Source organism: Arachis ipaensis, chromosome B6 (assembly GCF_059453495.1).
Source record: "Arachis ipaensis isolate K30076 ecotype BB chromosome B6, ASM5945349v1, whole genome shotgun sequence".
NCBI classification, from domain to species: domain Eukaryota; kingdom Viridiplantae; phylum Streptophyta; class Magnoliopsida; order Fabales; family Fabaceae; genus Arachis; species Arachis ipaensis.
The window spans coordinates 129,960,322-130,032,410 of NC_142441.1; the positions used below are offsets into that span (position 1 = coordinate 129,960,322).

Here is a 72,089-nt window from a genome sequence, read left to right on the forward strand (position 1 = left end):
ACTGCTAGGGCTGCTGGCACTCTTCCTCTTCCTCTTCCTCCTTCTCCTCCTCCTCCTCCTCTTCGCAACTTGGGGACATCCTTTTGTCCCATTATAGTATCCTCTTCTTCTGCTTCTTCTCTTCCTTCTCCTCCGCCCCGATCTTCCTCTAAACCAGAGAAGAAGAAGTGCAAGACTTCAGAGTCTGGCTCTTCTCTTGATGGGGAGGCTAAGTTTAATGGCCCCCAATATGTTCAGAATCACATTTATCCTCATACTCGAATAAATATGGATGATGTTTCCGTTCGAAACCATCTTAACATTCTGGTCCAGGGGAGTGTCCGTGCGGCTGGAGTATGTACCAAACTGCTTGATATTTTTGAGAAGACTCCCCTCAGATCTTTGGGTTCTACCCAAAAGGTTGAGGAGCTAGAGGAGAGGATCTTCCTTTATCAAGAGGAAGAGAAGAGGCTTAAGGAGGAGGTCGCCAAGCTGAAGGAGGCAAAGGATCGTCTCCAGGAGAGTGAGAAGAGGTTGATGGGCCAGTGTGCCATGGCGGAGGGCCTTAAAGAGAAGGCGGAGCAGAATTATGTCAGGCTTTTCAGGGAGAACCTTGACTTAAAGAAGGAGCTGGCAGGATGTTGGGAGGCTTTCCAAGAGCTGGAGGACTCGGTGGCTGATGGTTCAGAGGAGGCGTGGAGGATCTTCAAGGAACAGGTCGGGGTCATTGCCCCTGACCTGGATCTTTCTCCTCTTGACCCCGATAAAATTGTAGTTGATGGGGCCATTGTCTCTCCTCCCCGACCTGAGACTGACTCCGACTTGAAGATGAGGGGGCAGAGGATAGTGGAGTCCCCTCCTTGTCAAGGTGGAGACTTGCCGAGTTCGTCTAGTGTTCCTTCTCAAGGTCCTGGATAGTCTGCTCCGTTCTCCCTTGGTCCTGTTCTGACTTTTCTCCCTGCTGATCTTCCTTCTAGTGGTGGTGACCTTCCTTCTGGTGATACTAATCTTCCGGCTACTTGAGATTTGGCTACTGGGGCCTGGCCTGTGGGCCCCTTATTTTTTAAAATTTTTTATATTTATTGTTGTAGTGGTTTGCTCCTAACATTCCCTGGCTCTTTGTGGCCGTAAACAAAATATTTTGCTTAAAAATACCTTTTTTTGGATAAGGGTTTAGAATATCTTTGGTGTGTGCATGCTTTCTGTTTAGGTTTCAAAAAATCCTTTTTGATCTTTTTGCTTTGGAAAATCTTTTATCTTGGCTGGCTGTCTTTTGTCTAAGTTATTTTTTGAATTTTTTAAAGACTTAGGACAGCCTCGGCCTTTGATTTTTGATGGATTTCCTTATCACTTTTCGTATCCCTTGTACTCAATTTTTGTTTCATTGAGTTTCTGTAACTTAGGTTATTTTCGCGATGCATTTCCATTCTTCTCAGATTTGTCGACTTGTAAGTCGATAAGTTTCCGAGTTTAACATGATCTACTTTTATAATCTCTTTACGCCGACTTGTACCTCGTCATTTTACCCTGACGACCTTCTTGGTCGATTCATGAGATTTTCACGTTTTGTCGAGCTTAAGTCGACGCGTTTCATAGAAAGAATGATAATAACGTAAAAGGAATTTATGAAGAGATGTGGAGAAAAAAGATCTTTATTTATTCACAAAGGTACTTTTTGCTACTGAGGGGTTTGACAAATTGTTGCCCCTTAGCCCCCATTTTGATGCCTCGTTAAAAATCCCCTTCAGGAAAATCCTTTCTTTGGGAAAAAACCATGAAGTCGGGAAAAGAGTACATCAGGGAATGGAGTTTGCTTTTAACTATAGTACCTTTTCATATTACAAGCATGCCACGACCTGGGTAGCTCGGTTCCGTTTAAGTCGGTCACCTTATAGTAGCCTTTTTCTAAGACCTCACTAATTTTGTATGGTCCTTTCCAATTAGCAGCAAGTTTTCCATCCCCCGATTTGTTGATTCCAATGTCGTTTCTGATCAAGACCAAGTCGTCTGAGGTGAAACTTTTTCGAATGACCTTTTTGTTATATCTATTTATCATTCTTTGTTTCAATGCTGCTTCTCTTATCTGGGCTTGCTCTCGGACTTCTGGGAGCAACTCAAGTTCTTTGTGCCCCTGTACATTGCCGATCTCATCGTAGAAGCTGACCCTTGGACTTTGCTCATTGATTTCAACTGGTATCATGGCTTCTATGCCATAAGCAAGTCGGAAGGGTGTTTCTCCTGTGGCAGATTGGGGCATAGTCCGATAAGCCCATAGTACTTGAGGAAGCTCTTCAGCCCATGCTCCCTTTGCATCTTGCAGTCTTTTCTTTAACCCGGCCAGTATGACCTTGTTAGCTGCCTCAGCTTGTCCATTTGCTTGTGGGTGTTTTACCGAAGTGAATTGATGCTTGATCTTCATGCTGGCTACCAGATTTCTGAAGGTAGAGTTGGTGAACTGAGTGCCATTATCAGTGGTGATAGAGTGGGGTACTCCATACCTTGTGATAATGTTCTTGTAGAGAAATTTCCGACTTTTCTGTGCGGTGATGGTGGCCAATGATTCTGCTTCGATCCACTTCGTGAAGTAGCTAGTCTACTCCTACTATTAGGTATTTTACTTGTCCTGGCGCTTGGGGAAGGGTCCTAACAAGTCCAATTCCCATTTTGCAAAAGGCCATGGAGAAGTTATACTAATGAGCTCCTCGGGGGGAGCGACATGGAAGTTCGCATGCATTTGGCATGGCTGACACTTCTTCACGAATTCGGTGGCATCTTTCTGCAAGGTCGGCCAGTAGAACCCAACTCAGATGACTTTCCTAGCTAACGACCTTACTTCGAGATGATTTCCGCAGATACCATTATGGACCTCCTTCAAGACTTCTATTGTCCTTGAGGTTGGGACACACTTTAATAATGGTGTTGATATCCCTCTTTTATAGAGGATATTTTTTACCAAAGTATAATTTTGTGCTTTCCTCCGGATTTTCTTGGCTTCTTTTTCCTCTTTGGGTAGGATGTCGAATTTTAGGTATTCGATTAAAGGGTTCATCCATCCGAGGTCTAATCCGGAGACTTCAAGGACGTCTGGCTTGGCCTCTGTTTTTGCCACAGAGGGTTCCTGGAGAGTTTCTTGGATCAGACTTCTATTGTCCCCCCTGGTTTGGTACTCGCTAGCTTGGAGAGGGCGTCTGCTCTGCTATTGAGATTCCGAGTTATATGTTTGACCTCGGTTTCTGTAAAGCGCCTAAGATACTCCAAGATTTTGTCTAAGTACCTCTTCATATTGGGGTTTTTAGCTTGATACTCTCCATTTATTTGGGAGGTCACCACCTAAGAGTCGCTGAATATCACTATTTTCGTTGCACTGACTTCCTTTGTCAGCTTTAATCCTGCAATCAAGGCTTCATATTCTGCCTGATTGTTAGAAGCTGGGAATTCAAATTTGAGGGAGACTTCTATTTGGGTTCCCTCTTGGTTGACTAGTATTATGCCTACACCGCTTCTAATTTTATTGGAGGATCCATTTACATATAACTCCCATGTAGTGGATGCTTCTTCTTGATCTCCTGCATATTTGGCTATGAAGTCGGTAAGGCACCGAGCTTTGATCGCCATTCGAGTTTCATACTTTACGTCGAACTCGGACATCTCTATTGCCCATTGAACCATTCTACCCGCAATATCCGTTTTTTGAAGGATTTGCTTCATGGGCTGGTTCATTCGAACTCTTATAGTGTGAGCTTGAAAATAAGGCCGTAACCTTTGAGAGGCTACTATTAAGGCATACACAAACTTCTCAAGTTTTTATACCTTAATTCAGGACCTTGTAGGACTTTGCTGGTGAAGTATACAGGATGCTGCCCGACCTCATCTTTCCGTATTAGAGCTAATGCTATAGCTTTGTCTGCTACGGACAAATACAGGACGAGTTTCTCCCCAACTTTAGGTCGGGTCAGAATGGGAGGTTGGCTTAAAAAACTTTTGAATTCCTGGAATGCTTCTTCGCACTCAGGAGTCCATTCGAACTGGTATCCTTTTCTTAGTAGAGAGAAGAGTGGTAGGGATTTTAATGCTGATCCCGCCAAGAACCTGGAGAGGGCGGCAAGTCGGCTGTTCAGCTGCTGGACCTCCTCTAGGCACGTCGGACTTTTCATTTCTAGGACTGCCTTACACTTGTCGGGATTAGCTTCGATTCCCCCTTTGTGTAAGCATGAATCCTAGAAACTTTCCTACCTCCACCGCAAAGGTGCATTTTGCAGGATTTAGTCTCATCCCATGCATCCTTATGGTGCTGAAAACTTACGAAAGGTCAGCGAGGAGGTCGGCATCATCCTTGGTTTTTACTAGCATGTCGTCTACGTAGACTTTCATCAATCCCCCAAGGTGAGGCACGAACACCTTGTTCATCAGCCTTTGATATGTGGCCCCAGTATTTTTCAGTCCAAAGGGCATGACCACATAGCAATAGTTTGCCCTGGACGTGATGAATGATGTTTTTTCTTGATCCGGCTTGTACATCGGGATTTGATTGTACCCTCAGTATGCATCCATAAATGACAAGTACTGATTCCCTGAGCTGGAGTCTACTAGGGTATCAATGCTTGGAAGTGGATATGGGTCTTTGGGACACGCCTTGTTCAGGTCGGTGTAATTGACGCACATCCTCCACTTGCCATTTTGTTTTTTGACTAGCACCACATTTGCCAACTACGCCGGATATTTGACCTCTTTGATGAACCCGGCTTCTAGAAGGGATTGTACCTGTTCTTCCACTACTTGGGCTCGTTCAGATCCGAGCTTCCGTCTTCTTTGCTGAACAGGTCGCGAACTGGGGTAAACTGATAGTTTATGCGACATAAGTTCGGGATCTATCCCTGGCATGTCGGAGGCTTTCCAGGCGAAGAGGTCGGAATTTTTTTGTAGGAGCTTTATAAGCTTCTTCTTCAAATCTCCTTCCAGGCTGGCTCCTATATTGGTATTTTTTCTTCCTCTTCTCCGACCTGTACCTCTTCAGTTATTTCCCCGGGTTGTGGCCGCAACCCTTCCTTGGCTCTGACCCCTCCGAGCTCAATTGTACGCACCTCCTTGCCTTTTTCTCTCAAGTTCAGGCTTTCATTGTAGCATTTCCTTGCCAATTTCTGGTCTCCCCTAATGGTTGCTATTCCCTATGGTGTTGGAAATTTCATGCAAAGATGAGGGGTAGACACCACCGCTTCGAGCCGATTTAGGGTGGTTTTGCCGATTAAAGCATTGTAGGCTGAACCCCATATCAACGACTATGAAGTCGATGCTCAGGGTTTTGGATTTTGCCCCTTTTCCAAAAGTTGTGTGAAGGGGTATAAATTCTAGTGGTTTTATTGGTGTATCTCCTAGCCCATATAGGGTGTCAGGGTAAGCCCTTAATTCCTTTTCATCTAACCCCAGCTTATCGAATGCTGGTTTGAAAAGGATGTCGGCGGAGCTCCCCTGATCTACCAGGGTTCTGTGAAGATGGGCATTGGCAAGGATCATAGTTATCACAACTGGATCATCATGTCCAGGAACGATTCCTTGCCCATCTTCTTTGGTGAAAGAAATAGTTGGTAGGTCGGGAGCTTCGCCTCCGACTTGATAGACTTCCTTTAGGTGTCACTTGCGAGACGACTTTGTAAGGCCACCTCCACCAAATCCTCCCGAGATCATGTGTACATGTCTTTCTGGGGTTTGTGGTGGTGGGTCTCTTCGGCCCTCGTCATCTCGCTTCCTTTTTCCATGATGGTCCGACCTTTCCATGAGATATCTATCGAGCCGACCTTATCTGGCCAGCTTTTCTATCACATTTTTAAGGTTGTAACAATCATTTATTGAGTGACCATATATCTTATGGTACTCAAAGTAGTCGACACGACTTCCCCCCCCCCCCCCTTTTTATTTTTGATGGTCTAGGGGGTGGTAGCCTTTCAGTATGGCAAAATTCCCTATATACATCAACTAGGAAAACTCTTAGAAGAGTATAGGAGTGATATCTCCTAGGCCTTTCGGGGCCGACTTCCTCTTTTTTCTTGGGCTCTCTTTCTTTCTCATTTGATGAGTGAGAGTATCCAGGTCGCCAGCTTGGTTCTCGAAGTCTGGCGTTTTTTTCCATGTTGATGTACTTCTCGTCTCTCTCCTGTACATCACTTAGAGAGGTTGGGTGCCTTTTCGATATGGACTGGGAGAAGAGACCTTCTCGGAGTCCATTTACTAGGCCCATAATCACTGCCTCTGTGGGCAGGTCTTGAATCTCCAGGCACGCTTTATTGAACCTTTCCATGTAGTCCCTTAAAGGTTCTCCGACCTCTTATTTTACTCCCAGGAGGCTTGGTGCGTGCTTTACTACTTTGTCCTTCTGGATGGAGAATCGCATCAAGAACTTTCGCGAGCGCTCATCGAAGCTAGTGACCGACCTTGGGGGAAGACTGTCGAACCACTTCATCGCTGCTTTCGTCAAGGTGGTCAGAAAAGCCTTGCAGCGAATTGCATCAGAAGCGTCGGCTAGGTACATCTAACTTTTAAAGTTGCTTAAATGATGCTTTGGATTGGTGGTTCCATCATAGAGGTCCATATCAGGGCTTTTAAATTTCCTTAGAACTTTTGCCCTCATTATGTCCTCGCTGAATGGGTCTTCTCCTGCCAAGGGAGAGTCTTCTCGGTCACTGCGAGAACTTTGACTTTTAAGAGCAGGTTCCAGTCTTAAGAGCTTTTCCTCTAACTCTTTTTGTCACTCAATCTCGTTTCTCAAGTTTCTCTCCGTCTCTCGCTGCCGCTCCAGTTCTTGTTCCAACTGCTCCAGGCGCCCTTGGTGGCCGTGGAACAATCCCATGAAATCGGCTGCATGGGGTTGTCCCTCCTTTCCTGATTCGCGCCCTTCAAAAGAGTTTGCCTTTGGATCTTTCAACCTAGAGGTGTCTTCTCTATGCTGGTTGGTCACCCCTTGATGGGTGACTATATCCGCGTCGTTGTTTCCAAGGTCCTGATTCTCTTGCTCAGAGTCAGACTCTGTGTGGCCATCTTCGGGTGAATTATCCGCCATTACTGGTTGATCTCTCGGGTCCCCGGCAACGGCGCCAATGTTACGATGGGTAACCGGAGATTAGTGGACTGGACTTGCTGGGTTGGCCCAACCGTGTGATGGGGGAAGCCTCTGACCTGGTTGGCGTCTGGGAACCTTCGTCCGACTTGTGCGTGTATGAGAATGGGGGTGGCACCTGCAAAGACACTCCGATGCCTAAATCAGCAAGGGTCTAAGTGAGTTTTTAGAAAGTATTGGAACTTAGGGATACTTGAGGGGTGTCAGTGTATTTATAGTGGTGATCCAATAACCACCATTGGAGTAGTTCCACCTTTTAAGGTGGATAACCGTCCCTTTATCTTAGGAAAGTTGGGATATGCCTCCTAGAAGTGGGTTTGAGAGATTTTAGGGGCAGTTACTTATTTGAATAAGCGCTATCCGCCAGCTATCATCGATCCCCTCTTCTTTAAAGTAAGTCGTCGTTATATCCGACTTCTGACGAGAAGGTCAATGTTGAATGAGGGCCAATCTTTGGATTGGGTCTTTTATTTGACGTGGGTCTTAACGTTGGGTCAGGGTATGAACAAGTTTATTTTTCTTTCTTGAAAGATTATGTATTTCAAAAAATAGAGATAAGTGAGAGCTTTTAATTAACTGATAAATTAGATTATAATCAAATACGTTGCAAAATTACATTATAAAATTCTGAAGGTTGTGGTAGGCTTAGAGAAGGGGGGTTGAATCTATGTCTTCCTTTTAGTTGCTGTTATTACCCTTTTAAAACAAACTTTCAATTCAGGTTCTGTTTGAACTTAGCAGCGGAAATTTATGAGACAATTTATTTTTGTCTCATGAATATCAGAAAACAGAACTCAGCAGAGAAGAGAAAAGCTAACACCAGCATGTATCCTGGTTCGGTTGCCTTATGCTATGCAACCTACATCCAGTCTCCTCCACAACTATGGAAGAATTTCACTATAGTTAACAGTATTACATACACCAATTTCATAGGATTGACCCAATCCTTTCTCACTCAAGTTCTAACCTAACTTGACATTGGCTATGCTAATACCTAACTAATCACTCTTAGTGCTAACCTAACTAAGAAAGGGATACCTTATAGGTACAAGATACAAGACACTTAACTAACCTAAAGAAATCAGAAAATAACTCTAGGCTTTTCTCTCAAGTGTTTCTCTCAGTCTTTTTCCACTCATGGATTTTTCTTAAGCTTTCTCACAATGCCTTTTCTCACAAGAAATTATAGAAAGATAAACTTAGAAAAGTACATTACAATCAGTAAAACATGAAGGAGATTGACTTCATCAACAGCCTCTGTGCTATGCAAAAAACCAAATTAACAAGCCTCTGATTTAGTTCTTCATACTGGCGGAATGCACCTTTGATTAGGTTACACTGTCCAGTTGGTTGAACTTCTTCAAAGAGCTCTCTCAGAACAAAACCTCTATTCACTGGTTTTCTCTCCCTTCCTTCTGAATGAGCAGCAAGCTTCTTTTATCTCCTTGCATGTTGCTGGGTTCTTCTTCCAAGGTCAACACCTTGAGCCTTGAGCTTCACCAACCCACAGATTCACTTTTTCTCCTTAATCCCCAGAGTATAAACTTTGTTTTTGACTTCCTCATCTTGACCAAAAACCATAAAGCATCAACCATAGAAATCTTCCCATGGTCAACTTGATCTGAGCCCTTGAAAACTAACTTGGTCCCCAAGTCATGTTTAAGACCATGGATACACAGCAGAGAAGAACAGAAACCATCTTTCCTTTGTATCCCATTTCGGATAGAGCAGAGAGTTGGGAAGAAGAGAAGAAGATCTAATGCATGCAAGAGGAAATGGGTTACCTTTAACCTAAGCTTGATTTGGTCTGAACTTGTTGAAATGACATCTGCCTTTCAAGCTTAATCCTTCTCTCTCTTGCTTCTTTGGTGATTAGCTTAGGGAAGAAGCTCTCTCTTTCTCTTTCTTACTTTTCTGAAACTCTGATTTGACTATGACAAAAGAGAGGAGAACGTTGCTTTGGTTGGAGCAAGATGGAGGGAATTGAAATTAAGTTGGGTTTGATTTGGGTATTCATTTGAGCAACCCATCTGACTTCTTTCTTTTCTTTTCCTTGGGCTTCTATTTTGTTTTCAGCCCACCATTCTTTTCTGTTTGTTTTTCATTCCATTTGGGCTATGCAATTAGATTTGGCCTGCAACAATAAATAATTAGTAATATGCAAATATAAATTAATCAACACTAATTATTTATTTTGCCCAAAAATAATGTTTGTCATCACTAATTAATTTAGTTAATTTCTTAATTCAACAATCTCCCCCTTGATGACAAAAATGATTTAAGCAATAATCAAAAGGAAATGAGTTTGAGTAAGGTTTAGAAACTCCCTTTGATTTTTGTCATTTGTTTTTATGTTGCTCCCCCTTTCCTTTTCAAGATTAGCTCCCCCTGGATTTATGCTTTCCTCTTTGTTCCTGTTTTACATTGTACTTAAAGAGAACACAATAGAGAGCTGTACATAATTTTCTTGTCTAAAGGATATCAAGCAAACAACACTATATAATCAGCCCAACATTAAGCTAATGTCATCAGCAAGAGGATTCAGCATGTGAATTCAAGTAGCAATCAGACAAAAACATGACAATAAGCATGATCAAGTATTATCCTATTACTATTACTCCCCCTTTTGTCATCAAGGGCGGATAGACAAAATACAAATCCTGCAAGAAAATGTTAGATTACCGTCCAAAGTTCTAACCAAACTAACAAAAGTGCAGCAGTATTTAGAGTTATTACAGTCATCCAAGATAAAACAGTTCAATAGTAGCAAAATAAACAGAATTCATGAGACAAAAAAAGAGCAGCAGCAGCAGTTTTCATGAGACAAATCCTAGGCATCAGAACCATTCCCTTCCGAAGCAGCTTCCTCTTCAACATCAGTGGCAATGTCTTCATCATTTTGAAAGTTATCAATAAAGGTCATGAGCACAGCCACCCTATCCCTTGATTTCTTCAGGAAGTTCTCATGCTTGCTAGCCAGCTTCCTTTGCTCTTTGTTCATTTCAATCAAGTGATTTGATTGGAAAACAAACTCTTGAGCGACATCCTTGACCACATTCAGCAGAGCAGATTTCTTCCCAGTGGAGATGGAAGTACCCTCAGTGGAAGGAGCAGGAGAATCCTCAGGGACAAAATCATCATCTTCATCATCTAGGACAACTCTTTCAGATCTAGTGGGTCCTTTATTCTGTTTCACTGAACCACCCCCTTTTATGTATGAATGTCTATTTTCATAGTCCTCATTGGTCAAGTCAACACCAAAATACTCAAATATGAAAGTTAGAAACATGCCATAAGGAAGTGATTTGTCCTTTTCACTCCTAACAGAGTCAAACATATATCTAACCATCAAGTATGCAAATGAAGTTTCAGTTTTGGTGAGAAAGACATATAAAACAAGAGTATCACTGTAGGAAACCCTTTGATATGAGCCACTTTGAGGCAGAATAATGTGGTTGACCATTCGGTGCAATTGAGCACGCTCATATCCTAAGGTTTTATGAGTGGGTGTAATGCCATCAATTAAAGAAACTTGTTCACAGATGTATGCCAATGCATCATGATAAAAATTTCCAACACCTTCATCCCACTTAACCGAAGTGTAAGCACAAGGCCCAACATCAGTATACTTCAAAGCATCACTGATAGTTTCATTGTTTAAAACTATGTCTCGGCCCTTTACATATGAGTGAGCAGTGCCTTCATGATAAGTCATGTTTGCATAAAATTCTTTGACCAACAAGGGATAAACAGGCTTTTTGATGTCAAGAATGTGATTCCAGTCCAGAAAAATCAAGTTATCAACAAATGGAAAACCTTTTCTTTTCAAAGATGGCAAATCAGCAAGAAAAGAGGGACATAGGGTACGATCCTGGATAACCCCCTTATAAAAATCATTGTTCATGGCAGATTTGAATCATTGTTCATTGTGATAATATGGCCAATTGCTCCTCTGATTTAACAAATTGAATGCTAATATCCCCCTTTTGGACATGCTCTCTTATTGAGTGAAACTTCACTTCAATATGTTTAGTCCTAGAGTGCAAAACTGGATTTTTAGAAATATTAATGGCACTCATATTATCACACAACAAGGGAATATTTTCAGCATTTAATTTGTAATCGACAAGCTGTGTTTTTAACCATAAAAGCTGAGAACAACATGAAGAAGCAGCTATGTACTCAGCCTCAGCAGTGGATAGAGCCACTGTTGGCTGTTTCTTACTTGACCAAACATTTAAAGACTTCCCAAGGAAGCAACATAAGCCTGAAGTGCTCTTTCTATCAACTCTATCACCAGCAAAATCTACATCACAATAACCAACTGCAGAAAAATCATCAATCTTAGGATACCAAAGACCAAAATTGGATGTGCCATGAATATATCTAATGATCCTTTTAACTGCAAAAAGATGTGACTCTTTTGGTTTGGATTGGAACCTAGAACACAATCCAACACTTTGCACAATGTCGGGTCTAGAGGAAGTTAAGTACATAAGAGAACCAATCATTCCTCTATACCTAGTCTCTTCAACATCTTTCTCAGTTTCTCCCTTATCTAATTTAGAATTAGGATGCATGGGAGTTCCCATGGGTTTGGCATTTTCCATACCAAATTTCTTAACTAATTCCTTGGCATACTTTTCTTGATGAATGAAAATACCTTTTTCAGTTTGTTTAATTTGCAGCCCAATGAAAAAATTAATTTCACCCATCATACTCATGTCAAATTCACTTGTCATGAGTTTTCCAAATTCAGAACAAAGGGATTTATTGGCTGATCCAAAAATAATGTCATCAACATATATTTGGACTAGAATAAAAGAATCATTAGAGTTCTTGATAAATAGAGTTGTGTCAGTGGTGCCTCTTTGAAAACTATTTTTCAAAAGAAAAGAGCTAAGTCTCTCATACCAAGCTCTAGGAGCTTGTCTTAAACCATAGAGAGCTTTAGATAATTTGAAAACATGATTAGAATGCTCTTTATTTTCAAAACCAGGAGGCTGCTCCACATATACTTCTCTATCTATCACTCCATTCAAAAATGCACATTTCACATCCATTTGATATAATTTAAAACCACAAAATGCAGCATAAGCTAAGAGAAGTCTTATGGCTTCCATTCGGGCAACAGAGGCAAAGGATTCATCAAAGTCTATTCCTTTTTCTTGATCATATCCTTGTGCCACTAGCCTTGCCTTGTTTCTTGCAATGCTACCATCTTCTCCCAACTTGTTTCGAAATATCCACTTGGTGCCGGTCACTTTCTTTCCACTTGGCCTTGGAACCAAAGTCCACACTTGGTTCTTTTCAAACTTAAGAAGCTCATCCTCCATAGCTTTAACCCAAGAAAGGTCACTAAGAGCTTCCTTGACATTTTGAGGCTCTATTTGTGAAAGAAGAGCAATGTTTGATCCTTCATTTGCCTTTCTAGTGGAAGACCGTATTTGCACTCCATGAGAAACATCCCCAATGACAAATTCTTCGAGATAGTTCTTCAAGAACCTCCATTCACGAGGTCTGGTGGATTTGGTGGCAGATTCAGTCACCAAGGGATTCTGGATGCTGCTGTTTCCAGGATTTCCTTCAAATTCATGAGACAAAATAGAATTGTCTCTCGAATTTTCAGCAGTTGCAGTTTCTGGTTCAGTTTGACCAGAATTTTCTTTTTTATGATTTTGAGTGATTTCATCTTCCTTTTGAGCTTGATTTTCTGCATCACAATATTCCAAAATACTTTGCACCAAGTTAGTATCACAAAATGTAACATGTATGGACTCCTCAATAATCCTAGCATCTTGATGATAAACCCTATATGCTTTACTAGTTGTGGAATATCCTACAAACAAACACTCATAAGCCTTTGGATCAAATTTTCCCAAATTTTCTTTGTTATTTAAAACAAAATATTTGCATCCAAAGATGTGCAAGTAATCTAAGTTTGGTGGGTAGCCTTTCCAAAGTTCATAAGGGGTTTTCTTCAAAAATTTCCTTATGATTGTTCTATTCAAAATGTGGCAAGCCGTGTTAACCGCTTCAGCCCAAAGGAATTTTGGAACATTACTCTCACAAAGCATAGCTCTTGTCATCTCTTGTATGCTTCTATTTCTTCTTTCCACAACACCATTTTGTTGTGGTGTTCTTGGACAAGAGAAGTTGTGAGATATTCCAAATTCCTCACAAAAGGATTCAAATAAATTATTTTCAAATTCAGTTCCATGATCACTCCTTATAGAAGAGATTTTCAAATCCTTTTCATTTTGAATTTTCTTGCAAAAAGGTTCAAAGGCCGAAAAGGCTTCATTTTTGTGTGCAAGAAATAAAACCCAACCAAACCTAGTGTAGTCATCCATAATTATTAAACCATAATGTTTACCACCTAGGCTTTGAGTTCTAGTTGGACCAAATAAATCAATGTGTAGCAACTCAAGTGGTCTTTTAGTAGAGATGTCTTCCTTTGGTTTAAAAGAACTTTTTGTTTGTTTTTCCATTTGGCAAGCATCACAAGTGATGTCTTTGTCAAACTTTATCAAAGGAAGACCTCTTACTAATTCTTTCTTTACAAGTTTGTTTATTTGAAACATACTTGCATGGCCCAATTTCTTGTGCCATAACCACTTTTCAGATTCTTTAGAGTGCAGACAAGCTACATTTTGATCATTTAGTTCATCAAGAGTAAGTCCATACATATTATTAAAACGCTTGGCAACAAACATCACTTCATTTGTCTTTTCATTAACAACACAGCATTCAAGCCTTTTGAAAACAACTAAATATCCTAAATCACACAGCTGACTTATACTCAAAAGATTGTGCTTTAAACCACATACCAAAAGTACATCATCAATGAAAGTAGATTGCTCATTACCTACTTTTCCAACAGCAATGATTTTACCTTTACCATCATCTCCAAAAGTCACAAAAGCTCCATCATACTTATTTAGTTTGATGAAGTAAGTTGACCTTCCAGTCATGTGCCTTGAACATCCACTATCCATGTACCACATGTCCATTTTGTTCTTGGATGCTAGGCAAATCTGCATGAAGAGTTTCAAGTAGCCATAGGTATCCAAATTAATTTCCTTTGAAGTTAATCCATCTTGGTTGCCCAAGTGCATTGAAATCACAAATAACATTATAAACTTTGTTTCCTATAACTCTCTTTTCAATGAAACATTGTGCATATGAGTGACCAAATTTCTTGCAATTGACACAATAATTTTATGATGTGTGTCACTGAAATTGAAGTGAGTTATATTGCTTGAAATGATTAAAGTGTTGAAATTTTCTGGTTTTTGGAGGAGATGCATTTCTTTTGATAAACTGATTTTTATTAAAGTTATTCCTCTTTGCAAAAGCATTTTCACCAGAATTTTTTTGAACATTTTTACCTTTCGAAAATGAGGTTTTGTTGTAAAATGGTGGTTTCTTGAAAGCAGCCTCATTTTTCGAAATGTAACCCAAACCTGGCCGGTTTGATCTCGGATCAGTTCTTGGTGAGGGCTCAGTTTCACTTGTGTATACTTCATCAAATTTTTCTTCAAGAGTTGAAACATATCCAATACCCGATTTGTTTGGTATGGATTTGGTATTTGATGAAGAAGCCACAAATTTTATAGAGGAAGTGTTGGAAATTGCATCTTCCTTGGCTATGTAGCCTAAACCAGATTTTTCAAACAATGGTCTTTGACTTACAAGTAATTTGTCTAAGTTACTAGAACCTTGAGCAAATTTTGCTAAGTCACCATTCAACCTTTTGATCATATCATTTAATCTTTCATTTTCAGCAGTTAACTCATGAGAAGGATCCACAATGTGCCTTCCTTTTAATTTTTCAAGTTCAGATTTTAGAAATCTGTTTTCTTCAATGATGTCCAAAGCACTTTTACTTTTAAAAAATCATTTTCAGCTCTTAAGACATCTCTTTCAGATCTGCATTCATTGTACTTGTCAAGCAGTTTAGAAGTGTTTAAAGTGAGATCATCAATAATAGCATGTAAGTCCTCAATGGTCAAATCATAATAATTTACCTCATCAAGATTGTTATTTCCAGCCATGAAGCAGTCTTTGTCATCTCCTTCAGATTCTTCTTCTTCATTTGAGTCATTCTCAAGATCCTCCCAAGCTGCCATGAGTACTCTTTTCCTTTCCTTCTTTCCTTTGTCCTCCTTTTTGAGCTTTGGACAGTTTAGCTTGAAGTGTCCAGCCTCTTTGCAGTGATGGCACATCACTTTGCTCAAGTCGATCTTGTGCTCCTTTGAACTCGAACCCTTGTATTTGCCCTTGTTCTTCATCATCCTTCTAAATTTCCTAGCAAAAACAAAAGCTCGTCATCTGAAATACCATCACTAGACTCACTCTCTTTCGGTTCTATTTGTGACTTGAGGGCTATTCCCTTTTTCTTTGAGTCTGTGTTTGTGTGTGTGGCTTCATAGGCAAGGAGTTTTCCTCTCAGCTCATCATAGGTTATGGGACTTATGTTGTTACTCTCGGTTAGGACAGTGGCAGTATTTTCCCATTCTTTTGTGAGACTTCTAAGGAGTTTTCTCACCAATGTTTGTTCTGCATAGTTTGTACCCATAGCATCAAGGTTGTTGATTATGATTGAGAATCTCTCAAACGCTTCATCAATTCTTTCTCCATCCTTCATGCTAAACATCTCGTACTCTTTTCGCAGCATATCAATCCTCGTTTCTTTGACTTGTTTAGTGCCTTCGTGTGTAACCTGAAGTTTTTCCCAGATTTCTTTGGCTGTCTTGCATCTAGACACCTTCCGGTACTCTTCAAAGCTGATAGCACAGTGAAGAAGGTTGATTGCTTTAGCATTAAGCTCTATCTTCTTCTTATCATCTTCATTCCATTCGGCTTCTTCTTTTGGAGTCACCACTCCATCAGCACTTGTTTTTGTTGGGATATTTGGGACCGCTCACAACAATCTTCCATATGTTGTAGTTAATGGATCAGATGAAAATCCTTATCCTTTCTTTCCAGTAGGAGTAGTTTTTCCCGTTGAAGAAAGGTGGCCGATTGTTTGACTGGCCTTCAGTGAGGGTGTAGGCAACTGTGGTTGTGCCCAAGTTGTTCGCCATTGGATCTTTGCTCCAAGCGGTTAAGCTTGATTCTTGAGACCTTAGCTCTGGTTATGGTAGGCTTAGAGAAGGGGGTTGAATCTATGCCTTCCTTTTAGTTGCTGTTAGTACCCTTTTAAAACAAACTTTCAATTCAGGAATTCAGGTTCTGTTTGAACTCAGCAGCGAAAATTTATGAGACAATTTATTTTTGTCTCATGAATATCAGAAAACAGAACTCAGCAGAGAAGAGAAAAGCTAACACCAGCATGTATCCTGGTTCGGTTGCCTTGTGCTATGCAACCTACATCCAGTCTCCTCCACAAATATGGAAGAATTTCACTATAGTTAACAGTATTACATACACCAATTTCACAGGATTGACCCAATCCTTTCACACTCAAGTTCTAACCTAACTTGACATTGGCTATGCTAATACCTAACTAATCACTCTTAGTGCTAACCCAACTAAGAAAGGGATACCTTACAGGTACAAGATACAAGACACTTAACCAACCTAAAGAAATCAGAAAATAACTCTAGGCTTTTCTCTCAAGTGTTTCTCTCAGCCTTTTTCCACTCATGGCTTTTTCTTAAGCTTTCTCACAATACCTTTTCTCACAAGAAATTACAGAAAGATAAACTTAGAAAAGTACATTACAATCAGTAAAACATGAAGGAGATTGACTTCATCAACAGCCTCTGTGCTATGCAAAAAATCAGATTAGCAAGCCTCTGATTTAGTTCTTCATACTGGCGGAATGCACCTTTGATTAGGCTACACTGTCCAGTTAGTTGAACTTCTTCAAAGAGCTCTCTCAGAACAAAACCTCTATTCACTGGTTTTCTCTCCCTTCCTTCTGAATGAGCAGCAAGCTTCTTTTATCTCCTTGCATGTTGTTGGGTTCTTCTTCGAACACCTTGAGCCTTGAGCTTCACCAACCCACAGATTCACTTTTTCTCCTTAATCCCCAGAGTAGAAACTTTGTTTCTGACTTCCTCATCTTGACCGAAAGCCATAAAGCAACAACCATAGAAATCTTCCCATGGTCAACTTGATCTGAGCCCTTGAAAATCAACTTGGTCCCCAAGTCATGTTTAAGACCGTGGATACACAGCAGAGAAGAACATAAACCATCTTTTCTTTGTATCCCATCTGACTTCTTTCATTTGAGCAACCCATCTGACTTCTTTCTTTTCTTTTCCTTGGGCTTCTATTTTGTTTTCAGCCCACCATTCTTTTCTGTTTGTTTTTCATTCCATTTGGGCTATGGAATTGGATTTGGCGTGCAACAATAAATAATTAGTAATATGCAAATAAAATTAATCAATAATAATTATTTATTTTGCCCAAAAATAATATTTGTCATCACTAATTAATTTAGTTAATTTCTTAATTCAACAAATTCTATTATAATCAAACGCATTTAAAATAATAATATAAACTTAAGAATAATCCAAACAATTTTACTATGAAGAAAATAAAAAATCTAAACAATGTGAATAATGGGTTCCGAATTTGATCTAATATAAGAAAAAAAGTAAAATTTTTTTTTAAATTACCTAAACCAAAAAACTCAAACAATTATTTCAAAAAATTAATCATTTCAACTCTAATTTACTAAAAAAATTCACCCAAATACCCTCTTCTCTCCAAATCGTCTACCACCCCACCCTAATCAATCACCCCACCTCTCTGGCATTAGAAGCTTCCTCACCAGCCATCATCGTCCACTCTTGTAGCTCTCTCCCCCATTACCATTGCAGGATCGTCATCAAACAACCATCCGTATATTTATTAAAATAATCATCCGACTACCTAGTGAAATGACCATCCAGCATTTGTTAATTGTATACTTAAATTGAATCGAACAAAATAATCATCCAATTAAAAATTAAAATAGCTATCTACATGCCTAGTGAATTGAACATCCAGCACATTTGTGGGGTGGAGAGAGTCGACGGCCACGAATGGAGGCGGGGGAGGAAATCCGGCGACGAAGCAGCCACGCAACAACTTTAGCTAGGCGAGGTTGCGAATCTGCCCCGTAGGCTTCGAACCCGAACGCGCAGCGGCCAGAGATGAAAGAGGACAGACGACGGGGATAACGTGCGTCTCGAACGGCACGACAAGAGGCGGCGGCCTACGGTGGGTCTGCACTGCTGGCGGCGGGTGGACAACGATAACGAGAACGCACGGAATTGCTGCGGCGCGATCTTCCGTTGTTACGGCGCACAAGCGAAACGCGGAGAGACTTGGCGTCGGCGGTGGGAGGCTGGGCGGCGTCAGTGGGAGGATGGACAACGTCGGCTGGGTGGTGTCGGACAGGACAACAGGGAAGTGCAGCGGCGTCGGGGTGACTCTGCGAATCGAAGATCGCAAATAGAGAATGAGAGGTTAGCGTGATATTGGGAGTAACTGTGCCAATTGTGATTTGGTTTAATTGCAAATCCTTATTTTTCAAATTTCAAAATCTGAAATTAAAAATAAGTAATTCATAGTCTAATTAATGATTTTAATTTTAATTTCTTTTTTATTCCATTGTTCACATTGTTTAATATTCTCATTGTCTCTCAATATTTTTTCTAATCCTAATCAAAGTACAATCCATGGTTCTAAAAACCGAACCGGACTGGTCGGTTCAACCGAAATAACCGGAAACCGGTCACCTAACCGGTCCGGGTAAGGTCAGAAACCGTCTGACAAAAAACCGGTAAAAAACCGATCGAACCGGCATTAACCGGTGAACCGGGAGAACTGTCCGATTTTTTAGCGGTTTTTGGTTTGAAATTAAAAATGCTAAACGACGTCGTTTTGTCTCTTAAAAAAAAAAAAACCATACGGGCAGTACAGAAGGCTCCCTCTCCCTTCACTTTCACAATTCACGCAACCTAAACCCTATCAGAGAACTCAGACAAGAGCAACCCCCACCAACAGCTGCTTCTCACCCTCTTCTCCTCATCGTGGAACATCGCCGTCGCTCGCGCCGCCCACTTTACCGTCGCACGTTGCTCATCTTGTCGTCTCACCTCTTCAGTCTCCGGCCTCTGCTCATCTTGTCGACTCACCTCTACGATAAGCACTTCTCGGCTTCTCCTCTCCTCGTTGACGTAACCAGCGTTGATCACTCCACCCACATCCCTCTGTCTCCGGTTTGTTTACTTCGTCTCTGTCGCTGGCTCGCCGTCCAAATCGCCTCTCTGCTCGCCTCTCCATTCTTCGCGGCCAGATCTGAGATCTACCTCTCCCAATCCAGCGTTATCACGGCGGCCAGATCTGAGATCTACCTCTCCTTCCCGTTCACCCACTACTCCATCAATCTGAGATCTGTTTATTTTTTCTTAATGCAGAGTTCAATTTTTGAATTCCTGCTGTTGTCACTATGAGAAATCTTTTCTTTCTTGCTGTTGTGGAAATTGGAATCCCTAGAACTTAATTTGTTTGCACTTGTTCTTTGGTTATCAATTGTGTCCTGAATGTATTGTTGTTAATTTTTATGATCTATGGGTATGTGATTTTGATGTGGGCTTCTCTCACTTTCTTGTTTGTTACTGATTAGTCACAATTAATTAGTTTCTAATTTTTTTTCAAGTACTCTCAAGTACTCTTCTTTTCTTTTGTTTTCTGAAACTCTAGAAACTTGTTTCTGCATAATTAGTTTGGTGGGTTTGGATTCTGAGTATTTGTTTTGAGAATTGTTGCTCATTATCTCAGTAAGAACTTGTTAGAAGTTAATTAAAAATTTTTTATTTAAAATTTTATTTAGAAATAATTAAATTTTTAAAAATTTTATTAATATTTAATTAAACCAGTTCAACTACAATTCAACCGAGTTTGAACCATTAAACCGTTAAACCGATCACTTGACCGGTTCAATGACCGATTCGGTTTTTAGAACCTTGGTACAATCTCATAGTATAATCATATTATAATTAAATACGAACTCTATTTATAATCAAAGACGTTCAATGTAATAATTAAACTCAAAAATCTAAATTCAAGTTTTTTTTTTTTTTACCAAAGATATGAGACTCGAACCCACAACCTCTTAATTGAGTATGAGGAGTCTATGCCATTTGAGCTAAAATTTGAGCTATGGGGAAAGATAGGAGACTCGAACCCGCAACCTCTTAATTGAGTATGGAGAGTCTATGCCATTTGAGCTATATATTACTCATTGGCATCTAAATTCAAGTTTAAACTCCCTTATAATTACACTATAATCAAACACACTCTCAAATTATATTACAAAATTCAATTATAATAAAACGTACGCAAGATAATAATCAAACTCAAAAATTTAAAACTAAATTAAGAAAAAAGGGTCAATATAACGTGTACAGGAGCAGCAGACGCATTCTATTCTACCTATTCCTGTAAAATAAGAGTAGATATAATTGTAAAATTTGTTATTCTTCCAGTAGTTGCTGCTATACTAGGTCCACCAAGCACAAGAACCTCTCGTTCTCATTTTATATACTTCTCTTAAATTAAACTTGTGAGACTTGATACCACTTGAACCATGAATAATCAAACTATTAAACTATATAAATAAACACTTAATTATTTTATAAAATGTACCTTAATGTTAAAAATAATAAAATTAAAAAAGAAATAAAATAATCAAATCTGAATTTGAATGGACACTTTTTATGCAGAGACAACACCAATCAAAGCAAGATAAGATGAATTAAGGTATATAAAGTTGAATTTTGTAATAAACGTGTATGTTTTACTTTAATTTCGCAACGAACCTAACAACTTTCAAAGTTTTAATCAATTTAATATACATCAAGCGTTATATCAAATAAGATAATTTGGAAAAAGCATTAATATTTGTATGTTCTAGAATAAGCTCATGATAAATTCATAGTAAGCTTCCATGAAAAATCATCAACTTAGGAAGTCATAACCTCATCTTGCGGTAATCTTCCAAAAATATACCAATTCCTTAAAACAAGTGGAGTTACAAAATTCAGACACTTGGCAACTAAAATCACTGTGATCTACAATGCGACACATAAAACTGATAAGTGATAACTAATGGCCATTACTTAAGTAACATAGCTTTATTCACGTATTTCACTACTTATCCCCTTCTAAATTTTTATGGTAATGTTGTATATCTCAGTTTTATTATACTAGATAAATAATATGTCAAAGTGATCTAAATAATTAAAAATTAGAAATAGTGATTCTTAAAAAATATTTAAACAAAGAAAAGAAAATAGAAAAAAAAAATCAACACAAGAAAAGTATATTCTAACAAGCAGTATCATGATTATTTTTTTTAGTAAAAAAAAGAGCACCTCAGAAACTCTTGCCAAAAGAAACAAACGAATAATACACTAGCTCATAATAGTAACAATTCTTGTAATTACAAAACTAGATATTCAAAATTTTGAACAAGATTCACTGCTATTATACAAAGAATAATCAACCAAATTCAGAAACAACGATCCTAATTTTTTCCCCAAATAAAAAATTTAAATAATTAGAATTTTCGTTAAAAATATCAGTAGAGTGTAGAAAAGGAAGGATTACCATGTGTTCATAACACGCAAGTAATCCTTAAAAATCTATTTTGTGCTTAAACTTTATTCCAATAATATATAGATCAGATCTAAATATCTTTAGACGCTTTAGTAAAAACTTTATTCTTCGATTGTACGAAGACTCTATGCGTATCCACACCGAGACCAACCTTTGCTGTCAACTCATTGACTAATGGACATCTGATCTAAATTGAGGAACCTCTTGTAACTTTTTGCACACCATAAAATTCTTCTCCAAGAATTAGGTTCTCCTTCTTCCCCCCTCCTCCTCCTCCTCCTCCTCCTCCTTTTTCTTTTTTGTTGGTTCTGATTTTTTCTAATGCCATCATTAAATAATTTTAGTTCATTTTTTAGTTTATTTCGGTTCATTTGTGTATTAATTGAGGTTCATTTGATGCTGCTGATAAATATCGACCAAATTTTTTATTCCTTAAGTAATTTTGGTTCATTTCTTAGTTTAATTGAGGTTCATTTGGATCTAGAAATGAATTCGATGTGTGTTTTGTTGATGATTGAGTCTTTTTTACTACTTGTTTAAAACTGAACTAATTTCGGTTCAAAACTTGGTCAATATTTAACAGCAGTATCAGGTGAATCTCAATTAATACACAAATGAACCGAAATTAGTTCAGCTTTGAACAAGTAGTAAAAAAAGATTCAATCACCAACAAAAACACATCCAATCCATTTCTGGATCCAAATGAACCTCAATTAAACTAAGAAATGAATTAAAATTATTTAAGAAATAAAAAATTTGGTCAATACTTATCAGTAGTATCAGGTGAACCTCAATTAACACACAAATGAATCAAAATTAGTTCCGTTTTGAACAAGCAATAAAAAAGACTCAATCATCAACAAAAACACATCAAATTCATTTATGAATCAATAGGAACCTCAATTAAACTAAGGAGAAAAAGAAAAAACGCAGCAACAACAGCAGCAATAAAAGAACAACGATTGAGAGAAAACACGCGAAGAAAAAGGAACGCGATGAAGAAGAAGGAGGAATGCGAAGAAAAAGAAAGAAGAACGCAAAGAAGAAGAAGAAGGAATGCGAAGACAAAGAAGAAGGAACGCGAAGAAGAAGAAGGAACGCGAAGACAAAGAAGGATATGTTTGCGTTAGTGAAGCGCGTGTGTATACGCTGGTGTAATGAAAGTGATTTTTGTTGAGTTTAGACCAAGTTGCTAAAAAGACTTAGATGTGTAGCTGGAGTGTAATTATTTATATTAATAATATATCATAAATTTTATATTTTTAATTTATACTAATAATATATAATTTTATATACACATAATTTTTACATATAATTATAACAGAAAATATAAATTATAATTAATAGATAGATAACATATCTAATTAATATTTTTTTATATCTAAGTTATAATTTATTTATACAGCATTATAAATTATATTCATGTTATTTGAGTTACCTCATAAATTTAGAGTTTAAACCAACTCATAAGCATTTAGTGAGTTAAATTTAAACTTGATTGTTAATTAGTCGAACTATGAACTCGACTCATTTTTCGTGAGTCAAACTTAAATTTGTTCGACCTCGACTCAACACAACTTATTTCTAAATGTATGTAAATAGACTCAATTTTTGTAGGAATAAAAATAACTAATGACTTAAATTTATAAATTATTAAAGAAGAAAGGCGTTCTCAATACAATAACATATATAAATAATTATTCAAACAGTAGAAAAAAATAAGTACAATTTATTATTTGGTAAAAAGTTCTCTTAAGAAAATGATACCAACTACTTTCAAGGCAGTTTTCGATAACGGAAATGTTTGGTAATAAAAAATAATTAACCAAAATCAGAATCAGTCACAACCTATCTTATTTAGGATTCATTAATTATTACAGTAATTAATAAATATTAAATAAAGTAAATTTTGACTTTTTTTTGTCTCTCTAACATTATCGTATTGATAATAACACTAAGACTAATATTTATATGTAATTCCAATAATAATAAAATATGTATGTAATAAATTGGAAAGTATAAAATAAGATAAAACACATAAACAAACAAAATCAAAACCAATATTACATGATAGTCCTAAAAGCAATAATGTTACATGCATATCCGATTTTGATAATGATACTATATATATCGAAGCAAATCAACTCGATTTACCCTTTCTCCATGTAAATCGAATTTAGTGAATTCGATTTAGCCTTACACTATATAAATCGAATTTAATCAATTCAATTTAGCATTCAAACATATAAACCGATATCATTGGATTCGATTTACCAACATAGGACATTGTATGGTGTAAATCGAATCAATTACATTCGATTTACTGCATGTGGTACAACATAGCTAAATCAAAGCTTATTGATTCGATTTATATATATAGGCCAATGCTATAAATGGAGTTAAATTAATTCGATTTACTATTATACTTACGTATATAAATAGGAGATGAACATGAAATCCTCATCATAGTAGGACTCACAATGGCTAGTGATGATAGTTATTTAGTTCTTGTGCACTATAGAGGGTCGATTAAGAAAAAAATGCGAGAGGGAATAAAATTTACTGATAAGAATCCGTTGAGTATTTTTATCAAACCTTTTACGAATTTCATTGAATTTCAGAATACTATAATCCAAAAACTGACACTGCATGACATGAAACGGGTGGAGAATTATTCTATATAATTCCGGTTTCTGTTGTACGTGATAGTGTGAAGTACGATTCCTTCATCATAGACAGTGATGAAGATTTGCAAGGTCTGTTCCACTATCGTTGTCAGTTTTTCGAGATGAGGACCCATGAGCTATTGGCCAAGCTTGGAAATGTGGTCTGTAGTTCAAGAGGGGATCGAACTGGAATCCTCAATCTTTAGCAATGGTAAGAGCCTCTAATTTAATGCCTATTGGTGTCTCATCTTATGTGCCTGTCATTGAGGCAGTTTTGATTGCACCTCCGTCCTTCGCAGCTGCTATTGCGATGGCCGATACTCCTATTATGATCTCGGTTTTCGAGGAGGGTTGAGCACCAAATGGTGTCAAAAATGTACTTCAGGATAATGATGATGATGATGATGTGGAGCCCGCCACGATTACTAATGATAGCGATCATGAAATAGCGAGGAGTATTCTAGTTGGGGTGGTGGAGCTAGTTCGGAAACTCAGTAATACCCCCTGCACTTTTCGACTTTAGATTTGGATGTCATGACACAGCAAGGGTTACCAGAAGTAGCTTCTGAATTTGGGACCAGAGATACACATGATACAGGAGTCTAGCAGAGTTCCAAGTTGGTCAGCAGTTTCAAAATAAAAGGGAGGCCATCTTAAGCGTGAAGACTTATAGCATCTGCCATTGGGTTGCGTACAAAGTGCTAGAATATGATCATGTCAAGTACCATGGAAAGTTTAAGAAATTTGGCAATGGTTGTACATGGTTGATTCAGATCACTCTTCGCCAGTGGAAGGATATTTGGGAGGTAAGACGGTACAATGGACCTCATACATATCTGGCCACGTCGATATCTAGTGATCATAGAATGCTTGATTATCATATTATATCGACTTTCATACTGCCTATGACTAGAGTTGATGCTGCTGTGTTGATCAAGGTACTGCAGAATGCAACAAAGGCACATTTCGGATTCAGACCGACTTACAAGAGGGTTTGGTTGGTTAAGCAGAAGGTCGTTGCGCAGATTTATGGAGATTGAAAAAAGTCATATAATGAGTTGTCGAGATGGGTACTGGGTGTATAGATAACGGTGCCAGGTAGTGTTGCAGTGTTGAAGACGAACCCTGTGTGAGTTGGTGGGCAAGTCAATAAGCCATCAGCTTATTTCCAGCGACTTTTTTGGACATTCCCACCGTGTATCTAGGACTTTAGGCATTGTAAGTCGTTGGTTAGTATTGATGGAACCCACTTGTACGGCAAATACGGGGGGTATATTGATGGTTGCAATAGCTCAGGACGGGAATTCCAACATTATTCCCATTGCCTTCGCACTTGTAGAGGGTGAGAATGTGGAGTCATGGTCATTTTTTTGTCTCACCTTCAGCAGCACATAATGTCTCAATCGGGTATTCTAGTTATTTCGGATAGGCACAACAAAATCAAGGTTGCATTAGAGGCTCTTGATGGCAGTTGGCTTCCACCTAGTGCCTACCAGGCATTCTGTATCCAACACATGGAGGCAAATTTCACCCTGAGTTTTAATGGCAAGAATGCACAGAGATTTTTAGTGAATGCTGCTTATGCCAAGACTGAGTTGGAGTTTGACTACTGGTTTAACATTCTCCAGTCCGAAAACTCTAGAATGTGTGACTGGGCTAACAGGATTGAGTATGAGCAGTGGACTTAGCATCGGGATGAAGGTCGGAGATTTGGGCATATGACTACTAACATCTCCGAGTGTGTAAACTCCATACTAAAAGGTATAAGGAACCTTCCAATTGGTTCGTGGTGAAGTCCACTTATGCGAGATTGGCCGAGCTCTTTGTTCGCAAGGAAAGAGAGGCAGAGGCACAGTTAGGAACTAGGCAGCATGGAAAGTATGCGTACTAACCATCGATCGGGAGCTCTATCTGGTACGCTACATTCTGTAGCGTAATCGTGCACTCCTCGAATGGCATATGGAAAGTATGCGTCTCCGAACGCCATCTCTCCATGAATGCACTTACTAATGGCTCATCCAACTTAAACCAAGTCTCATTCAATCTCGCAAGATGGTATAAACCGGCCATCTGCAAGTACGGTATGATCCTATCGTCTATGGGCATACCATGCTACCTTCTCATGCTGGTGATAGATCGGTGGGCGGCATAACAATAAAAAAAAAATTGTTTCTAAGAACCATAACAAAATAGTTCACTAAAAAAATATTAAATAATGAATGTCCTAATCGAAAAAATACCCTAAACCCAAACAAATTATCTTACAAGTTCAAACAAAAACAAAAAATCTGAATTAAATTTAAATGGACCTAACTCGGAAAACTCTAATAAAAAGTAACTTTAGTGTAAAACATATCCATCACTATTATTAATGGCACTATTGAGTTAAATTAAATTTTAACTAAACTAATTTTCACTACTTAATCTAACATTTATAACTTACAAATTCTAACCGACCTTCTAGTCACTATTCTAACTAACAGTTATTTATAATCACTATTCTAAGCAGCATTTGTAATTTCAAAGTTCTAATAAATTACTAAATTACTATTCTAACCACCATTTGTAGTTTAAAAATTCTAATTTCTAACTAAGGTTTATAAACAAATACTCTAAGTAGCTTAATATTACTAACATTACTAATCTATCTTGAAAAAAAAAATTGTTCACTAACCTCTCCATTGATACCACCAGCAATATGGACAACTCTGTCCAACCAATAAATACGGCTCAGGTTGTTCTCCATGTAAGTAATTTTGAATCTTGTAGTATTATTGCCAAACTTTTTTCTCTATGGTGCGTTTGGAGAGTGAGAAAAATTGTGAATTGTAATTCGAAACAACTGAATTCGAATTCTATATATAAGTCTAATATTAGTAAATCAAATCTAATACCTTCCATTTAGCTATGTCCTACAGTGTCTATAAATCGAAGCAATTTCATTTGATTTATTATGTATAATTTGAAACTCGTTATTTTAAATTATCATATGCTAGTCATTTTACCGTTTTTAACCTACTAAATCGAAGATATATATTTTAATTTAAAGCTTTTTCTACTAATTCGATTTACATATAAACACAAACAAGATATGCATGTAACGTTATTGCATTTAGAACCATCATGGAATAATGGTTTTCATTTCGTTTGTTTATGTATTTTACCCTATAAAATATTAAATTCTAAGAAATGTCTCCTCAAATAATTTCCATTACAATTGCATGCCACAGTGGCATATAAAGTTACACACATTCCTAGGAGGGAAAAGAAAAACAAGCACTTCTGCATTTTGATAGCTACAACAACAATAAACAGAATTATATTTCTTGCAACAAGTAACCTACTTTTGTTACCATGTATTAGCAAGAGGAAGAACCTGAATCTTCATATTGAATTTCTCCAAATCAGGTAACTCCAATGAAAGAGATACCAAAAAGAATAAATAAATAATTAAAATACTGCGGTAGCAGCATCCTTTAAAGGAGTCCTTGATGATCAAAATTCAGCGTAACATCTGAAACTAAAATTCTTTTCCAGTGCCAAATTGATTTCCATGGCCACTTGGCAAAGAGTCGAGAACAAACAGCTAACCTCATCGCCGCTATTCGGATCATCATGTATTCAACATTCTGATCGTCCTTAATAATTTGTTTCGATTTCTCGTAGCAGCCTAGTCAGTAAAGCAATACAATCTCAGTTAGTTCCATTCGTCGCTCTCGATGCAGCATATCCATCGAAACAATGTATACTTGTGAATTAAGCTGCAAATCAAGTTTCCAAACTCCACCATGCTGGCAGAACTGGTCGATAAAAAAATTCTAGTATTTTATGAGGGCAGGTAGTGAAGCATGAAGTTCAGCCAAGCATTGAAAAAGCCAATTGAGGAGTTGTTCTTTTGGTAGCTCTAAGAGAAGCTCGGCCTGCACGAAGTAAAATCGTTAAGAAATCTGAACTTGATTAATCCACAGAAGATTTCCAGCTGCAGTAAGTATATAACAACAACAGCAACAACAAAATGCAAAGATTCGCAATTAATGATCGACATCATATTCAGGAAACTATTGGATTTGGATCAAGCTCCTCTAAAGTCAGGAGATTGGCAAATTGGTAAAGTGAGAAGTTAATCACTGTTAAATTAAAGATTGTGGAGCTCACAATTGATGGAAGTTATAAATTCAATAGTGATTAATCATTTACTTTATCACTTTACCAACCTCCTTACAGAAATGATGATTAACAAATGTAATCGAATTAGAGCGAATGATAAATCAAGAAAAATTACCTTGATTTGGTCACCTTCAAGAACCAATGAATTTTTTAGTGTTTCTGATGCCATTGACTCTATCATAATTTTGAATACCTTTTTATTTATATTTGTTTTCATTATGATAGTCTTCCCTGAAGAGTAGATTCCAGATATTCCCATATCAGCAGCCATTCTCCTCACATAAAGCTTCTTCAACAAAATCTCCATGGACCGAGGCTCTTTGCCAAATTGGCGGCGCAGACTCTCCGTAAATTGCACAAGACTCCATATGTCGTTCTCCGCAACTCTCTCAGCTTCATTTATTATTTGCATGGGGTTCTCCAAATAATTTATGTATTCAGATGGGAGATGCGGATTGATGTTCAAGTCTACCTGAAATACATAAGTATAAAGTGCAGAAGGAAATTGGAGAATCTATTACATGAACCATTCAATTCATACGCATAAAAAAACAGATTCATGTGTGTTTTGGATCCTTTTTACTATTTTAAAGTAGGCTCTGAAGTGTTTGTATTCAGAAATTATATTTAGGTCCAACATATTTACCAATAATTATTCTCCCCCATGAAAATTAAAAAAGAAAAGTCATAATTGGTGTCAACTAGATTAGCTTTATTGTCTGGTTCAAGGAAAATCTTCAAATGCAAATTATTTTCGGCATTTTCATTTTCCTGTTTCACCTCCACCAGGAGAAAACAATGTTCATCTGTCAGATTTGATTTGTGGAACCATATTTTTAGTCTGCATTCCGATAAACATGCACCAAGCGTCAATCTATGAACTTATATCTTTACTGTATCCTGCATTTTTCTATACTATGCATACCTGCACTGAGTGATAAGGAACCGGAACTACACGGTGATCTTCAACCTGCAGTTTAAAAAGCATCAAGGTTATACATATATATATATAGCTCCATGTAATTTACAGTGAGTGAGTATTTATTTTCAACTAGGATCAGTGGCAGATGGTGAAAAATAGATCACAGAATCAAAGTTAACCTTGGACAAGCTCTCAAAGAGCATCTCAAAGAATAGATCAATGCCGACATTTCCGACATCTCCTGTTTGTTGTTCACCAAATATTGTACCAAAACCTCTTATAGCCATGTCTCGCTCGGCTAGTTGGAATCCTTGACCAAGCTCATGGCATTCTTCAAGAGCTGCAAGCCTCTCCTATGGGACATCACTAAGCAGAATGTTAAATTTAGGTAATATTTAAGCAATTGGTTTTCTATATTACAAGCGGAAGATTCAATCAAGTTTATGAGTAAAAATAAAAGGTAAAAATTGATCACAAACATACCAGTGCTTGGTCAGAGAGCATACTTTTATCAGGGTAAAATAAGTGTGCATGTGCTTCCTTATCGGCTCGCCCAACCCTTCCACGTAACTAATAGCATTGCAGAGATGATAGCATTACGGATGTTAGTTAAACAGAAATAGAGAAATCAGATTAATATCACTTGCTCCAACCATAAAATGCATATATCAGAAACATAATGACAATAACAAGTTCTGAACAATGCTTGGAGTCAAAGAGTAAAGACATGACATATGAAACATGTGAACAAACAAACAAAAGAAGATGGAATTAGGAAACAGAAAACCTGGTACAACTGTGCGAGTCCAAATTGTTGAACATCTTGAATGATAATGGTATTGGCATTTTGAATATCAAGCCCACTTTCTACTATATTTGTGCAGATAAGGATTTTTGTTTCGCCTGAAGCAAATCTATCCATGGTATCCTCTAATTGCCTTGAGTATTGCTACACCAGAAAGAATATGAAATTTACACAATTAATGCTGAAACATCTGTGAAAATTGAGAATGTATATAATGCATGTATATTCTGTTGTTACAAGATAATCAATTCTAGAGCTCTAGACAATCACATGTATTTTTCATCTAAAGAAAAATAACTCTGAACTGAGTTTGTATCAGAGTAATTAAAAAAGCTCTTCTTAATTACTGCTTATGGAAGAAGAAAGCAGAGAAAGAATGGAGGACATACATGTAGCAAAACCTTGAGGTTCTTCTACCCTCTCAGGCTCGTTTCTTTGAAAGCTGTAAAACCTTTGTTTATTAATTGGCTACTGTATGCACTCCCTAGTTATTATATTTTCATTGCCTACTATATGCAAAACCTTTGTTCATTAAAATTTTGACTTCATTATTCTGTTAGTTCTTATAGTTTAACCAAATTTTTAATTAGATCCTTATAATTTAGAAGTTTGTAATTGAGCCTTTATGTTAGATAAAAATTCGCAATAAGCTTTTTGCAAAAAAATATGAAATATTCTTTGGAATAGTCATATTTGTGTTTGATGTAAGATGAACGGTGGAATATTCTAAAAGAGAATATTCTAGGATTATTGCATTTTTCTATGAAAGATAAATACTATTAAGAACCTAATTAGAAATGTTTAGCTAGTATAGAGACTCAATTACAAAGTTTTAAACTATAAGGACGTAACTAAAAATTTAGTAAAACTATAAGACCGATAGAATAATTAAACTCAAGTACTCAACATTTCTCTTTCATGTGATATGCGACAGTAGACCCAAAAAAGAAGCAACTACCTTCCCATGGGCAATGGCTATTTCAACATCTGGGAATGACTCTTCAAGAAAATACATTACTTCTTCAAGTCCTATAAGGCAAATAGTTGAGAAGAAAACAGTCAACATGGAAATAAATGTAAATTAGCAAATATATGTCAACAGCACCACCATGCACCTTGATGCATAATTTCCCTTTTATGTCCATGATTGTCGTCTCAAATTAAAATTCATAAGCTTATCTTTCTTTAATATATTCAAAGTAAATTTACTGTTATGGTAACTACTCTTCAACTTAAGTCAAAGAAATGAAAAAAACTTGACATTATGTAAATAAATGAAAAATTATTACATGAGAATCACCTTTAATACGTGGCAGAACATAAAAAACTTGACCGCCACGGTCGAGCTCATACTTGATGGCCGATATTACTCTATCCTTACTGAATGCAGAAAGGTGAGTCTTGATGGGAACTCTTTCTGGAGGTGGGGTTGTAATTAAACTGAAATGGAAATTAACAAACGAAATTACCATAGTATACTTTATGCTTGGATTAGTTGGCCTTAACTGATCTTCTTTTGATTAGTGCAAGTTTAATGAAAAATGCTAATCTTGCAAGAGATGAAGTGCTAAGTAATATAGAAGCAGAAGATAAAGAAGGTGAAAATAAAATTGTTAAAGCTAGTTACCTAGCATCACGAAACCCTGTCAAGGCTAAATAGAGAGTTCTCGGGATAGGGGTTGCCGATAGAGTAAGTACGTCCACCGAAGTTTTAAAAGAAGCAATCCTCTCCTTCTGTTTGACACCAAACCTCTGCAATGCATAACTCATTACTTAGTAGAGAAAAGCAATAGGACTGTAATTGCAAGTGAAACAACTATTGCCAAGAATTGGCAAACCTGTTCCTCATCAATCACGAGCAGGCCAAGTTTGTTATATACAACACGATCTCCAAGAAGCGAGTGAGTTCCAACAACAATGTCCAGGTCACCATTCTTAATCTTGTCCAATTGTGCTTCTTTCTCTGCTCTGGTCTGCAAGTAGTGATAAATCACATAGTCTAAAATTGATTGACATGTTCCTAATTATTCATAAATATCCACCAAGATGATAACATTTTCCCTTGATGCAGCTCATATTTCTTGAACTTAATAATTGGCTAAATATCAATTCCTACAATGTACTTATGCCATCAATTTTAAAGAAAAGCTAGATTAATATATATAAAAAATGAGGAAGCAAGACAATGCACCACTCGATTACGTATATATGTAGCAGAAGTACATCATGTATTGTCATATAATAGCCATGAAAATGGAAATGAAAGAAAATTTTAATATAATTGAACACCAAGCATAAAATAACACCCTTTATAAATGGAGATGCCAAACCAGAAGAAGGAATCGTTTCCATAAAAAAGTGAGTAGGCAATGAAATATATATCCAGCGAGCAAAATAAAGAATATATCATTTAAAGTCAGAAACTTCCAATTTGATGCACTGATAGGGTTCTTCACAAAAAAAGAGCTACTGAAAAGACATCACGTTTATCCAATAAGTGGAAACTGTTTTGTTAGTGCAGGGAAGTGTTACTTCAACCAAAAACTGACATGTATTCAGTTTAGCTCATGATTATAGTTTATGGATATTTTGACTTAGCATTAGAGAGAGTTCTTAACAAACTCAACTGGATGAAAGCATATTGTTGTTCTTATTTGACTACGAAATAAGTTAAACTATAATCCCCATACTTCATAAAATTAGATATATTTGAGTATTTAACTATAATAAAAATGGGAAAAAGAGAAAACTCGGCCATACCTGAAACCTGCTTAGTAGTCCAACTTTGAGATCAGGATATACAGAAAAGCGTTCAGATATAACATCAAAATGTTGTTTTGCTAGAACTCTAGTTGGTGCTAGAATCATTGCTTGCTTTTTCGCTGACACAACACAGTGGATAGCACGTAGTGCAACCTCAGTTTTGCCAAAACCAACATCTCCACAAATTAATCTGTCCATTGGAGTTTCTCGCTCTGTCAAATCCCTCTCAACATCAATAAAAGCCTGGACAGATAGAAAGGTACGTATTTGGAAGAGATGGAAATAACTCATAAGCATCAAATAAACATGTCATATTGAAACAAATGTGAATATGTATATGTATAAATTCTGATTTATCGTGAATGCCTTAGAACATAACATGTAATTATTTAAAAATTTTAAATTACAAATTAAAATTAGAATATACAATCATAATTAACAATTCCCCTTCCATCTAAACACATAGCATTTACTAAGATGTCACCTGTTGTTGATCAGGTGTAGGCTTATAAGGAAATTGAGCAGCAAATTCAGTCATGGCAAGACTTTTCGAGTACGGCGGTCTTCTCTGTTTGAGCCTATGTAGATAGAGCTCCATCAAGTCAACGACCATTTTCTGTATCGCAACCTTCCCCTTAATCTTTCTTTTCTCCCAACTACTAATATCATTTAACTTGCTCAATGTCCGAGGTCTTTTGTTCTCGTTTGGACTGCCAAGGCACAACCAAAATTTGACACGATCATGACCAAATCAAAACAATTCTCCAAACACAATTGACTACTAGCTAAACAAAATACTAGCTTCTCTAAAGTGCCTTAACAGGGTAAAGTGTTTGCATCAAAAGAAATTATGTCACACTTATGGTTCTTGTATCATGCAAAATTCTCAATCGCAACCATCAATTTTTTCATCGACGACCATGATTGTGCACTATCTCTCTATTGAAATGTCTAGCTAACTGACTTGTTCTATATATATGAATTACATTACAATAACAAAAAGGTAAGAGTAAGAGGGCAAGGAAAACTCACAGACTATATCTATAGAGCATTTTCGATGCCTGCTTAAGAGGAAGCTTCGCCATCCCATCAGCATACTCAATGAAAACATATTCAGTAGGTTCTGTAGAATTCTTTGGAACATCCAACCTGATCCCAACAAACCTCCCAATACCAACCTTCTTGTGAACAACATAGTCACCGGATTGAAGCGTATAAGGGTCAACCTTGTAGCTGAAGGTACCATCTTTCCCTTCCTTCCTCTCACCCTTCAGCTTCTGCAACCCCTTCTGCTGCTGCTCCTTCACCATCTGTATGTACCTATATTACACAAATACCTAACCGTATTCATATACGTATGATTTATCAAATACTGTAATCTTAAACTCCTTAAATTCATGGCTAATTCATATTGTACTCAATACTTATTTGTGAAACATAGTATGTACCTATCAGCCTCCTCTGAGTCCATAACAGTTCTTGAGACCTCCCTGCTGCCATAGTCGCGACGAATTCTCTCGTTGAGCAAGGCAATTGAGTCATTCTCAAGCTCATTCTTTTTCTCTGTTCTGTTCCCCAATTTGGAAGGGGAAGAAGAAGGGGCATAGACCCCTTGCGTATAGAATGCATTGGTGGGAAAAAGAAGTACGTTTTTCTTCTTGATGTGAAGGGCTATAGGGTATAAAGGGTGGGGGAGGATGAAGAGTTTCCAAGTTTTGGGGGAAGAAGTGAGCTTGGAGATAAGGGGTGTGGAAAAGTGTGGAGTTGGAAGGAGTGAAGCCATGGAAAGAGGAGAGTGGTGTGTGGTTTTCAGAGGGAAGAATGGAAATGGGTCATTGGAAAAGTAAAAAGTTTGAATCTTTGTGAAGAATGCGTATTTTGAGAAGATAGAATCAAATTCAGAGATGAATGTTGGAGGTTTTGGAGGGGTTTTGCGCAAACAGGGAACAAATATCTTATATCATCATAACTCAACTTCCTGTTTAATATCAAAAATATTTTGTCAAATTATTTTTTCTGGGGTTGAGATAAGACATAAGAGGCTGTGCAGGATATTTTTTTTTCTTTTCTTTTATTTATTTACTTATTTTATATATTTTAATGGGCCTGCGGTTTGGGTTCCTCTTCCAGCAAGTTGAAACAAAAAAGAAACGAATTACTAGTTTCAAGACCAAAAAATAAAAAGAAAAGGGAAATAAGAGGGATATCTTCGAATTCCAATCCTAAAAGTCAAATTCTACTTAAAAATGTTTACACAAATCAAATTTTATTGTAAATGTGGGTAGGACTCGCAATTCATATCCTACTCGCGGGTACCTAACTCGATCCAACCCGTTCGAATAGGGTAGGCTACCTGACCCGCTGCGGGTAGGGTAGGGTACGGTCTGGGTATGCTTGCGGGTAGGGTAGGGTACGGATTTAGGGTGTATCCTATCCTATCCTACCCGCACCTCATATATAACATATTTTATTAAAAAATAAGTATATAGTGAAGGAAGTGAGAGTTAAACTCACAACTTGAACAACCACTAAATTAGTTAGTTAATTTAGTAATTTAGAACATTAATTTTTTATTTTTTATGTTATTAATATGTATAAAATTTGAAATGATTGAATTTTATATTTACTTTGAAAAAATTTGATATTTTTGCGGGTAGGGTAGGGTTTAGAACTTTAGGGTGCGTGTAGGGTTAGGGTTGAGAGATTCTCAACTCGCGAGTAGGATATGGTAGAGTTTTAATAAAATTTTCAATCCACGAGTAGAGTTATGGTAAAGGTCAAACCCTACCATACCCTACCCATTGCCAGCCCTAATTGTGGGTAAAGGACCTTTCTAGCACATCCTACCCATTGCCAGCCCTAATTGTGGGTAAAGGACCTTTCTAGCACGGGAGAATCTCATTACAAAATTAAAGAAAAAATGTAAAAATTTAATTGAAAGTTTTAAAATTATAGTGACGGGTAGAAGAAGTTAACCAATCAATTTGACTCAACCGGGATATGCACTGGTGGTTCCTATTGTGTGAATAAATGACATTCCTCCTTTGTGCTCATCAACAATCGAAGCATATAACTAAGAGGAAATATGGCTGATCCTTTGGAGCGGAGGCCGGAGGAACTATCACTTTGTATCGGGCATGCAATAAATTAACATTTTTTTAGTAATAGTGCAGAGCTCTTAGGCATTTAACATGGTCTTGGATTAGCCAACCATCAATGCTTTCACAGGGCACGGGCTATCCTTGCGCACTCTCTAAATGTACCATCGCCCTTTTTTATGCTGGCTTTAGAGGAATAACTTATTTTCAGGCCGTTCTTTCGTAAAAGAGAATAACTATCAATAAGCATAAGCATGTTGGCTGAAGCCATTCAACGTAGGTTCTTTCCATCAGAACCTTCCTAGATTTGCTTGTCTGTTTTAGATATCTTTTATATTTGCTCCACTCTACTGTGTTGAGCTTTTGTTTTCAAAAAAAAAAAAACCTTCCTAACCACGATATCCACTGGTTCGTTCACAGAGCAAGACACCAAAGTAAAGCAAAACTGCCAGTCCAGTCTCAGAGCGATCTTGAGAAGAAAGCCCCTCTATGTGGTGTTGTGGAACAATTTTGCTAGATCAAAGATTGCGAGCTTCTGCGCAATAAACACCCCGAAAACCACACTCCCAAGCTAGTTGCAAACTGCAATAAATAGTCAGCAGCTCTGCATGAAGAGGCCGATGATGCAGACAAGTTCCGGAGCAGCTCTTCACCCAGCTGCCGTCTGCATTGCGAATGACGGTGCCAAAGGCAGACTGTTGAGGCTCCATGAAAACAGTTCCATCAGAGTTAACTTTCACAAACACCAAAGGAGATGGAGACCAGCGAAAAGAGATTGAGTGATGGCTCATAAGCTGGCCATGCTGCAGTAGAGCCTGGAATTCCAAGGCTGAGAAGCGATCATAATGGGGTAGAGTTAGTATTACCAGAATCTCTTTTGATCCAGGACCCTCAGCATTATCACAACCATTGGGGTAAACGCCAGAAGCACTAAGATTGTGGATTTGTGGAAGAAATGGAAGAGGGCAGTTGGAGGAAAAGTGCCCTTTGGTATGTGCTAATTGGACATAATTTAGGTGCGCAAATAACACTTTTACTAAATAAATAATCGGAAGGAAAGGAGAAAGATCATTTCTAGGTTGAGTCTTCTAATACTCACCCAAAAAAAAAAAAAAACTTCTAATACAAAATTATTGCAACTATATAATATAATTACACATTAGGAGAGCAGCATAAACCTTACAAGCGTTTTTCTCAGAGAGACCCTCCTCTGCCATACTCATTTTTCCATGAGCGAGGCAATAAAAATAACACCTATAGCCTGGAGCATAGATTCTATACAGCCAGGAAGAAGTTGTAAATCAAATTTTACCAAGAAACTAAACATAATATATCATTCCAACTTCAATGAGACTGATGTGAGGAATGTTAAGAGCCACAGCAGGACCCCTGCAATTCTTGCGTAGAAATGAGTAACCGATATCAATCACAAGCTTCTTCAAGAATGAGGATGATTTCCTAGCCTTAACATATGAGTGCCCCAATACATAAGCAACCCCAGCTTCCTTAGCTTGAATCAAATCCACAAGTTCTTCCCTAACTGCAGGATCCATACCAGGATTGTTTGGTAGCTGAAATCTTACTCGACGCCTTCTAACTTGTGGACTTTCATCATCATAAACCGATTGCAAGCTGCGCAGGGTTACAGATTTACTGCTGGGGATGGAGCTGTCCACGCCAATTTCCTCAATCTCGGAAACTATTAAGCTTGCAGTGGATTCTAAGGTTCTGGTACTTATAACAGCCATCCTCCCATCGAGCGAAGAGCTTTCAGAACTTGAGTACTGTGGTTCTTCTGCTTCCCTCTGTATAAACTCTGCTATACTCTGTATTAGATGGTTCTCGAAGTCTCCATCGTCCCTTTGAATGTCCTTGTACCCATATCTGACAATGCACCTGTACATTCGATAAGGTCTCGGACAAACTCGACCAATAAGGAATCTTTCTTCTGGGGAGACATATGGAACAGGGACTGATTTCACACAGACAAAAACTAACACCTTGTGAAAGGCAGGAAGATTTGTTACAAAATGGGAAAATATTGAAGGAATTCCAGTTGCTAGTTCTGAGTAGATGAGACCTATTCCTGGGACTCGAACAATGCCAAGGCTTGGGCCCAAACCCAGTAACCACTTCAATGAAACTTTGTTGTGCAGATCATAGCTGTACTTCCTTCGAGTACCATAATGCCATACATACATAACAACCATGAAGATGCAGGATAAGACAAGAGGAACCCATCCTCCCTGAGGCACTTTCATGAATGCTGCTGATAGATAGGTGCCCTCTATCACCCAAAAGAATAAAAGGAATGCTATAGCAATCACAACACTTTTTTGCCAGACAAAGATTGCGACCAGAGTCATCAGAAAGGTCGTCACAAACATTACAGTCATACATGCGAGTCCTGTAAATCAATGCCATGAATTAAATTCAAAACGAAAAAAACCAACATTCAAACTGTAATTTGTAACAACATTGTTAGCAGAAACTCCCGAATTCAAGGTAGCAGAGCAGGAATTGTAACACATCAAACTAGAAAACAGAAAAAAAATAAATAAATAAATAAAGGGCTGGGATATTAACCATACTATCATTATTTTCACATCCACAAGCCAGTAATTATTGTATTCTTGCTCTCCATAACAACTATTAGGACTTTGACTAATTGAACTATCAATCCGAACATATAATCAGAGGAAAACAATGATCTGAAGCAAATGAACAGAAATTTACCATACTCACAAGGAAAAAGATCCTCTAAGATGAGGATTTTGGTAAAGTGAAAAAGTGACAAATGTCTTTGTGGGTGTGTGTGTGTGGTTCCGGGGGGGCGGGGGGTATGCTTTTTTGAGCAGGGAACCTTATATTACCGTAAGCATTTCCAATTATAGTTGTGTCTTGAAATCCAATGGTTATTGCAAGAGTCAGGATCATGAGTATCCAGTTTATCTCTGGGATGTAGATTTGCCCATATATATGTTTTGAAGTGTGGACAACTTTAACTCGTGGAAAGCAGCCAAGTGCATGACACTGCTTGATGATAGAGAAAGTTGCGGTTATAACAGCTTGACTCCCAACAATAGCAGCAAGGGTGGCAACAACAAAAACAGGCCAAAATACAGGTTCTGCAGGAGAAGCAAAAAAATTAGCAATTGCACTAAATTACTGAATCTCAAAGCAGTATTAACGAATGAGAGTAACGAATGGACCAACCAGGTATTGAATCATAAAAACTGTTATGAATAGATTGAAGGTTCTTAGACAAGAAAGCAGCTTGGCCCATATACTGTACCACCAAACAAGGGTATATAACAAACGCAAATGCAATCTGCAAAAGGGAGGAAAATATTAAGGAATCTCTTGACAATTGAGCATGTACTACTTATTGTTGCTTTCCCAGAAAATAGTAGTAATTTGTAAAACTAAGATCAATTTGATTATGTTGATTTCATAGAGAAAATGGTGGATAAGAGGGCAAGAGAAAAAGAAGAGAAAAAAAAAAGGAGAAAGAAAACACTCAACTATAAGTACTACTTATTTCTAATAATACTTTAAGCCATGTACCAGCATAGTGCAACTGGTACAATCTCAGCCCAACAAGACTAGTGACATGATTGGACAGCTAAAGTAATAAGAATCATAAAATCATAATTCATAACAGATGCAAGAAATTCAGCATCAAGTTTTTCTCACCCTTATCGATGTAGCAGTGAAATGACCAAGATCTGCAAACATAGCTTCAGTTCCTGGTGAGGTAAAAAAAACTCAAATAGTTAGTAAGTTAGTATAGTATAGCATCTGAGTTTCTTAAAATCTCAGGTTTTACAGTTCTAGTAACTCAAATTTTTGACTAAATTTATACAATTGTAAATAGAACAAGGAACATCAATACATCATGCATAACATCCCTACAAACTATAGAGCATATCCTATGATATAACTGTTAAAAAGGATCAGAACTAACATACCAGTGATACAGAGAAGTATCCCTCCAAGAGAAATCCAACCTTCTTTACCAGTCTTGATAAAGAACTTGATGAGATAGTATGGGGATAATGCACGAACAATTCTAGGATTCCAAAAAATTGTGTTATACAGCCCAATAGAAAATATCGATAATAGCCAGATGATTACAACTGGTGCAAACACGAATGCCACTTTGTGTGTGCCAATGTGTTGAAGAGCAAACAGCCCAACCAATATGACACAGGCAAGCAGGACAAGCTCACCATCAGTTAATTTTCTTTCCGTAACTTGTAACCCTGATACAGATGCTAGAACTGCATGGTAAAGATCAGGCTAATTGTTAGTTTCTTATTAGAAGCAAGCCTTCAGGTAAAAAAACCAATCGAGTTCTGTTATATTATTATTATATTGGAAGCAGTTCACAACAAAATAAGATGCTACAAAGCTCCAGGCATCCCAAATTTTAATTATGAATCACTTACCTGAAATTGCTGGGGTGAGAACACCATCGCCAATGACCATGCAAGCACCAAACAACACCACAATAAGCAGTGCCGTTCTTAACCTTTTATGCTTCTCCAGAAACCTCTTCAGTGGAGAAGAGGTTATGGCCTGTTGCGAGGGACCATATTTGTAGGATGATAACTCCTCATCAGCTGCTTGTTGATTGGGGAGCAAATTAAACTTGGCGTGCCTGCAGAGCAGCGAATAAAGAGCAAACGTTCCACCTGAAGACAGCAGTATTGCACCATATGATCATAATAAAATCATAGAGCTATAACTTATAACCAACCTTACAAGAAAATAATCCTAATAAAGGCCGCCATTCAAATACCTTCGCCACTATCATCAGCACTCAATAGGATGAACACATACTTAATCAACGGTATTAGTGTCAGTGTCCAGAAAATCAAAGAAAAAGCTCCAAATATAGTTTCTTCATCGCGGTGATCCTGCAATTTGCCTCGAAATGTGCTTGTGAAAACATAGAGTGGTGAAGTGCTCAGATCTCCATACACCACACCAAAGCTTTGATATGCTAATAATAGATTCCTAGAGAGATTCACCCATGATAACTGAAAGGTCCCAAAACAGACAAAACAAATTATCGATTATCCATCCTTCAATCAAGTTCAAACAACCAAAACACTGGAAAATGAATCAGTGAAGTGAAAACCACATCATCACAAAAGAATGAAATTCAGTACAATGGCATAAATCAAACAAAAGCAAACAAATAATAATCAAAGGAACTCGAAAAAACACTTAAAATCAGCATAATTGAATATCTCATTCTCAACAGTTGTTCAAGATAATTTGAATACTTAACAGTGGCGAATCCAAGCAGATACCAAAGACACACACCTCCATGCGTTGACAAGAAACACGAACTCACATGAAGAATGAAAAATATGCTTAAACTTATTAAATTAAATAAATAAAAACAAAAAACAAGGAGAGTGCGGAGCAAAGTCAGTTACAAAAAGTTCCAGAAAGAAGAATGAGGCAAAACAAGTAGAATTCAGAATTGGTTCAGAGTAGTGAAAAAAAAATGAACTTCATTTCACTTGAATTTCGGAATAAATCTAAAGCACTGCGTTAGCGTGTTGAGGAAGAAGCCTAACCAGCGAAGGGTTCCGAGAAGTAGAAGCTCCAGATTCCGGTTCCATCACAGAGAGAGAGAGAGAGAGAGAGAGAGAGAGAAGATGATAGTAGACTACTGTAAGCAGCGAAAGAAAGAGAGCGAAACCAAACAAAACTGAACACGATACAACTCTCTTGTTATATTATATTATATTATTTTTTAATATATATATATTATTTTAATATATTAATATTATAAAATATTTTATGTCATCGTACATTTTTTTAATAATTATTTATGCATTATTTTTAGCTGTTTTGTATATGGCGGTGTTTTAAAATTAAATATATAAAAATATTTGATAATTAAAAAATTTAATCAAAAAATAATATAATTAACAAATATTAAATAAAATAAAATTTATTTTTTTTGTCAACCTAATATTATCATTATATATATATATATATATATATATATATATATATATAATGTTATCATCGTATAATCATACATTAATATGAGTCACGAGTTAGCTCAGTGATTCCAAAGAAAGATCAATAATTCAATTTAGTTAAATATTAAATGTTAGTATTAAACCATAAAATAATAATAAATTATATGGTTTATAAGATTACTAATAAATGAGGGAAAATAAATAATGATCAAATGGAATAGAGCCACAGAACGAGCAAGAAGCAATCTGAAAATTGAAAGCTGATTTGGAAATTTGCGTGTAGCGATCCGTATCCAGCGCACCAGGATGAGTACTGGTGCATGCAGCTACAGGAGAGCAGTGAGCCAGTGATTCTGTGAACCGCGCGTTAATACCACGCGATGTTTGTATGCGTGTGGTTCTGATGGTGATGTTCTATTGGATTGGAAGGTTGGTTCACTTGGTTGGGTAGTTGGCCTCCCACACTTCAAATGGCCAAATCAGTGTAGTGGATAGGTCATTTAAGTGTATGTGGTTTTTATGACCCAAAGAAAACACTATATTTTAAGACAATAAAATAAATAAATAACGGAGTTGCGGAAATGATTATATATTGCTAAATGTTAATTTACCATGTTTCGTTTTTTCTTTTATTGATCTAATTTCCATATTACTAGTGGTACAAAAATATTAAGTGTTGATGGTAAAAAAATAAAAAATAAATAGTGTTTATTTTTTTTTCCACTCTTTGTACTAACTTTTAGATGAGTCGATATTTTCTTTATATCTTTCTTTCCCTTTTTTTGGTTATCCACTCTTTTCTCTTATTCTATTACAAGAAATACATTTATTATCGTTAAATTTTCTATTGAAAAATCTGATATTCACATCAGAAAATAAATATTACTGTTGAAACATAAATTTAATGTTAATTTTTATCTTACATATTTCTTTAAAATGACGAGTTCATTACAGCAGAATTTAGCATCTAATTAATATGACGATAACAACTTAAAATCAAAAGTTAGCATTCCACTAAAAATTAAAAAGTAACAAAATTTGAAACCTCTTTCTCCTTCTTCCCAAACCATTCCTAACCTTTCTCTTTTTTTTTTTTCTTCATGAATCCCCAGGGCGGAGCCTCATACATTTTAAAGGGAGCAATGACCCCCCAATTTAAATTTTTTTATGTATATAATCTTTTAATTTTTACATTGCCCTTTCTATTCATAAAAGTTTAAAATGCTGATAAATCTATCCACGAATAAATAAAACTATCATTTCTACCCATAAAAAAGATGGGCCTTTGCTAACAAAACTACCCGAATCCTAAAAAATTATTTAAAATTTCTAAAATACCCTCTAATATAATATAACATAACTCTAACTTCTCTTTTTACTCCACACCACCACTCCCCCAATCCCAAATCACATCGCCACCCGGACCCCACCACCACCCAAATCCTTCCTCACCGCCACTCTCATCCCCAACTACTATCATCACTGTTGCCATCACCACCACGGTCATCACCACCTCCTTTTCTAATACCACGACAAAGACAAAAAATAGAGTGACAATAGTGGTGGCTTGGCAGTAGCGATTCCAGTGACCAGCAGCAGTGGCGACAAGATCTGCGCATCATTGCCGTCCTTGCCCGAAGATCTGTGTTCACCATCGTTGTTGCTCCATCAACGAGGGTCGTGAACATTCTCTGCCTTCCCTTTGCGACGCATGAGGTCCTATGCGGTGGTGGCACTCTCGACCCTTGAGCTCTGCTTCGATGACCCAATCCTTGGTTTTCGTGTTGCATTTTACAAGAACGTTGTAGACTTTGATTAGGACCATCTCCGATGACAGCCTCCGCGCCAACGTTTTGACCTTGAAGCACTACTCATGGAGCTTCGAGGCTGGGGATTGAAGGGTTCAAAGATTCGGCAATACGTCGCCGTCGTGGTCTTTTTTAATTTTCAATTTTTAATTTTATTATTTCATTCTGTAATTCTGCATCTTCATAATCTGACTTATTATTGAATTTTAGATATGTGATTGTTGAATTTGAATGTTTCACTTCTGTTGTTGGGATTTGAATTTGTGTGTGTATTTCTATTAGTTCTGTTGCTGAATCTGTAATAATATGGTTCTGTTGAGGCATTGTTATTTGAATTTGAATGTAAAATTCTGAATATGAATGCTCCTCCTCTTCAAAATAAATTTTCCATCAATAATGAATAACTTCAATATTTAATCATTCTCTCACTCTCTCTGTTTTGGCTTTCTCTCTTATTCTTCCTCCCTTGCTTGATGGTGGTGGTCAAGAGAAAGATTTGGGGATGGTGATGACAGCAGTGATGGTGGTGGTTGGATGAGAGTAGTAGTGAGAAAGGATTTGGGTGGTAGTGGTGGTGTGGAATAAAAAGAGAAGTTAGAGTTAGGTTATATTATAAAGTATTTTAGAGATTTCAAATAATTTTTAGGGTTCAGGTAGTTTTCTTAGTAAAAGTCCATCTTTCATAATAAGAGTTGTAAATAAATATAACTCTCTCTCTCTTTGTGTGTGTGTGTGATAATTCCGACCTTTCTTTTCTAAACCTTGTCGTCATGTATGACCTAGCCTCATAAGGGTCAATGGGGTTATATCCATCTGTAACAAAGTCGAACAAATTCAATTCTGCTAGTAGCTTCTTAATTTCACGATACATTGGTTAGTTGGGTTGCGCTACTTATTTAAAATCTATGAAAATAAAAAGTTGAGCTCCTCCTCCATTCACTGAGGAAAACTAACAAACAGTTTGTGTGCATATTCCATAAAAACACAAAAATATACAAGATAACAAGTTAATGCTATATCTAAGATTATGAGAACAGAAATGGAGTCAAAGATGGTACTGTCAGCGGGTAGAAATTGCACTGAGGATGATACAGCTGCAAACTGCATGGAGGGCGACTGCGGCTATGACTGCACGGAACACCACGCCGGCGGAGGATCATGACTACGCGAAGTGTGGTTTGCAGCACACAAGACGATGACAAATCGGTAGCTGCGAGGAAGGAAAAGAGAGAAGAAGGAGGCCAGAGGGTGCAGGGGGTTGAAGATCTCGCAACGCACAATATGATAGAGGGAAGGAGGCACTCATGGCAAGAGAATAATGGAGATGAACTGGGGCACGATGACAAGGGTGTGCGTGGATGAATGAATGAAGGGTGATAGAGGATCAAGAAGGGTACAATGATGTTGGGGCAGATGAGCTTGCAATGCAAGAGTGATTGAGAGAAGAAAAAAGTACGTAAGGGTGGATTTTAATTGGTAAAGGTGTTTGGTTTAGCTACGGTTTGACGCTCAACCGCTGCTAATTTCGTTGATTTCGCTGCTACAACGTTGTTATTTAACAGCTGTGTTTTTCAACCGCTGCTATTTAACCGCCGCAAACTTTCTCATCTAGCGTAGTGTAAGTACATTTATTAGAATATATATATATATATATATATAGAGAGAGAGAGAGAGAGAGAGAGAGAGAGAGAGAGAGAGAGAGTTTATACATAAGTGAATTAAATTATTTTTATTTATTAACAATTTTTTAATTTTTTGCTAAAATTTGGATTAATTTTAATTTGTGAACAGTGAAAATTTATTTTAAATTGTAATTTGATTTGATTATTTAATTTATTTTACTTGACAGTATAACAAAAGAGAGTTCCATTAGTAGAGAATTGATATATTTTTAGCAACTTCAACTAATGTGTTAAAATTGTTTTTTTACTCCGATCCCGGCCACATTTATATTAATGAAAATTTTATTATATAATTTAGCATATGTATTTATTATATTATTTATTATAATTGAAATTACACTAAATAATAAATTATATAATTTCTTTTGCCTGCTTGTTATATGTAGTTATGTACTACTTTACTATATATATATATATATATATATATATATATATATATATATATATATATATTACTTAAATCTTATAGATTCATCACAGTTTAATTATATAATAATATTAATATGGAATATCTACAATTTTTTTTAGTTTGAAACATTATATTAATTAAAATAAATTTAATTTTAATAAACTAAAAGTTTTATACATGTATTTATCATGTAATGCTACATTAGTTAAAGTACACGTAATGTTTATATGTTTGTTAAAATTACTAACTTTCATATTATCTATATGAATAGTTATATAATAAAAATATGTAATTAAATGATCGTATAAATGCATTAAAAATAAACTCAATTAATATAATAGAAATGATAAGAATCATTATTGGTGGGTTGAAAATGTCACCAACATAATTTGTCGGATTATCGTGCTAGATTATGATCACATAATATAAGAAAGAATCATCACATGCAGCATATGCCATTTATTTGGACTTGAAATAGAGTATGTAAGACCATCTTCAATACATAATAATTTCGCCACAACCCATATTGATTTTGCACACTTCCATGCATTAGAAAGTTTGAACCGGAAAGTTAATTATCAAAATTCAATTCAAAGAGTTTTAGACCAAATTTATTTGTTTTATTACTATTTTTAAACCAAATATATAAATACTAGATATACATTAAACTTAGCTATTAAAATTAATTATCAGTATAAAATATATATTAAATCAAAATATATTTTAAAATAAATTAAACTATACATATATTTATACACAAATATATTATAATTGATTTTGATAGCTGATTTTAATATGTAAATAACATTTTTTCACGACTTCATGAGAGTTATAATCGGGCAAAAGCACAAAAAAATCAAAATATATTTATATAATTAATATAATAAATTAAATCAATCTAGTATCTATAGTTACAATACAATAGAGCAATAGGATAGAGAATACGTCGTTTCTATAATTCTATTTTAAGTGTAAAACTAAATGATTAACTTTGAAATATTGGAAGTAAAAGACTAAAAAAGATTTAACCTTTGAAAGTAAAATTGAAACTTTCAACAAATGTTCGAGGTGAAAAGCATTATTTTTAGTTACAAATATTATTACATATATTTGAATATTTTATCCGACGGTGTATATTTATTATTTTTGTCAAAAATATATTTTATTTACTACCGTTGAATTTTTCGATAATCTAATTTTATCACCATTTTAAAAGCCTTTTAACACCATATTTGTCGTCGAATTTAGTGATGAATTTTTAAATTCTACGGTAACAAATACTAAATTCGATAATTTTTTATTATTATCATTAGATTGTTTTTGGAAAAAAATCTATTGGTAATATCCATAGCTAAAATCCGATTGAAATTAGACAACTCTAACCATATTTCTAATGGTATTGTTTAATTTAAAGTTTAAATAACCTTAAATAAGCACAACAATTAGGGTGATTAAAACTAATGATAAGACACATTATCTAATATGTAAACCCTTTTTTAATATGGAAAAAATGTAAATAATGAATTAAACCACTTGCACTCAATCAATCAATTTATAATTGAGAAAGATTTGCAGTTACAAAAAATGCTTAATCCAAAATGAAAAATTTGAGTTAATACTCAAATTTATTTTTAAAAGATAATTTATTTTTTAAATAAATTTTTAAAAAATTTTATTATTTGTCTCGAAAAGATACATTCACAAAATTAAATTAGTTTTTCTATCCGTTAGATAATGACATATATATTATATTAAGCGTCATGACCCATGTCGCATGCATAATAATATAACATACTAATATTATGTTTATAAAATGATTGATTGATATGTTTATGATTATAATTGATTAATCAATTATTTTGTGGCACGTAATATTAATTTATTACGTTATTATTATGTTATTATATCACATAATACTTAATATAATGTTTCATTATCTAATTTATAGTTATATTTTTTATGAATTAATATGACTAATAAAATTTTTTTAAAATTAATTTAAAAAATAAATTATCTTTAAAAACGAATTTAATTATTAATCTAAAAAAAATTTACTTTTTATTTTTGGACCTCTTATGGAATGTGAGATTGGTAGCAATGTGTATGGGAGTTTGGTTATCACATCACATATATCACCACACATAGCAGGGCCAACATTAACCCAAAAAATTCTATAAGAATTGTAGTTAGCCAATAAGTGACCTCACTGAACACCGAAAACAGGGTTGTGCACTCAGCTTCTGCAGAGGATTTACCAGCTATTATTTAATAGGTGAGTTCTTCGTTGCCCTGTATGCCCAGTTTGTTGAAAACCTCAGTTATAGGGTAAAATTCTTATTCGATTTCTGTCTTTTTTTTTTTTTTTTTAGACAACTCGCATCTTAACAATAATTGAAAAATGATGATTCGTTTTTTATTTTTTCTTTTTACTAGACGCATGAATTTTTTTATGAGAATTTTCAGTAAAAAATAATAAAAAATACTTACGTATGATCAGGGACGGACTTAGAGGGGAGCGAGTAGTGGCTTCGGCCCCTCAAAATTTTAAAAAATTATACTTATATATGAGATATGTGTTTAAAAAATAAAAAAAATATTATGTAATTTAATAATTTTATATGTATTATTTTTTTACTATGTGATGGATTTATGTCTTAATTGTTTAATTTACTAATATTTTTTACTTAACTAATTTAATATCATACCCTTAAGGCTTTATACTTTTAAATTAGTTTTTATATAATAATTTCTATATTTATTTAAAAAAATCATTTATTTTTTTATGTTAATAATAACTTACGTAGTTATATTTTAGTAATCATGTATTTTAAATATTTTTTTTGTAAAAAATACTTATTTTTCTTCTAAATTTATGTTGTTAAAAAATTTTTATAAAGATATCTTATATCTTATATTTTATAAGGATACTATGCCTTTCAAACAATTAATCATTTATAATTTATTTTTAAAATTTTTAAAAGAATTAATTTTAATTAATAAGATATATGATAATTTTAACTAAACACGCTATAACTTATTGGTATTTTTATAATTTTATAATGTGCTGTTGATATTGTTATATTTCTTTTATGTAATATTAAAAATAAAGTGATGAAAAAAATTTATATATATATATATATATATATATATATATATATATATATTTTGATGAATCCTTTACAAAATTAACTCTAATAATTATATGTTAATTATTTTTGTAGAATGAAAAAAAATATCTAAAATTCGGCCCCTCCATATTAAAATTTTTGGATCTGTCCCTGCGTATGATGTTAATTTGTATGATCTGGCTTTCACCTGTCATCGTGACTGTTTATTGTGTTTATACAATCATCAAAATAATAATACAAAGAGGTAATAACCATTTGATTAGGACATTGTTTTAATAATTATGTAAGAGTTAGGCATGAAAAATATTTTCGACGAGTATATGGGGCTGATTTAATACCCCAAAATATATATATATATATATATATATATATATATATATATATATATATATATATATATTTTGATGAATCTTTTACAAAATTAACTCTAATAACTATTTGTTAATTATTTTTATAGAATGAAAAAAAATATCTAAAATTCGGCCCCTCCATATTAAAATTTCTGGATCTATCCCTGCGTATGATGTTAATTTGTATGATCTGGCTTTCACCTGTCATCGTGACTATTTATTGTGTTTATACAATCATCAAAACAATAATGCAGAGAGGTGATAACCATTTGATTAGGACAATATTTTAATAATTATGTAAGAGTTAGGCATGGAAAAAATTTTCGACGAGTATATGGGGCTGATTTAATACCCCCGAAATATATATATATAAGACATTGAAGGAAAACCTTATCCGTAAAAAATTCAAAAGCTTTAGTGCTTCACTGCTTTAGTGCCTCTCTTCTCCTATCCTCTCCTCTTCTCTCCTTGCCAAACCTTCAGCCTCTCCTCTTTCGAACACCGCCGACTGCCACCTCCCACTCCCTTGGTTCCTCAGCGCCACCTCCCACCCCCTCAGTGGCTCATATGCTCAATCGCTTACTGCACCTTTCGAGCTCACCGTGACACTCACTTCGTCTTCTTCTTCTCGTCGCGTCGTCGCCAGTCGTCTTCTTCTCTTTGTCGCGGCAGAGCAGCGTCTTCTCCTCATCGTCGGTCGTCATCTTCTCCTCGTCGCCGGTCATCACATCTTCGTCGTCGGGTTAGTCAGCTGTGTGAGTTAGGTTGATGTGATTCTGATTTCTGAATTTCTAAGTTAGGGTTAATGTGATTCTGATTCATGATTTATATTTTTGATTCAATCTTGGGTTAATCTGGACTCTGGAGTTAGGTTAATGTGATTCTGATTTTGATTTCTAATTTAATTATAATTTATATTTGTGATTCAATCTAGGATTAATGTGATTCTGATTTATGATTTATATTTCTGAGTCAATTTTGGGTTAATCTAGAGTTAGGTTAATGAGATTCTGATTCTGATTTTCAATTTAATTATAATTTATATTTGTGATTCAATTTAAGTTAATGTGATTCTGATTCATGATTTATACAATTTTATTGACTTATTGTTGAGTTATTATACGATTTTTTTGTATTATTGACTTGTTGTTAAGTTATTATACGATTTTAACTTTAAATTGTTTTCTTTTCGATGTAGGATTCAAGTAAATCGGAATCTACCATCACTACCCTTACGGGATGAAAGGAGGATTTAAAATTATATTTTTACAATGCGATAAACTTTGTTTAGTTGTTTATGGATATATTTGGTTGTTTATGGAATATTTGGTTATTTATAGATATGTTTGGATGTTTATGTTTGTTGGTTATTGCTATTTAAGTTTTTAAAAACTATGAAAATTATGTTTGTAATGACAATTGAGGATTATCATTGTTTTTTTTATTTTTTCAATTTTTTATTATTTTTTACAAAAATCCGTGGATATCCGCGAAGACCCAGATTCCCGACAGATACGGGAGGCGAGAAATGGAGACAGATATTAGGGGCGAAAATATATCTCCATCCCATGGAGACCAATTGCCATTCCTAATAAAAGCTAAACAGTCCCAATTGAATTATTATTATTCACGTAAGACTAATGAAGGGTAGGTCATACAAATTACATTATATGTAAATATTTTTTGTCATTTTTTTGTCGAAAATTCTTACAAAACTTATGTGTTTAATGAAAAAAAAAATAAAGAACGGATTATATTTTTCAATCATTAAAATATAGATTGTCTAAATTAAAATATGAAAAAAAATTTTACTCTTAATTCTTTTAACGGAATTAGTTAAGCTTTGTAAAGTCTTGGAGAGTTAGGTTTGTCCTATTATGAAACTGGAAATGCACGTAGTTAGTTGTCATGGGTAGTGTGGTACTTCCATTCTAATATTGCTATATATATATATATATTTTGTTAAAATATGGTGCTTACTAATTAAAATATTTTAAAATTTTATTTAGTTAGTATTCAAATTTGCACCACTAAACAAATATAAATTTCATTTTGATCCATATATAGTATTTGTTGGCTTATAGAAAAAAGTTTTTAATCACTAAAATTATTATTTTCACTTTTTAATATAATATACATTAAGTATTTTATATTTTTACTTTTTACAAAATTACATGATATATTTAGTAAATAATTAATTATTAAATATCTATATATTGGTGTTTTTCACTCCAAAGTGATTACTTTATAGTTTTTTATGTTTGTTCTCTTATTAATAGAAAATAAACAATAACAGTTTAGTGATTTTATAATTAAATTTAAATATTAATTAAGTTCCTCAAGTAACATGTAATAATTAACTAAAATAATATGGTCAGAAGATAATAAAATTTTAATTATAATATATTAAGCATGTAAATTTTTTTATATTATTATTATATATTTATTTTTGGTATATAATATAAGTAGGGCTATAAATAAATCTAGCTAGATCGATGTAAATTAAGATCAAACTCAGCTTATACTAAATCATTGTAGGGTATGACAATTTAATGTTTGGTTGCATTTCACCCTGCTAATCGTTGAAGGGTGTAAAAAGAAAGTACTTATTCAAAATTTACATCTTACTAAATCACTAAAACGTGTTTGGTGTAAAAATTGAGTATTTTAGACTCACATCCTATTTAATTGTAGTAGATAACACTATTATAAATGATAAATGACTTTATTTTGCCATAATTTACGTAAAAAGAAGAAGACAAATATGTGACAAAAAGACTATTTAGAACAATCACATAATATTGGTTTTTAAATAATTTACTTACATAAAAACTTTAAAATTAAATATAAAAGATAATTTCAAAATTTTATATAAAACATTATTAGTTTATAGATATATTGTTATCTTCTATCATAAATAATTTAATTAAATTTTTTATTCTTCATTCAAGATACAATAAAGTTAACAAAGTGTTGGTGAAAAATAATTAATTTTGAAGAAGGAAGTTACTCAAAGAGTAGTGAGTGGGTTTTCGTAAGGGAATCGATATCAAAGAGATCTTGTGTTTAAGGTTATCGAGTAAGAGTTTGATTAGCTTAACAAGTCAAGAAGCTATTCGAAGAAGTGAATCAAAGATCTTGATATTCGAAGGTTGTTTTCCAGCTGTTACAAGATCAAGCAAAAGAGTGGGAACAGTTACTCACGTTTTCCACAGACGTGGAAGTTACACTTCAAATTCATTGGTTAGAAAATGACTATAAATAAAAAAGGGTTCAAAGATACAAGGGTTGGAACTTTGCTTCAGAAATTACTCACGCACACTCACATCCCAGGGATTTTCTGAGTCTGTTTCAAGTTAATTTTCTTCAAGTTAATTTTCTGTAGGGTTCCTTCCACATGTCTTTATTTTTCATTTATCTTTCAAGCAACATTTACTTTACTTACTCAGTTTTATGTTTCAAAACCTTTAATTTTCATGTCAAAAGTCCTTTAATTTAATCGAAGGTATTTTACTGCTTTGTTTAAATGAACCGTTTTAATTCCAGTCAATTTTATTTTCAAAACCTTTATTTATTTTTTTTCGGTCTTTTCTTTAAATCTCATCTAATTCGAGGATCTTTGATACATTGTTAGAAAACTGGTACTCGCAAAAGAGGAGTTGGTTTCGCTCCCAAACCATTAGAATCGAACCACCTTCGATTTGCTAAAAATCGACAAAACAAATTGGCACGCCCAGTGGGACAGTTTTAAATTGAAGTGTGTCAAATGATTTTGGTGTCACTTAGTGCATGCAATTAAGGAGTGGAAGAACTATTCACATGGCTGGCGAAGTTTCAAATGTGAATGATGGTTCGGCCACAAATGATAGTGCACCAGTAAATATACAACCTTCGGACGTTATTTCACGTTCGGAAGGGGTGGTTGTAAATGAAAGTGTAGCAGTTACTAATGTGAAGGCTGGAAATAATGGGCGTAATACTCGTCCACGTGGTAATCCACCACCGATTCAGCCCCAAGTAACTGCTGGTTGCCCTCCTTATGCCCCCCTCCTAGTTATACTCCACCAATAAGTGGTTTTGTTCCTCCAATCCGATTTGGGGGTACAAGTGAAATAAACAATGTTCAAAATCCACAACAGTAATCCGAGTATTCTCGTGATTATAATGTGGGTTTTACATCGAATGCTTCTAATTCAATAGTAGCATTTCGACAATATGTAGAAGAAAGCCATCATGATTTGGTCAATTTATTGATTCAACAAATGACCACAATTCTAAATCCTATAATGGCTAATCACGAATTGAAATTTGATCGTCTTGCGAGGCAAGTCGAGCGAATTGCCCGAATTGTTGATTATGATGAATGAGAAAGGCAATATGCTAGATGAAATAATGAGGATTTTGAAAATTTATTTCAAACCGAAATTGATATTTTTAGAAATAGAGAAAATCCTCAATTAATTCCTTGCGGTCAAAATGCAGATGATGTCCTGACTCGATTACGTGCTAATAAAGTCGGTGAATGTTATTAGGTTACAAGAATTGTGGAAGATGTTCTAAATAGGGTTGGATTCAATATAGGATTCATGAATTGACTCCACTTTGAGTCAGCTTTTCCTCATAATGTTCAAATGGCTGAAGTGTCAAAAGGAGTGAAAAATCCTAAGATAATCACAAAGTTTGCAGGAGAAGTTGGAGAATCGACTACTAAACATGTTGCTCAATATTTGGTTGAGATTGAAAATTTGGCTAATGATGAAAATTTAAAAATGAAGTTTTTTCCTTCTTCGTTAACGAAGAATACGTTTACTTGGTTCTCTAATCTTAGACTAAATTCGATAACAACATGGGCTCAGTTAGAAACTGCTTTTCATGCCTAATCTTATCGGGGAGAACTGAATGTGGCAATTACTGACTTAGTGGCTTTGAAACGTGAAGATGGTGAAACCATCGATGATTACATGATTCATTTCAAAAATGCTAGAAGTCGTTGTTATGTGTCCCTTCTTGAAAGTGAAGTAGTAAAGATAGCAATTATGGGGTTAGAATTTTATATGCGTCGAATATTACTCAATGTGCATATTCCTTACTTATCCCATTTGGTTGAGAGAGTTCGTCAAGTAGAAATTCTGAAGAAAGAAAAAGAGAAATATAAGAATGAAAGGATGTTGAAGAGTAAACCTTTCTCTCGTAAGGAGAAAGTTTCTTATATGACCATGGAATACTCTGATGAGGAGTCCAATTTAGATGCAGAAGTTGATTTGGCTAAACTTAGGAAAGGCCCTCCTTATGTCTGTTCTTTACTTAAGAAAATCCCTAGCAATGAGAAGTCGAATGATTCAAAATTGAAAAGTGGGAAAAGATATAGTTTTGATATTTCAAAATCTGATCAGATTTTCGATGTGTTCCTTAAAGATAAATAATTAGTTTTACTTGAAGGCAGAACTTTGCTTTCGGTAAAAGATTTAAAAGGGAAACCTTATTGTAAGTTTCACCAAGCAACTATTCATTCGACTAACAATTGTGCTCGTTTTAGGGATTTGATACAAGAAGCCATCATGGAAGGATGGTTGAAATTTGATGATAGTAAGAAAGAAATGAAAGTTGATTCTAATCCTTTCGATAGTGAAGTCAGTTTTGCTGAACCATATTTTGGGGGTGAATATGGTTGGAATGTCTTATGACTTTGATATGGCCCTGGAAAACTTTGAATCAGATGTTCGATCTGTATACCCTGGGGTAAGAGATGGGTTATTAGATTTCTTGGTGGAACAGAAATTAAAAGATCGGGACGTATCTCTATGTCCTCGATGCAATGTAGTTTTCGATGCTGAGGCTACGGCAATTTTTGAGAAGGAAAGGATGAAGAAGGAATTGGCTCACAGAAAAGAACAGGCCCGTCAGAAACAGCCTATTCGACGAATGGAAGGGAAAAGTTTTGGAGGTCCTCAGAAAAGCACTATTGAACCTATAAACTGTTATCAAACCATAGGTGTATAGTGGATTTAAAACTGCCAAGAGTTTTAGAACAGGGACGCTCATTATAAGCATAACCCATAGTGGGGACATAGGGGTCCTACTTGAGGTCGATGTCCTTACTTCCATGGCCGAGCCAGAGGGTATCCAAGGGGCAGAGGATGAAGAGGACGACAGCCACCCAAGGTATCTCCAGTTGACAAAGTTAAGGGGGCAACACCTTCTGTGCACTCTCGAATAGTCTTCCTGACTGATGGAGAGTCATATCCAAATGGAGTTTCCTCCCCTGTGAAGTTGGATGAAGGAAAAACAGTGGTTACTGTTTCTGATGGTGATAAGGAAAAGGTTGCTGGTTTAGATGAAGAGTACTTCAAAGAAGGAGAAGATGAAATGGTCAGTACCATTTTGATTATCCCAACTGAGTATTTGGGAGAATATGAGGGTAATCCACGGGAGGATTATGATGTTGATGATGAGGAAGCATTTTCATTCATTCGATATGAGGATGAACCTGGTTATTTTAAAGGCCCTCCGAGAAGCAAAAATCTCATTTGCGCCTACTACACATTACCGCAACCATGAGTGGGATCAAAATAAACAAAGTTCTGATTGATGGAGGAGCAGCTATTAGCCTCCTACCGGAAAAGATGTTGATGAAGGTCGAAAAACATCCTGATGATTTAATCCCTACTAATATTTCAGTAACAGACTTCAGTGGTGTTTCGACCCCTGTTAAAGGTTTGGTTACTTTGGGAGTGAAAGTTGGATCCTCTTATCGAAACACCATCTTCGTTGTGGTGTCTTCAAAGGCTAGTTATAACGCCTTACTAGGATGTGATTGGATCCATGGAGTTGGGGATGTGCCGTCCACTGTGCATCAAAGTATTCTCCTTTAGACAGATGATAGAAAAGCTGAAGTAGTTAAGGCTGATTCGAATCTGTATGTCGAGCAGTTACACGTCGACTTCAGGGTGTATAGTCCTAAAGTGAAACCTTTGAATGTTGACAGGGTACTTAATTCTTTCAATTGTGAAGAGTGATATCTAACTTCAGAGGGTTTAAGTGTGAAGCTTCGTTATCCACAATTCAGTATTCCTCTGACTGGGTGGGATTGTTCAACATAAGTGGTGATTCGAGGACGTTCTTTGATGGCAAGTAAACAAGATGTTTCGGATTATCTGGTAACTTTAGATAAATATTTAAGTAATTTCCTTTCAGTAGAGAATAAAAGTGATTCTTCTGATGAAATTGAGTCATTTAGGAAAGTAGTTTTATCTTCTTCCTATAGTGTAGGTTCGATCCCTTCGGTCGAATTTAGTCATGGTTTAAATTCTTTCTGTTCCTGTAATTCTCGTAATGTTGTCAATCAAACTGCTGTCGATATAGTAGAAGTACATTGTATTGAAAACAAAGATGTTGTTAACCTAGTGAATGATTGAGTTTGTTTCAATCCTAATGAATCTGTTGATTATCTTTTGATCGTATCTATGATTTAAAACCGTTGGGTTTTGAAAAATATTCGGTAAAATATGATGAAAATGTGAGAGGTTTTGATTCGCAAGATCCTTTAGAAGAAATTAATTTGGGATTTGTTGATGATGTTTGAATTACTTACATATGTAAGGACCTTACAGTTCTATTTGGAACTGAATTATGTTATCTTTTGTATGAGTTTAAAGACTATTTGCTTATAATTATCATGAGATGCTTGATCTTGATCGTTTTCTTGTGGAACATTGGTGCGAAGAAATCGTGACGGTTCCATTCCCCGGAAACGGCGCCAAAAACTTGGTACGCACGTTCATGATCTTAGTTCTTTGTCACAAATTCGCACAACTAACCAGCAAGTGCACTGGGTCGTCCAAGTAATAAACCTTACGTGAGTAAGGGTCAATCCCACGGAGATTGTTGGCTTGAAGCAAGCTATGGTCACCTTGTAAATCTCAGTCAAGCGGATTCAATTGATTAAGGAGATTTAGTAATTAAAAGATAAATAAAATATAAAATAAAGATAGTGATACTTATGTAATTCATTGGTGAGAATTTCAGATAAGCATATAGAGATGCATTCGTTCCTCCTGAACCTCTGCTTTCCTATTGTCTTCATCCAATCATTCATACTCCTTTCTATGGTAAGCTGTATGTTAGGCATCACCGTTGTCAATGGCTACATCCTATCCTCTCAGTGAAAATGGTCCAATGCGCTGTCACTGCATGGCTAATCATCTGTCGGTTCTCGATCATACTGGAATAGGATCCATTGATCCTTTTGCGTCTGTCACTACGCCCAGCACTCGTGAGTTTGAATCTCGTCGCAGCCATCCCTTCCCAGATCCTACTCGGAATATCACAGATAAGGTTTAGACTTTCCGGATCTCAAGAATGGCCGTCCATGGATTCTAACTTATACCACGAAGATTCTGATTAAGGAATCCAAGAGATACTCATTCAATCGAAGGTAGAACAGAAGTGGTTGTCAGGCATGCGTTCATAGGTTGAGAATGGTGATGACTGTCACGATCATCACATTCATATTGAAGTGTGAATGAATATCTTAGAATCAGAATAAGCTTGAATTGAATAGAAAAATGATAGTACTTTGTATTAATTCATGAGGAACAGCAGAGCTCCACACCTTAATCTATGGTGTGTAGAAACTCTACCGTTGAAAATACATAAGTGATAATGGAGTTCATTGGTCTCGGCCCCAGAGGGGAACCGGAGTCACCAAGACCTAAAATGATCCGAAGATGTAAATATAATAGTAAAAAGTCCTATTTATGCTAAACTAGTTACTAGGGTTTACAGAAATGAGTAAATGATGCAGAAATCTACTTCTGGGGTCCACTTGGTGTGTGCTTGGGCTGAGCATTGAGCTTTACATGTGTAGAGGCTTCTCTTGGAGTTGAACGCCAGTTTGTAACCTGTTTCTGGCGTTTAACTCCACTTTGCAACCTGTTTCTGGCGTTTAACTCCAGAATGCAGCATGAAACTGGCGTTGAACGCCAGTTTACATCGTCTAAACTCGAGCAAAGTATGGACTATTATATATTTATGGAAAGCCCTGGATGTCTACTTTCCAACGCAATTAAAAACGTGCCATTTGGAGTTCTGTAGCTCCAGAAAATCCACTTTGAGTGTAGGGAGGTCAGAATCCAACAGCATCTGCAGTCCTTCTTCAACCTCTGAATCTGATTTTTGCTCAAGTCCCTCAATTTCAGCCAGAAAATACCTGAAATCCTAGAAAAACACACAAACTCATAGTAAAGTCTAGAAATGTGATTTTTTATTAAAAACTAATAAAAATATACTAAAAACTAACTAAATCATACTAAAAACTATGTAAAAACAATGCCAAAAAGCGTATAAATTATCCGCTCATCACAACACCAAACTTAAATTGTTGCTTGTCCCCAAGCAACTGAAAATCAAATAGGATAAAAAGAAGAGAATATACTATAAATTCTAAAATATCAATGAAACTTAGTTCCAATTAGATGAGCGGGACTTGTAGCTTTTTGCCTCTTGAATATTTTTGGCATCTCACTTTATCCATTGAAGTTCAGAATGATTGGCATCTATAGGAACTCAGAGTTTAGATAGTGTTATTGATTCTCCTAGTTCAGTATGTTGATTCTTGAACACAACTACTTTATGAGTCTTGGCCGTGGCCCTAAGCACTTTGTTTTCCAGTATTACCACCGGATACATAAATGCCACAGACACATAACTGGGTGAACCTTTTTCAGATTGTGACTCAGCTTTGCTAAAGTCCCCAATTAGAGGTGTCCAGGGTTCTTAAGCACACTCTTTTTTTTGCTTTGGACCTTGACTTTAACCGCTCAGTCTCAAGTTTTCACTTGACACCTTCACGCCACAAGCACATGGTTAGGGACAGCTTGGTTTAGCCGCTTAGGCAATGATTTTATTCCTTTAGGCCCTCCTATCCACTGATGCTCAAAGCCTTGGATCTTTTTTATTACCTTGCCTTTTGGTTTTAAGGGCTATTGGCTTTTTGCTCTTGCCTTTTTGTTTAAAGAGCTTTTGGCTTTTTCTACTTGCTTTCTCTTTTTCTTTCTTTTTTTTTCGCCATTTTTCTTTTCTCTTTTTTTTTTTTTTTGCAAGCTTTTATATTCACTGATTTTTCTTGCTTCAAGAATCATTTTTATGATTTTTCAGATTATCAAATAACATGTCTCCTTTTTCCTTATTCTTCAAGAGCCAACATATTTAACATTCATAAACCAAAATATCAAAAGACATATGCATTGTTCAAGCATTCATTCAGAAAACAAAAAGTATTGTCACCACATCAAAATAATTAAACTAGTTTCAAGGATGAATTCGAAACCCTGTACTTCTTGTTCTTTTGTTTTTAAAACAGTTTTTATTTAAGAGAGGTGATGGATTCATAGGACATTCATAGCTTTAAGACATAGACACTTAAACATAAATGATCATATAGTAAAGACACAAACATAATTAAACATGAAGCATGGAAACCGAAAACAGAAAATAAATAAACAAGGAGATTAAGGAATGAGTCCACCTTAGTGAGGGTGGCGTCTTCCTCTTCTTGAAGAACCAATGGTGCTTTTGAGCTCCTCTATGTCTCTTCCTTGTCTTTGTTGCTCCTCCCTCATAGCTCTTTAATCTTCTCTAATTTCATGGAGGATGATGGAATGCTCTTGGTGCTCCATCCTTAGTTGTCTCATGTTGGAGCTTAATTCTTCTAGGGAAGTGTTGATTTGCTCCCAATAGTTTTGTGGAGGAAAATGCATCCCCTGAGGCATCTCAGGGATTTCATGGTGGAGAGTTTCCTCATACTCTTGTTGAGGTCCATGATCTCTTGTTTGCTCCATCCTTTTCTTAGTGATGGGCTTGTCCTCTTTAATGAGGATGTCTCCCTCTATGTCAATTCCAGCCAAATTGCAGAGGTGGCATATGAGGTGAGGAAAGGCTAACCTTGCCTAAGTAGAGGACTTGTCAGCCACCTTGTAAAGTTCTTGAGGTATAATCTCATGAACTTCTACCTCCTCTCCAATCACATACTATGGATCATGATGGCCCGGTCTATAGTAACTTCAGACCGGTTACTAGTAGGAATGATTGAGCGTTGAATAAACTCTAGTCATCCCCTAGCCACTGGTTTGAGGTCATGCCTTCTTAATTGAACCGGCTTGCCTCTTGAGTCAATTTTCCATTGAGCTCCTTCCTCACATATGTCTATGAGGACTTGGTCCAATCTTTGATCAAAGTTGACCCTTCTTGTGTAGGGGCGTGCGTTCTCTTCCATCATTAGCAAGTTGAATGCCAGCCTTACATTTTTCGGACTGAAATCTAAGTATTTCCCCCGAACCATGGTAAGCCAATGCTTTGGATTCGGGTTCACACTTTGATCATGGTTCCTAGTGATCCATGCGTTTGCATAAAACTCTTGAACCATTAGGATCCCGACTTGTTGAATGGAGTTGGTGAGAACTTCCCAACCTCTTCTTCGAATCTCATGTCGGATCTCCGGATACTCATTCTTTTTTAGCTTGAAAGGAACCTCAGGGATCACTTTCTTCTTGGCCACAACTTCATAGAAGTGGTCTTGATGGACCTTTAAGATGAATCTCTCCATCTCTCATGACTCAGAGGTGGAAGCAATTGCCTTTCCTTTCCTCTTTCTAGAGGTTTCTCTGGCCTTAGGTGCCATATATGGTTATGGAAAAACAAAAAGCTATGCTTTTACCACACCAAACTTAATATGTTTGCTCGTCCCTGAGCAAAAGAAGAAAGAAAGTAGTAGAAGAAGAAGAAAATAGAGGAGATGGGGGAAGAAGATGTATTCGGCCAAGGAGAAGAAGAGAGGGTTGTGTTGTGTGAAAATGAAGAAGGAGTGGGGGGGGTGTAGGTTTTGGCCATTAGGGTTGGGTTTGGGAGGGAAATTAGTTTAAATTTTGAAGGTAGGTGGGGTTTATAGGGAAGAGAGGATGGATGTGAGTGGTGAAGAGGTAATGGGAAAGAGTGATTGTGGTGATTGGTGAAGGGTATTTGGGGAAGAGAGTTATGAAAATGTGTGAAGAGGAGAGAAGAAAAAGTGGGGATCCTGTGGGGTTCACAGATCAAGTGGGGTCAAGAACTTAACATCCCTGCTCCAATTAGGCGTGTAAAACGCCCTTGCTGTGCAATCCTGGCGTTTAACGCCAGATTGCTGCCTGTTTCTGGCGTTAAACGCCCAAATGTAGCTTGTTTCTGGCGTTTAACACCAGGCAGATGCTTGTTTCTGGTGTTAAATGCCAGCTTGGTGCCTGTTTCTGGCGTTAAACGCCAGACAAATGCTTGTTTCTGGCGTTAAACGCCAACTTGGTCTCCTCCAGGGTGTGCTGTTTTCAATGCTGTTTTTCATTTTGTTTTTTATTTTTCAGTAGTTTCTGTGACTTCACATGATCATCAACCTAATAAAACACGAAATAACAAAAAGAAAATAAAATAGATATGATTAAATAACATTGGGTTGCCTCCCAACAAGCGCTTCTTTAATGTCAATAACTTGACAGTGAGCTCTCATGGAGCCTCACAGATAATCAGAGCAAGGTTAGAACCTCCCAATACCAAACTTAGAGTTTGAATGTGGGGGTTCAACACCAAACTTAGTGTTTGGTTGTGGCCTCCCAACACCAAACTTAGAGTTTGACTGTGGGGGCTTTGGTTGACTCTGCAGTGAGAGAAGCTTTTCATGCTTCCTCTCCATGGTTACAGAAGGAGATCCTTGAGTCTTAAACACAAGGTTGTCCTTATTCAGTTGAAGGACCAATTCTCCTCTATCCACATCAATCACAGCTCTTGCTGTGGCTAGGAAGGGTCTTCCAAGGATGATAGATTCATCCTCATCCTTCTCAGTGTCTAGGATTATGAAATCAGTAGGGATGTAAAGGTCTTCAACCTTTACTAACACGTCCTCTACTTGTCCATAAGCCTGTTTTCTTGAGTTGTCTGCCATCTCTAATGAGATTCTGGCAGCTTGCACCTCAAAGATCCCAAGTTTCTCTATTACAGAGAGTGGCATTAAGTTTATTCCTGACCCCAGGTCACACAGAGCCTTTTCAAAGGTCATGGTGCCTATGGTACAGGGTATTAAGAATTTGCCTGGATCTTGTTTCTTTTGAGGTAATTTCTGCCTATCCAATGCATTTAGTTCATTGGTGAGCAAAGGAGGTTCATTTTCCCAAGTCTCATTACCAAATAATTTGGCATTCAGCTTCATGATTGCACCAAGGTATTTAGCAACTTTCTCTTCAGTAATGTCTTTATCCTCTTCAGAGGAAGAATACTCATCAGAGCTCATGCAGGGCAGAAGGAGGTTCAATGGAATCTCTATGGTCTCTAGATGAGCCTCTAATTCCTTTGGTTCCTCAAAGAGATACTTCTTATTGGTCACTGGACGTCCTAGGAGGTCTTCCTCACTAGGATTCACGTCCTCCTCTTCCCTTGTAGGTTCGGCCATGATGATCAAATCAATGGCCTTGCACTCTCTCTTTGGATTCTCTTCTGTATTGCTTGGGAGAGTACTAGGAGGAGTTTCAGTGACTCTTTTACTCAGCTGGCCTACTTGTGCCTCCAAATTTCTAATGGAGGACCTTGTTTCATTCATAAAACTCACAGTGGCCTTAGATAGATCAGAGACTATATTTGCTAAGCTAGATGGATTCTGCTCAGAATTCTCTGTCTGTTGCTGAGTGGATGATGGAAAAGGCTTGCTATTGCTAAACCTGTTTCTTCCACCATTATTAAAGCCTTGTTGAGGCTTTTATTGATCCTTCCATGAGAAATTTGGATGATTTCTCCATGAGGGATTACAGGTGTTTCCATAGGGTTCACCCATGTAATTCACCTCTGCTATTGCATGGTTTTCAGGATCATAAGCTTCTTCTTCAGAAGATACCTCTTTAGTACTGTTGGATGATTCCTTCAATCCATTCAGACTCTGAGAGATCATATTGACTTACTGAGTCAATATTTTATTCTGAGCCAATATGGCATTCAGAGAATCAATTTCAAGAACTCCCTTCCTCTGAGGCGTCCCATTACTCACAGGATTCCTTTCAGAAGTGTACATGAACTGGTTATTTGTAACCATGTCAATGAGTTCTTGAGCTTCTGCAGGCGTTTTCTTTAGGTGAATGGATCCACCTGCAGAATGGTCCAATGACATCTTTGATAATTCAGACAGACCATCATAGAATATATCCAAGATGGTCCATTCTGAAAGCATGTCAGAAGGATACTTTTTTGGTCAGTTCCTTGTATCTCTCCCAAGCTTCATAGAGGGATTCACCTTCCTTTTATCTGAAGGTTTGAACATCCACTCTAAGCTTGCTAAGCTTTTGAGGAGGAAAGAACTTGGCTAAGAAAGTCGTGACCAGCTTATCCCAAGAGTTCAGGCTGTCTTTAGGTTGAGAGTCCAACCATATTCTAGCTCTGTCTCTTACAGCAAATGGGAAAATCATAAGCCTGTAGACCTCGGGATCAACCCCATTGGTCTTAACAGTATCACAGATCTGCAAGAATTCAGTTAAGAACTGAAAAAGATCTTCTGATGGAAGTCCATAAAACTTGCAGTTCTGTTACATCAGAGAAACTAATTGAGGTTTCAGCTCAAAATTGTTTGCTCCAATGGCAGGGATTGAGATGCTTCTTCCATGTAAATTGGAATTTGGTACAGTAAAGTCACTAAGCATCTTCCTTGCATTGTTATTATTTTCGGCCATGCCTCCTTCTTTTTCGAAAATTTCTGTCAGATTTTCTCCAGAGAGATGTGCTTTAGCTTCCCTTAGCTTCCTCTTCAGAGTCCTTTCAGGTTCAGGATCAGCCTCAACAAGAATGTTCTTATCCTTGTTCCTGCTCATATGAAAAAGAAGAAAACAGAAAAGAAAATATGGAATCCTCTATGTCACAGTATAGAGATTCCTTTATGTGAGTAGAAGAAGATATGAATAGAAGAATGAGAATTCAAACACAAGGGTGAGGAGTAAGTTCAAATTCTTGGGTGAAAAAGGGATGTTAGTAGATTAAATAAATAGAAGGAGGAGAGGGAGAAGAATTTTCGAAAATTAGATAAAATAAGATAAAAGTATTTTTGTTTTTAAATTAAAAATTAAAATAAAAAATTTGAAAATTAAGCAAGGAAAATTAAATCAAATTAAATTAAATTTAAAACAAATAGTTAATTAAAAAGGAAGTTTTAGAAAAAGGGGAAGGTGATTTTCGAAAATTAGAGAGAATTAGTTAGGTAGTTTTGAAAAAGATATGATTGAAACAAAAGGATAAGATTAATTGAAAAAGATTTGAAAATTAATTTTGAAAAGATAAGAAGTTAGAAAAGATTTTGAAATTGATTTTGAAGAAGATATGATTGAAACTTAATTTGAAAAAGATTTAAAAAAAGAAATTTGAAAAGATTTGATTTTTGAAATCAAAGTTGATTACTTGACTAACAAGAAACTAAAAAGATATGATTCTAGAGTTTAAAGATTGAACCTTTCTTATTAGGCAAGTAACAAACTTAAAAATTTTGAATTAATCACATTAATTGTTAGCATTAATTTCGAAAATATGAAATAAAAATAAGAAAAAGATTTTGAAAATAATTTTGAAAGTTTCGAAATTTATAAAAGAAAAATGAAAAAGATTTGATTTTTGAAAAAGATTTGAAAAAGATAGAATTTTTAAATTGAAAATTTGATTTGACTCATAAGAAACAACTAAATTTTAAAAAGTTTTGAAAAAGTCAACTCAAATTTTCGAAAATTTATGAGAGAATAAGGGAAAGATATTTTTTTGATTTTTTTTTAATTTTAATAAGGAAAGAGAAAAACATCAAAAAGACTCAAGACATAAAAATTTTGGATCAAAACAAAGGAAACATGCAAGAACACTTTGAATGCAAAGATGAACACCAAGAACACTTTGAAGATCATGATGAACATCAAGTATGTATTTTTGAAAATTTTCAAGAAAAGAAGAACATGTAAGACACCAAACTTAGAAATTTTCAAACTTTAGACACTAACAAATAAAAAATGCATATGAAAAACTAGAAAAGACAGAAAACAAGAAAGTATGAAGATCAAACAAGAAGACTGGCCAAGAACAACTTGAAGATCATGAAGAATGCAATGCATGAAATTTTCAAAAATAGTTTTTAGAAAATTAAAAAGATGCAATTGACACCAGACTTAAAAACTGACACAAGATTCAAGCAAGAAACACAAAAATTATTTTTGATTTTATGATTTTATACTTTTTTTTTATTTTTCAAAAATTATTTTGGAAAAATGAAAAAGAAATTTTTTTGTTTTATTTTTCGAAAATAAAATTAACAAAAGCAAAAAGCTTAAAATTAAAATAAAATTACCTAATCTGAGCAACAAGATGAACCGTCAGTTGTCCAAACTCGAACAATCCTCGGCAATGGCGCCAAAAACTTGGTACGCACGTTCATGATCTTAGTTCTTTGTCACAACTTTGCACAACTAACCAGCAAGTGCACTGGGTCGTCCAAGTAATAAACCTTACGTGAGTAAGGGTCGATCCCACGGAGATTGTCGGCTTGAAGCAAGCTATGGTCACCTTATAAATCTCAGTCAGGCGGATTCAATTGATTATGGAGATTTAGTAATTAAAAGATAAATAAAATATAAAATAAAGATAGTGCTACTTATGTAATTCATTGGTGAGAATTTCATATAAGCATATAGAGATGCGTTCGTTCCTCCTGAACCTCTGCTTTCCTATTGTCTTCATCCAATCATTCATACTCCTTTCTATGGCAAGCTGTATGTTAGGCATCACCGTTGTCAATGGCTACATCCTGTCCTCTTAGTGAAAATGGTCCAATGCGCTGTCACTGCATGGCTAATCATCTGTCGGTTCTCGATCATACTGGAACAGGATCTATTGATCCTTTTGCGTCTGTCACTACGCCAGCACTCGCGAGTTTGAAGCTTGTCGCAGCCATCCCCTCCCAAATCCTACTCGAAATACCACAGACAAGGTTTAGACTTTCCGGATCTCAAGAATGGCCGTCCATGGATTCTAACTTATACCACGAAGATTTTGATTAAGGAATCCAAGAGATACTCATTCAATCGAAGGTAGAACGGAGGTGGTTGTCAGGCACGCGTTCATAGGTTGAGAATGGTGATGAATGTCACGATCATCACATTCATATTGAAGTGCGAATGAATATCTTAGAATCAGAATAAGCTTGAATTGAATAGAAAAACGATAGTACTTTGTATTAATTCATGAGGAACAGCAGAGCTCCACACCTTAATCTATGGTGTGTAGAAACTCTACCGTTGAAAATACATAAGTGATAATGGAGTTCATTGGTCTCGGCCCCAGAGGGGAACCGGAGTCACCAAGACCTAAAATGATCCGAAGATGTAAATATAATAGTAAAAAGTCCTATTTATGCTAAACTAGTTATTAGGGTTTACAGAAATGAGTAAATGATACAGAAATCCACTTCTGGGGCCTACTTGGTGTACGTGTGCTTGGGCTGAGCATTGAGCTTTACATGTGTAGAGGCTTCTCTTGGAGTTGAACGCCAGTTTGTAACCTGTTTCTGGCGTTTAACTCCACTTTGCAACCTGTTTCTGGCGTTTAACTCCAGAATGCAGCATGGAACTGGCATTAAATGCCAGTTTGCGTCATCTAAACTCAAGAAAAGTATGAACTATTATATATTGTTGGAAAGCCCTGGATGTCTACTTTCCAACGCAATTGAGAGCGCGCTCTTTGGAGTTCTGTAGCTCTAGAAAATCCACTTTGAGTGCAGGGAGGTCAGAATCCAACAGCATCTGCAGTCCTTCTTCAACCTCTGAATCTGATTTTTGCTCAAGTCCTTCAATTTCAGCCAGAAAATACCTAAAATCACAGAAAAACACACAAACACATAGTAAAGTCCAGAAATATAATTTTTTATTAAAAACTAATAAAAATATACTAAAAACTAACTAAATCATACTAAAAACTATGTAAAAATAATGCCAAAAAGCGTATAAATTATCCGCTCATCAAACATCGACTAGCGTTAAAACTGAATGCTCGACCCATAAAGCAAATGCTTCTACGATTTGCTCCTGAAATTAATCAAAAGATTAAAGAAGAGATTGAACGCTTACTTAAGGCAAAATTTATTCGAACCGCACGTTATGTTGAATGGGTTTCGAACATTGTCCCTGTAATGAAGAAGAATGGGAAATTGAGAGTGTGTATTGATTTTCGAGATTTGAATAATGTCACTCCGAAGGATGAATATTTTATGCCCATAGCAGATATGTTAATTGATTCTGCTGCAGGAAATGAGATTTTAAGTTTTATGGACGGTTATTCAAGATATAACCAAATCTTCATTGCAGAAGATGATGTGTCCAAAACTACTTTTCGATGTCCTGGGGCATTAGGCACATATGAATGCATTGTTATGCCATTCGGTTTGAAAAATGCTGGTGCAACGTATCAACGTGCCATGAATACTATTTTTTATGAGTATATTGGAAAATTTATGGAAGTATATATCGATGATGTTATGGTTAAGTCGAACTCTGTGACTCAACACATCGATCATTTGAGAAAAGCATTCATTATTATACGGAAAAAGGGATTAAAAATGAATCCTTTAAAATGTGCATTTGGTGTATCAGCCGAAAACTTCTTAGAATTTGTTGTCCATAAAAAGGGGATCGCCATCGATAAGAATAAGGCTGATGCAATCTTGGCGTTATCCCCTCCTAAGTCAAAGAAGGAAGTACAATCTTTTCTTGGAAAAATTAACTATCTTAGAAGATTTATATCGAACCTTTCAGGTCGAACTCGAGTATTTGCAACTTTGGTAAAACTTAAAAATGAATCTCAGTTCAAATGGACAGAAGAACATTAAAAGGCTTTTGAATCACTTAAAGCTTATTTGTCCAAAGCTCCAGTAATGACAAACGTTCGCCCTCATGAGCCTTTAAAATTATATATTGTGGCATCCTTGAACACAATTGGGTGTATGTTGGCTCAAGATGATGAAAATGGTCATGAACGAGCAGTTTATTACCTTAATCAGGTATTAACTGATATCGAGACCAGGTATTCACCCATCAAAAAATTGTGTTTGTCTTTGTATTATGCTTGCACAAAGTTAAAGTGCTATATGATTGCCAAACTTGTGAAAATCATTGCACAAACTGACCTAATTAAATATATGTTGACTTATCCAATGTTGAGAGGTTGAGTAGGAAAATGGATGTTGGCTTTAACAGAATTTGATTTACAGTATGTTCCAACAAAGGCTGTGAAAGGTCAGGTCATTGCAGATTTTCTGGTAGACCATTTGAATAATCTGAATGACTAGGGGACTAACCTAATTGATGTTCATGTCAATTATTAGAAATTGTATTTTGATGGTTCAAAATATAAGGACGATGCTGGTGTAGGGATTTTAATTATTTCACCAGATGGGATTCCATCGGAATTTCTGTTTGAGTTGAAGTACCCTTGTTCGAATAATGTGGCCGAATATGAGGCTTTAATATTGGGCCTCAAAATCTTGATTGGAAAATAAGCTTTAGAAATTCAAATCTTTGGGATTCTCAATTAGTTTTGAAACAGTTATCAAAGGAGTTTAAATATAACAATAAGAAGTTGCAAAAGTATTAAGTAACGGCATGGGAATTGTTAACTTCTTTTCGAAAAGGTTCATTAGTTCATATTTCGAGAATTCAAAATGAAATTACTAATGAGTTTGCCCAAATTTCTTTGAGATATAAGATATTCCTAGAAACGCTAAGAAAATTGACAAAAATTCGTCAGATTTTAGTGCCTATTGATGAGAGAGAAGCTTTGTGTTTGGATGAATGGGAAGATGATGATTGGAGGAAACCATTTTCACTTATTTAAAAGATCCCAATGTTTGAGTTGATAGGAAAGTAAAGTTGAAAGCAATGAATTTTGTATTGATGGCTGACGAGTTGTATAAGAAAGGAATTGATGAAAGCCTTTCGAGATGTTTAAGTCATGATGATTAGGATATAGCTTTAGGGGAAGTTCACAGAGGTATATGTGGGGCCCATCAAATTGGAATGAAAATGAAATGGGTGTTACGTCAAAATCATGTCTATTGGCTTTCTATGGTTAAGGATTGCATCGATTGTGTGAAACATGCCAAGAATGCCAACGTCATGGAGTGGTACAACAGATACCAGCATCTGAATTACATTCAATTATTAAACCATGGCCTTTTCGAGGATCGGCTTTAGATCTAATTGGACTGATACACCCTCCTTCGTCGAAAAGCCATAAATTTATTTTGGTAGCAATTGATTATTTCACGAAGTGGGTTGAAGCTGTTCCCTTAATAGAAGCTGGGCAAAATAAAGTGATAGACTTTATCGAGGAACATATAAACCATCGATTTGAAATTCCCCAAACCTTGAGTACTGATCAAGGGACTATGTTTACTGGTCAGCGAATTAAGAATTTTGCAATTTCGAGAGACATTAATATGGTTACTTCCACCCCATATTATGCGCAAGCCAATGGGCAAGTCGAGGTAGCAAATAAAATATTAATTAATCTGATCAAGAAACAAATTGGTAGAAGACCTCGAACATGGCATGAGACTTTGAGTCAAGTATTGTGGGCCTATCGAAATTCACCAAGAGGGTCAACAGGTGCTTCTCCTTAATAAATTGGTGTATGGTCATGACGCAGTTCTACCATTAGAGATTAATCTCAATACGTTGAGAATTTTGAGGCAAGATGACTTGTCAGTTGATGATTATTGGAATGCAATGTATGATGAGTTGAATGAGTTAGACTCAGAACACATTTTGGCCCTCAAAAATATGATTCGACAAAAAAAGTCTTGCTCGAAATTATAATCATCGAATAAAAGAGAAATGTTTCAGTATAGGAGAATTGGTCTTAAAAGTTGTATTGCCAATAGAGAAGAAGTCAAGATTCCTTGGTAAATTGTCTCATACTTAGGAAGGACCTTTTCAAGTAATCGAATTGTATTCTGGAAATGCATATCGAATTAAAGATATCCATTTTGGGAACATGATTAATTCGATAAATGAAAAATATTTGAAGCAATATCGGTGTATCTCGAATCAAGATCAATAATATAAATAAATAAGTAAGAGTACGAAGAGAGTCATTATACATAAAAGTGCTCTAAGTAGGTAGAATATAAGGTGCTAAGAGTTTTGCTAAATCAGAGTAAAGTTGGACTCCAAGATCAGCATCGGAAGGTTGAGAAGGTATGTGAGGGACCTCAAATGATGGTTCTGGACTGTGCGAAGTAAGAGGTTCAATGTTTTTGTTTGGGCTTGGGATTTTTGGGGAGAAGGGACAGTCCCTGGAGCCTGAATGGGTAAATCGAAAATATGAGTAACAAGAGGTTTATTAAGAGTTTCAGTTTGAGTTGGAGATGGAGGATTGTCGATGTTTTGGTTTTGTGATGGTGAGAGTTGCTCTTGCGTCAAGTCGACCACTTGAGTTTCAGTCGATGTTAGCAAAACAACATGTATAAGTTCAATAGATATGCCAGTCTGAGCTTATGAGTGGGATTATTGTTGCTCCGATCTTGGTTGGTCTTGTTGAAGTAATTTGTCCAGGAGCAAATGAAGAAAATGTGGTTTGAGCAGTTGTTGTAATATGAAATAAGACATTTAGCAGATTAAATCTTTCCAATTAATTTGACATATTCGAAATTGATATAAAATTACCGGAGTGGGTCTTTTTCGAATCAATTGGGGGACTGATTCGGTTTCTGAATCATCATCTGAATTGGAAGAGGCAGCAAAGATATTTTGTGTTGGCTGCTCACTGTCTTCTGAAGAGCTCTCGCTTGATGATTGAACCTAGTAATGAAGGAAGATTCGAAATCAAGATGTGTCCAAATGAATATGATCGAGAGAGGTTTAGAGAAGTGCGATTGAAAGATTACCCTTTAAGAAGTTCTGGTATGAGCTTTTTGAGTTCCCTTTTGTGGCTGCCTAGGTGGTGCTGCAGCTTCAATTCTTCTTTTCGAAGTTCTTTTTGGTGAACTTTCAGTAGTTGGAGTGGTCTTGATGGCAAAATTTTTTATCTCATCGAGGGTGCGACTATATCTGGAAAAATATGTAGTCCACCAGTCAAACTATGATTTGGTTATGTAAGAACTACGCTCATAAATAAGGTGAGTATAGTTTGCTCTTTGTTGTTGATTGGAGAAAAGACAGAGTTCAAGTTGTTCCTTCGAATTCAACTCAACATGACAAAGAGGTCAACTGTTTTAAGGAAGAGGAACTGGAATGGTTTGGGAGAAATCGAATTGCCTGGCAGTATAATGAGAAGCATAGAGAGTTGTTTTGAATTGTTCCTTTTTGTGTTAAGGTAATCCAGTAGGGATTATCTGAACAGCAAGTAAGTTAGCACAATTTCTGTTGGCGATTTTGTCCTCTTGATCATCATTAAGAAAGAGAAAGCATTTGAACCATAAAGGACCACAGTTTTGATGCAAAAGGGGGTAAAATTGAGATCATTATTGTGGAAGTTTTTGCAAGAGTGAAAGA

At 36.0% G+C, this 72,089-nt stretch overlaps 2 protein-coding genes across 2 annotated transcripts; both read right to left on the reverse strand.

Annotated features, from left to right (window-relative positions):
• Positions 1–27,565: 27,565 nt before the first annotated feature.
• Positions 27,566–34,999, reverse strand: LOC107604898 (DEAD/DEAH box helicase). Its single transcript, XM_016306611.3, has 14 exons — positions 34,481–34,999; positions 34,065–34,352; positions 33,517–33,742; positions 33,030–33,275; positions 32,108–32,242; positions 31,897–32,021; positions 31,570–31,709; positions 31,228–31,298; positions 30,252–30,413; positions 29,948–30,034; positions 29,644–29,817; positions 29,468–29,512; positions 28,658–29,014; positions 27,566–28,295 (listed from the first exon to the last, which is right to left on the reverse strand). The coding sequence occupies exons 1-14, from the start codon at positions 34,813–34,815 to the stop codon at positions 28,194–28,196; spliced, it is 2,493 nt and encodes an 830-aa protein (XP_016162097.1). The 5' UTR covers positions 34,816–34,999; the 3' UTR covers positions 27,566–28,193.
• A 2,142-nt stretch (positions 35,000–37,141) lies between these two features.
• Positions 37,142–41,877, reverse strand: KUP3 (K+ uptake transporter 3). The gene is made up of 8 exons (XM_016306610.3): positions 41,725–41,877; positions 40,935–41,175; positions 40,582–40,827; positions 40,102–40,413; positions 39,827–39,879; positions 39,347–39,461; positions 39,004–39,258; positions 37,142–38,537 (listed from the first exon to the last, which is right to left on the reverse strand). The coding sequence occupies exons 1-8, from the start codon at positions 41,767–41,769 to the stop codon at positions 37,450–37,452; spliced, it is 2,355 nt and encodes a 784-aa protein (XP_016162096.1). The 5' UTR covers positions 41,770–41,877; the 3' UTR covers positions 37,142–37,449.
• Between the last annotated feature and the right edge of the window lie 30,212 nt (positions 41,878–72,089).

Bases quoted from the DNA above. Each gene is read 5' to 3' on its own strand.
- LOC107604898 (XM_016306611.3), bottom strand. From the start codon at position 34,815: ATGGCTTCACTCCTTCCAACTCCACACTTTTCCACACCCCTTATCTCC. The intron at 33,276-33,516 runs GTGACATCTTAG...CTATCTGTCCAG, and splicing joins CTACACCTGATCAACAACAG to GCTTTTATTGATGTTGAGAG. The intron at 29,818-29,947 runs GTATGTTTGTGA...GATGTCCCATAG, and splicing joins TGCTCTCTGACCAAGCACTG to GAGAGGCTTGCAGCTCTTGA.
- KUP3 (XM_016306610.3), bottom strand. From the start codon at position 41,769: ATGGAACCGGAATCTGGAGCTTCTACTTCTCGGAACCCTTCGCTG. The intron at 40,828-40,934 runs GTATTTGAATGG...TGCTGTCTTCAG, and splicing joins TGCTGATGATAGTGGCGAAG to GTGGAACGTTTGCTCTTTAT. The intron at 40,414-40,581 runs GTAAGTGATTCA...TTTACCATGCAG, and splicing joins TCTCACCCCAGCAATTTCAG to TTCTAGCATCTGTATCAGGG.